This window comes from Gossypium raimondii, chromosome 7 (genome assembly GCF_025698545.1).
Source record: "Gossypium raimondii isolate GPD5lz chromosome 7, ASM2569854v1, whole genome shotgun sequence".
NCBI lineage: Eukaryota > Viridiplantae > Streptophyta > Magnoliopsida > Malvales > Malvaceae > Gossypium > Gossypium raimondii.
This window is the reverse complement of record NC_068571.1, coordinates 35,699,162-35,771,250: the sequence shown is the minus strand read 5'-3', so window position 1 is coordinate 35,771,250 and position 72,089 is coordinate 35,699,162. Positions and strand designations below refer to the sequence as shown.

Genomic DNA, 72,089 nt, shown 5'->3' with positions numbered 1-72,089 from the left:
AAGGAAGGGACCTTTGTCCCTTTATCTGTTTGTGATTGTCATGAATGTGTTGTCTAGGTTTTTGGATGCGACAGCTCAGCAAAGAGTCTTTCAGTTCCATATTAAGGGTGTGTTTGAATGGGCGGTGCATTTACCTGCAGTTAGTGTAAAAACAGCGGTGGCGGTGAGATTATATACTGTAACGATACTGTAACGATACTGTAGCATGAGACAAAAAGTAAGCTAAAAGCACCGCACCGCACCCAATCGCCCATCCAAACCCACCCTAAGTGTCATCGTGTGCGACTTACCCATCTCACATTTGCTGATTGTAACACCCCAAACTCGACCGAGTATGTTTGACTCGAATTTGGCAAGCTACATTAGCCATCGAAGTAACTCTCCGTTAACTCCCAAACCTAACCTCCAACACACCACGAAAATTTATCATGTAATGTGCCAAGTCAACATACAACAGTGAAATGTCATATAGTCATACAGAGAATGTAAACATGCGAGCTTACAAAACTAACAAATGAAAGGTTCACATGTCATCGGAAATAGTAACTTAAGGGTTCGCATGAATAGTTAAACATGATAATTCAAGGTACGCACAGTTAAACATAAATATAGGTATATAAATGTTATTATTAAGGTTTGCACAACAACATAGGTTTGCATAAAAACACAATTGCACAGGTTCGCAAAATAACAGCAGTTCACATACCTTCTAAGTTCACATCTAAACATTTAACTAGGGCCGCATACAAAATAGGCTTCGCAACAAAAAAGGGGTCATTCACACAAGGGTTTGCATACTTGATAGGGGAGCTTAAAAATACACAAATTAACTACAATTAGTCAGCAAGTCTTCAATACAACCAAAGGAGGTACTTGAAGATGTGTTGGTTATGGTGTGAAATTTTATCATCCCGATCGACTTTGTAATTCTAGATTTTGAGGAGGACTGTGAAATACTCATTCTACAGGGTAGAACGTTTTTAACAACATCAAGGTCCACCATTGACCTAGAAAATAATAAGTTAATAATGAGGATCAATGGTGAGACAAAAATCTTTAAATGTGGTTACCGCCGAATGAGGTAAACAAGGAAAGATTAGGGAAGCAATATTTTGAAATATCTATAAAAACCCCTAACTACCAAGAGCCAGAAAAGGTGTTTTATGTGATCAGTACAGGTCAAGAGAGGAAATTTAAAGAGCGAGATAAACGGAGGAAGGTGGACTGGCACGATGAATGTTGGACGAAAACTGACAGAAATGGAACCAGAAGAGCATCCACGTGTGCTGTAACAGAGCTAATGGATGAATCCGACAGCAAAACCTAAAAATTTTAGAACTAAATTAAACTTTATGTATATTATTGTATTGTTAATAGTAGTATAAGATTTACTTACATTTAAACTAATTGAATAACTGAACACTTTGGAAATTGAGTGTAAGGGCCAAAATAGAATCGGTGTCGCAACACGGAACCTCTATGTCGCAACACCACTTCCATATTCAAGAAATAGATAAATCCATTTCGATGTCGCGACACAGCACCTCTATGTCGTAACACAGCAGTCAGTATACCCTAGACTCAAAACTTTCAAAGTGTGTCGCGACACCGAACCCTGATGTCGTGACAGCAATATCCTGCCAGAGGTGTCGCAACACGGAACCACTATGTCGTAACATCGCTATAATTTTATGCAGGGTTAACCCGACCTATTGCGCAAATCGGCTAATTAATTCATACTTTACCCGTAATTTTAACCATAAAATAACCTAATTTTAAACCTAAAAACACCATCTATTAACTCTTAAACTCTTTTAAAACCTCAAATCCTCTCAAAATCTCTTAAACATCCTTAAACCCTAAACTCTATTTTGTTATTTTTCCTCTTTTTTATCTTTTCTCCTTCTCCAGATTTCAGTCGGTGCGGTAACTAAAAACATAATATCAACAAGGCAATCGCAACAAAAGCACCTCAAGGAATCCAAAGCAAACAATCAAGGTTAAGGGGTTCCCATCCATAATTTGCTTGATAATTAGTTGCCTAGTTAGAAATTTATTGAAAATTGCCTCCGAAAAAAACTAGGAGAACTAATAAACCTGAATCATCGACGGTTCCAAATCCCTCCAATTTTTCGAATCAAAAAGTCGAAAAGCTCTTTTTAGAACTTCAAGGAAATACGTTTATCCAAGAAAGAGGATTTGATCTGTCGATGATTCTATGTCAGAAAATATGGCCTCTGGTCTAATATGGACATTTTGGCGTTATCCCAAAAGACTTTGCTGTGGACCAAAAGTCTAAGAGGACAGAAGGTACCACATGGGAAACGATACATGTACGAGGGAAAGAAGTACGAGTCACCCCTCGAGTTATTTGTGAATTTTATAGCGTTCCATATTATGAAAAAAGATTTTGCTGAAGAAATTGATTTGGAATACTTTAAATACATAAATATAAATAATGTTATAAATTACTTAACAGAAGGTAGGGGCAAATGGAAGTGTCGCCCAGGTACTAATATTCTCACGTCTTTTAATCAGGTAATTATGTTTCTTGTGATACAATTCTTGTGCACATGAGTTGCTCCTGCTTTAAAATTTTCTAATGTTAATAATTTTCGAGCAGTATTGCTTTATACTGTTTTGAAGAAAAAATAGGTATGCATCGGGACATGGATCTACCATTACATGAAACGGTGCATTAATGGTCAGAAAGTCAAGGTTTTTCCCCCACTTAATGACAACCCTATGCAAGAGAGTCGGAGTTCCAATAACAACTACCGAGCAATTTATGAAGCCTTCTAAAAGTATCATAAGAGATACACTATACATGCAATACACAGAGCTTCAACAAAATCAAATCAGTGATTGGAATAAACGCTGGAAGAAAAAGACGGTCGTCCCGAAAACACCTCAATGAAAGGTAAGACCAACAGCTCAACAAGAAATTAGAGAGAACAACGATCGAAAACTAGACTGAATGATAAAATAGATGCAAGAAACGGGTCTGATTTTCTAAGAATTTGCACGAAAAAATAATATGAGAGTACCAAATTATTTTTTGAATATGTTCAGTCCGATGCATTTCCAGCCTGAATCAGAGGAGCAATGAAACAAAGAAAGGGAAGATAGCGATGATGAGGAAGGAGATGAGATGATTTCTGAGGAGGAGGACAATTGAACTTAACTTTAATTTTATTTTTGAGGATTGTAAATAACTTAGATAATTTTTATTTCATTGCTTTAGGAGTAGGATTAATAGTAGATTTTTTTGTCTATTTGTTTTCTTTTCTGTTTCAAGCTTTCTGTATAAGAACCCCACATGAAAGAAGCACAACAATTTTGAGCTTATAGCGAACAAGGAAGGAAGCACCCACTATTAGACCATTTCAATGTCATGATCAATCGGGTAACTTCTTCCCTTATCTATTTAGGGCTGCACATTGAGGACAATGTGTTATCTAAAGTGTAAGGGTAACATAGGAAATTTGTTTTTGATTTTTATGTTTTTTTTTTAGTTTTTATTGTCAAATGTGTGCTTGAGCTTGTAGAAATACAAGTGATTCATTAGAAGCATGTATATAGATTGATTATGTTTATTATAAATTGGCATGATAGTGAATGATTTTAAAATTTCAATTATTAGACTACTAAATTCTATATATTACACTATAAATAGGCATTGAATAATAGAATATACCAAATGATGTAGAAAATACAGGGAAACGAGCATGCTAGTATGTATGATAAATAGTTGAAATTGTGATTGCTTGATTGATTAAATTTGTAAATATTGAGATACCTAGGGATGACCTAAGACATTGTTTGGTATATACCCAGAGCCAAAAAGCTAACACTATTTATCAATCATTAATACCTATTTTTGAGTCAAAAAATACTTCTAGATGAACCTTCATGCAAAACCCAAACCAAAAATAATAATTTGTACTTACCCTTTTTCATTGGTCTTGAATTACACGAATTTAGACATCTGGCCATACGTATTGAGGGTTAAGTAGAGACATCACGATGAATTTTGTAAAAACAAAGTGAAATAGGAAGAAGAAGTGTGATATAGTGACTATAGGTTAGCCAACATATGCAAAATAAAAGAAAAATTCAGAAAGAAAATTAATACGAATAGAAAAAGTACGTGAAAAAAAAAGCATTCTAAATGAGATGTATTGAAAAGGATCAAATGTGACAAAGTTACAAAAGTAGAAAAACTCAGTCATTAGTGCACAAAAACTCGTTAGCTAGTCATAGTTGCTTTATTATTTTGTAACTTCTTATGTGGAGAAATAAGGAAGGTGAGAGAATGAGAAATAAGGCGGTGAGCAGGCAAGGGTTATTAAGGAAGGAGAATAGGGAACAATACGATGTGTCAAACTGCTTTCATGCTTGAAACTGTTTGATGCCTCCTATTCTTGAATTCCATAAATATCCTAAGCCGAAAAGCCCTATATGACTTAGGTAAACTTATTTATGAATTGACATTGTATTAAGTAATTTCATTAATAACTTGTAATGACCCAAAATTCATGGGCATCGAAAAAGTGCAATATCGGGCCTCCGTCTTAGTAAACCGAGTCCGTAAATAATTATTAGGAGTAATTATGAGTCTAGAATGTGTCTAATTAAGTTTTAATTAGATGATTTAGTTTAATTAAGAGAAATTAGGAAAAGAACTAAATAGAATAAGGTGTAAAAGTTGAATTATAGATTAAAAGAAAGTATAAAGGGCCAAAATGGCAATTAAGTCAATTCATAAATATGAGGCGGCATAAGTTGATTGAATTGAAGATATTACATGATATTTAATTAATAATTATTAAGGTTTATTATTAAATTATAAATTATATTATGAAATAAGTTAAATAAAGACAAATGTATGGTAATGATTTAATACAAGTGTATGGTACAGATGATATTGTACATTTATGAATAAAATATATATGTACATTTGTAATATTATTATTTGTTGTTAAACAGATTTTTTATTAAATAAATAAGATAATTGACAAATGTATAGTACAAAATTTATAAAAGTATAATAATATAGATATGTACAAATGTAATTAAATAATTGGTTTACTTAACATTTAAGCATAAGATACAATAAAGTAAATAAAATAAAGTAAATAAAAGAAACTAAAGAAAGAAAAGAAAGAAAAGAAGTAAAAGAAACAAAAAGAACAGCAGAAGCCATTCGAACAGGGAAGAAAGAATAGGAAAGAAAAATAAAAGGGCAAACTAGGGATTTGAAGCTTGAAGTTTAATTGGTAAGTTAAATTAAGTCTTTTCTCTTAAATTTGATGTTTTAGAAGTTTTAAAACAAGGTTTTAATGGAATTAAGTTGATATTTTGTAAGTTCATAGGTTTTCAAGTATAGTTTATGTTGAACAAAAAGATGAATTAGGGATTTAAATGAATGAAATTTAAGTTAGTATTGATAAAAGAATTAAATTGTGACGTAAGCTATAAGTTTTATGTTTTAGGGATTAAAATTGAGGAAAATTCAAAATTAGGAAAATATGCTGGAAATTTAATAGTTAAGTTTGAGTTTGGATGAAATTTGAATAGAAATAGAGTGTGAATTGAATTAGAAAAGTAAGTAAACTTAGTTGGGATTAAATTGGGAATAAGGTAGGAATTGATTAGAAATTCAATTATTTATTATAATTAGTGCTGTAATTAATAGTATTATTATTATTATTATTATTATTATTATTATTATTATTATTATTATTATTATTTTCGTAGCTAACAAAGAACCGGCATCGGCATCAAAAAGAAAGGAGAAAGCTATCGAGGACTAAAATGGGAGATTTACAGTTTGTATTACTATAATTCAAATTATTTATTATTTAATGTTAAATTTAAATTATGTGTATGATAAGCAAATAATAAGGTAAGTGACTTTAATGAATTGAATTTGGAAAATTAATTGAATGAGAAAAGTATGTGTTGGTATTGAATTGTGTTTTGATTAGTGAATGGAAAAGTATAATTGATATTGAAAATGAATTCTTGAAATAAAAGTGAAAATTGGATTGTGAAATTGAAATACCCTATTAACTAGTCAGGCTGAGTCGGATATAGTTGGCATGCCATAGGATTTAGAAGAGTACGGGATTTATCGGCCTTGCCGATCAGACACTTTATGTGTCGTATATCAGGCACTTTATATGTCGTATTTCAGGCACCTCATATGTCGTTTCAGGCACTTATGTGTCATATACTGATCAGGTACGATGTACCGTTTTAGGCACAATGTGCCGTACTGGTGTGTTTGGGTTGGAATCCGTGTATCCGTCAAAGTCCAGATTGTTAATAGGGTGAATAATTGAAATGAGAAATTTATATGAATATGATTGATCATAATATTGAAAATATTGAAAGAAATGAGAAAAATGAATTATGGATTGAAATTGAATTTGGAAATGGAAAACATGAACTAAATGTTCATGTAGTAAATGTAATTAAAGTTATGACATATGATTAAAATTGATGCATAGTTAAAAGTGTATTGTTAATACCAATATAGTTTAAGAATGAATTAATGTAAGAGAAAACCAATTGTTATATACTTGATATATATATTTCATTATGGTTATTATAGTTTGAATTATGGTAATACCACTGAGTATAAAATACTCAGCGTACGGTTGTTTCCGTGCGCAGGTCAGTAGAAGTCAAGAGTCCTGGTCCAGCATCCAAAACGATCCTGACTCCAACATAAATTTGGATGATGTTATCTCCCTTAATTGAAAGTGGCATGTACTATGAGTTGTATAGGTTATATAGATATGCTTGTAATGTTGGTTGTAAAAATGGTATACCATATTTTGATATTAGTTTAATAAAATGGTAAAGATTATATTATATAATTTGGCATTAAGTTAGAATGGAAAATGAATGAAGTTATTAGTTAATTTTGAATAATATTATGAATGTTTAGTTATTAATTTACTATGTTAATGAATTGGTCATGATTTAGGTATATTTGAGTTTAAATTGTTTTTGGTTGTGCCATTGGTTTTGGATTGGTTGTTGTTTGAAAATTGCAGGGAATGTTAGATGTTTATAAAGGGGATATATTGAGTTGTTTTTTTAAAATCTAGAGTACTTGAACAAGTCCCGTTCCATTTTTAATATGTGATTTAACCTCGAGGGTCCATTAAAAGAGATTTTATGATTTAATTTTTATATGTTTGTTATTTACTTGTGAATTGCTCGTAAATTGACCGATATGTTCTGTAATGCCTCATAGCCCTGTTCCAGCGACGGTTTGGGGTTAGGGGGTGTTACATAACTGTTTGTATTCTGCTAGGGTAATCAAATTACATGTATGATATATTAATGGATCCATATATTTAAGGACCTTAATGTTTATATACTTTGTAATATATTAAACTTAGGTGTTTGATATTGAAAGTGGCAAGTTGTCTATATATCATTCCAGGACTACGTGTAAATATGAAAATGCCTAGTTATGTACTCCGAAACCAATCTTTGTACTATACTTGCTCAAGGGTCGTCTTTTACTTTTTGTTTTTATTTTGCCTTACTTGAGGACAAGCAATGACTTAAGTGTATGAGAGTTTGATTTATCGTAATTCGATGTAGCAGATTAAACTAGTTTTCATACTTAAGGAACTTAAATACGAGCAATTTTATTATAGTTTAGTTAGTTTCCTTATTTTAGTTTGAATTCAATAAAAAATGTAAATTGGGTCTTTTTAAGACCTTAGGGTCCGAATGAGGCCTAAAAGTGAGCTAACGTACTTAGTGAATGTGTAAAACACCATTCAAAGACATAGAAACTCAAGGATGGTCGTTGTGTTGCAACACGAGAAGTTCAATTTCATGACATAGGGAGCAAAATACAAGAATTTGAATACTGTCTTTGGTGTGGCAACACAACCATAGGATGTCGTGACACACCCTTGAAGCCAAACCTAAACCAAGGCATACTGTGTTCAGTGTCGCGCTACAGGCATAGGGTGTTGCGACACCAGCCCTATACGGGAAAGATTTACAAGCTGAGGGCGTTTTGGTCTACACAATGAAAATTAACATGAAAATGTCAGTCAACCTAAGGTTAAGGACAACAGCCAACCCTAACTCTATAAATAAGCTCTTTAGACACATGTTAAAGGATAGCTTTTAGATTCTCAGTTTTTCCCTGTAATTTAGATTCAATTTTCTTTTCTTTTAGGCTTTAGATTTCTTTTCAGGTCTTTTCATTTGTGTTTTTTTGAAGAACTTGATTTGTAAATGTAATCAAACGTTTGTGAATTTATGCGCTTTCATCAATCAAATACAACTAGGATTCTCTTAAACTTTATTATTGATTCGTTCTTTATGCTTTACTTATTTATCAAGTTTATTATGTTTATGGATTCCAATATATGACTAATCCTTTTATGGGGGATTAGTGAGTGGAGGTGTGATTAACTAATTGCTATGTAGGGTTCTCTTAGCGGATCGGCTGTTTAAAAGAGGAAAAACTTAAACCATAGGCTTGACGACCCTAGAAAGTCATTTAGGTGGGAATTAACCCAAAATTAGTATGGCCTATCTGTGAACACCTTAGCCTTGAGTCATTAGTTTAGTTGAAGATCGAGAGATCTTGCTAGGGTAACGGCTAGTTGATTGAATGAAACCTGAAATAGGAGTTAGTTATGACCATCGAAGCGAGCTAATCACCCATGTCTAGATTTGATTGAGTTTAGATATTAGTTTTCTGAAGTTCACCCTTTTATGCAATTTTTATTTCTTTTCTTATAAAACCCAATTTTTTTCTATTTATGTTAAGTTGTAATATAATTTATTTAAAGTACTAATTAGATTTGTTTGCATTTAGGTTAAAGTCAATTTAGCCTTCGCCTTCCTTGCGTACGATCCTCAGAGTAGTTACTTACTTCGTTGTAAAAATTATATTACAACTTAACTCGTATACTTGTAGACACCGCCTTAATTCCACATCTTTAGTTGCAGTATTCACACTTTGGACATTAGTACATCCGAAGGCAGTCAAGTTGTTGACGCCGTTATAGGGGAGGGAGTGCTACTAAATTGATTTTAATTTTTACGTTTTTATAAATTAATTAGGAACTTCATAAATTATAGGTATGATTTTTTATTTTATTTTTTTCTAACATTTTTTTTTCAGTGAATGACTCAAAGTAGGGGAACGCCTATAGAGCCAGCCATTGATCCAAAGAGAGTAATCTAAAGAAATCGTCGACAACAACAACAACAGCAACAGCAAATGCAGAACCAACCACTTGTTGTAGGCAATCCACCACGCGAGAACCCGTTGTTCGACGAGATTAATAATGCTAACATACAAGATCTACGACCACCACCTCAATTACCAATAAACCACCTATGGCACGAGAAGAGAAAACTTTAAAGGATTATGCACTACCAAATCTTGATATGGTCCAAGGCAGCATTACGAGGTCAGTCATTACGACGAATAGTTTTAAAACGAAATTGGCCATGATCCAGATGATTCAGAATAATCTACAGTTCAAAGGCACAATGACGGAGAACCCAAACTAGCATCTAAAACGATTCTTTCAACTCTGTCATACTATTAAATATAACGAGGTCACCGATGACGCTATTCATCTTCGGCTGTTCCCCTTCTCCTTAATCGATAATGTGTTTACTTGGTTAGATTCGTAAGCTCCAGGATTGATCACGACATGAAACGAACTTGTAGGAAAATTTCTACAAAAGTTCTTTCCTATTAGCAAAACAGTCCAACTAAGGAGAGAGATCGCCACATTCAAACAGTTAGAAGGAGAAAGTTTTTTTTTTTACTATGCCTAGACATGATTTTTTTTACCCTTTTATATAGTAATACATTGAAACTAATATTATTGAAGAAAATAAACCGTGTGCTATTAAAACTATAAATCAACCTCTTTCCGTACAAACTTATACTCTACAAATGGATAATTTTCCTTTTTATAACACTAATTCAATTTGCAACATTCTTAACTTCACACCCCAAGCCTCTAATAGAGATGATAAAATAACCCAAACTCGATAGGTTCTAATAAGCAGAATAAGCTGATTGGTTGGTTGAGTGTTTGGGAAGATTTGGTGATGGATGAGGTGAAGGGTGAGGGAGGTTGATGATGCTGAAAGCTAAGAAGAAAGGTGTTCAGGATAAAGTTATAGCGAAATTAAACAATAAAGCTCTACAGTTTATCAAAAATGAAAATCTGGATTAACTCTAAAATTGATGAAAAGGTAATAGTCGAGATATTTTCATTAGCAAAAGAATAAATAATAACTTGCAATGGTCAGCAAAAAACCGGTTTTAATAAAATTTACATATTTATTGAATTTAAATGAACTTTTTCGAAATACACTTAATTCCAGATACTCAATACAACCACCATAATTAAGCAATAATAAGTTTTGGACTTGCTAATTATTGTGAAATGTTAAACTCTATAATACCACGGAGGGCAAACCCAAAAATATGGAGCCTGAAACCACACACGTGAAGAAAACATGAAAATAGGAGCAATGGATACGTGAGGATCTCAGTAAGTAGGAACTGATGGATCCACCTTGGTTGCATACGCATGTATTCCCCCTGATATATTAAATATTTTCCTAAATCCCTGTGTCAAAAAAGTAAATAAATTCGTCAACAACACGGAACAAAGGAGAATGAAAGAAACCTTTGAAAATTATCGTCCATGTATCAGAAGCAAAACAATAATGGCAGAAAATGGAATGAAGGACACTTGCGGTCAAACGGAAAGGGAAACAGAAACAACAAAGGTCTCAACTTGAGAAGTCTATGCACAAGGTGGCAGAGAATAACTAATGTTTTACAGATCTAATTAGATCTAAAATTCAATGCTATGCGGCAAACTTACATTGCGTCGGACGAGAAGTACAATGTAGTACACAACGATATATCATAAATTACAGCACAAGTGACAAGCATATTATTGTTTTTTCTAAACATAAAAGGGAAAAGAAATGAGTAACTATGTTCACAATGAGACCCCAGATGAATTCCAAAGAAACGCATGCAACAACTGTGAAAGCTAAACAAGAGAAACAGAGAATGTAAGGATGACGATCTTAACCTGAGTCTGTAACCACTTGGCAACCTGTAACGACCGCATGCCATGGTGACACTGCAATTGTTACATTTTAACACGATCAATACGGAACATCAAAGGGTCAGAAGAGAAACAAGCATAAAATGCAGGAGAGATCATTGAATATTAAATGCCAGAAACTACTCATAATAACTGGAGTCAAAACATAAAATAATTTAAAAATCAGAGGAAAAAAATCATTTTATTAATGTATTAAGCAAAACTTCAAATAATTTAAAGAAATTGCATGAATTTTGCCACTGAAAGCAGATCATGAGGAAAAACTTACAGAAGCTCATGGCTAGAAGATTGCTTCTTCAGTGGCCACAAATTGTTCAAGCGGAGGATAAAGAATTGTAATAGATATCAATTTTAATCTCTCAAGGGAAATTTTGATAATCTGATGAACAAAAATGAAAAGTCTCCTAGCTTAGCATAATGCAAAAAAAAAATGACTAACCGGATCTTCTAAGGCTTTGCTTGGTAGAATAGAAAGAAAATTGGAAATATAGAAACTTGAAGGGGTAGAAAGATAAAAAATATAATTCCTCTTTCCGTAGGTGTGCTTGATAGGAAAAATGGAAAAATTGAAAGAAAAAGTAATTTTCTTTTCATCCATAGCTTGGTAGAGTTGAAAATTAAAAGAAAAAATAAAATAAAACATTTAGAAAATGCATAATTTCGAACTAGCATAGACATCTCTCTCATTTTTTCTCCTCTCATCATTCCAATTTGGAAGGATTGGTTTTTATACATTAGGAAGGAAAATGATCACCTCTCCTATTTTCTTTCCTCTCACTTTTCTTCCTTGCCAAGCACACTCAAAATTTATTTTCATTCCACTTTTCCATCCCCTCCTTTCATCCCTTCACTTTTCCACCTAACCAAGCACACCCTAAGAGTCCTGTCCCATTAAGAGATGTCAAAACCAAGGATGCTCCAAAAAAAAAAAGGATTTCCATTGCATCATTACAAAAACCACAATAAAACCTCCCATGCTTGGCCTCTCAAAGTTCAAAAGGTTATCGCTTAGTATCTCTGAAAATCAATCCAACTTTGATGCACACATTAACACAAAAATATAATGAGCTCCTCAACAAAGATGCTAGAAATTTCACGGGAAGAACAGTTAGACTTTTATTAGGAGTTGGCTTTGAGAAGCATAATGAAATGACCACATGGTTCTGGCAGCATAGAATCTAGACAAATTAGCTTCACCACTCTCCCCGCAACAAAAAGAAGAAGAAAAATAAGTACCTATTGAAACTAAGTAGAAGCTATAAAATCTAGGCAGGATAAAGCCTAGCAAGAAAAAAAGACTATTGAAACGAAGAAAAGTAGAAAATACCATGGGAGATTCAAGCCTATTCTTCCACGAACAGGAAAGGAATAATAACACCTAAAAGGTCGCAGGTAATGCATCAAATATTAAATCTTAGAACATCATTTACTGCCAAGCAATAACTCCATTGACAATAATAGAAATGCCAAGAAAGAACTCCACTTACAATAATAGACACCCTACCAACAACTAAAAACAGCTTAAAGGTAAATTCAAGAAATAATTTTATAAATTCTTTTCATCAGCATAAATATTTGCACCATGTTGAAAATTGATGTGGCCCAAAGTTTAATTATTTAGGTGTAAAACCTATTCAAGATGAACTACTACAGTGGCAAGAGTTAAAAGATAATTATTCTCTATCTAAGAGACTGATTAGAATAAGGATTCCTTTATGGTAAGATCCAACTCCAATAAGTATATCATACAGTTCACTAATCTAGTCCATAAATTGCCTGTGAGACCATCTCAAGGTAATTACAAGAAAACAGAAATAAACTAGAAGGTACATATCAAGAAAGAGAAAATACTTTTTATGTGATTGGAGCAAGGTCACTTTTCTTTGATCAACAAGATCAGAGTTACGCTTAAATTTGTTTTGTTTTATTAATTCTTCCACACAATTAATAATCAGATGCCATTGGTTTTTGTTAGCTAAATGCAGAAAAAAATAAAATCCTGACATTGACAAAAAAAAAAATACTCACTAAGACGTATGTATCTTTTGTTGGATCAAATTTGCTAGTTATTTCTGGTCCCCAACTTCCAAACTGGCGGAGAGGAAGAACCTGGAATCCTGGCAAAGATGCTTGAGACCTGTCATGTCAAAAAGACAGACATGAAATAAAGTAGCCATCATCCTCTTCAAAAGCAAAAAACAAAGTGTACCTTAGTATAAAATTTTCCAGCTCTATAGTGCCTTGTGGTGATATAATTCACTAATTGAATTGTAGGTAAAATATTGTATTACAAGATCTTGTAGTGCTACTGAAGGTAAAATTTCAGGTTGCTAGCCTAAACAATAAATTTCAGGTTTCTGAAATGCTATAAAAGAATCATGATCATTAGAGAAATTTCAAAAATTATTCCAGTCTCTTGTACAAATATGAATAGGAAATTTCCAGGAGTATTTTTCAAACCCCTGCCAAATAATATAATGTTTAAACTGCTCATGCCATCCCACTTTTCTTGCAGCTTTTTTCATGATCAAATGCTTAAAAGCTTCATAACAATGCTTAATCAATTAAGAGTTAAAATCCGTTTCCACCATATTACCAACACTAAGCATTTAGAGTTGTTATGTGTATTTGCTGTAGTTTTTATGCCTAGAGGTAAAAGTAATTCTAGTAACTTTGCTGTGTACCACATTCATCTTTTAAATAATGTTAACTTGGAAAATCTACTTGATTGTTTTTTTTTCTTTTTTCAAATTAAGCAAGCATACACTTCTTCAGGTTCCCGGACATCTATCAACTGAGCCTCTTCAATGAAACTGGGGTCTTGCATTTTTGCATGAAACTCCTCTGGTTGAATGTCTTTAAGCAATGACTCTTCCCTGAAGCAAACCAAACATAGTTACAAACTGCTTTGCTTCATCAAGCACAGGTTTCAATTGGGCAGAGGGTTCCAAGAATTACCTCTCAGATAGAACTTGTAACAAGTGCCATCCAAAATTAGTTTTACATTTCACAACTTTGTTTAAAGGTGCACAGAAAGCAGCCTCCTCGAATTCTGGTACCTGGTATATTTTACCATGGGAAAAAGATCTTTGCAATTAAATTTCAACCCTTCTCTTCTTCTCTATTTAACATAAAGGAATCTGAATAAAGATATTTTATAAAACTGATCAATTATTTCCATAAAAAAAAAATTAAAAAAAAAATTTAAATCCTGCAAATGTTAAATTTTCAACAAGGAGACTGATTAAACTTAAAAGAAAATCATTATAAAAGGAGGGGTAATGATAGGCATAGAAAGGCCACAAAGTATCATGAGTGCGAAATCAAAATATATTTACAGAACACTTCATAGTTTGTAGGTTATTCTTTAACATGCATAAGAAAAATTTGCTGCAAAATCTGTGTTATCAGCATAGGGACTGTAAACTATTCCCTCACATGAACAACACTTCACAGTCTAAAGAAACTTTGAAGCTTATGCCAAATGCAAGCAATTGACAAAGCCCAAGAAGAACCATAATAGCAAGATACAGCATAAAAATTTACAACACATTGAATTTAGAACTCAAATGAATAAATCACTTCTCCCACAAATGCACAAATAGTCATTATTAGAATAATCAACTCAAAGTTTTTCCAAATTTTAAAGCCAATATTAGTTGGCTTTTTGAATCAGTAAAATTTATGGAACTCATTATGAAATAGATGATGATAAAAGATCGGTAAAATCTTCAAATCCAAAGATTGAAGATCGTTTACCTTTTAAGTGATATCAAGAACAATGTCATAAATCTAAACTGTGAATAGAAATTTGAGAGTTGCTACCAAAAATTTAATACCAACTAGCTAAGATTCCCTCCTACACAGACTTGAACCCTTAAACAAAGTTGAAAACAGGGGAAGCTATGTGCATCAAAAGCTTGCTTATAGAGAGGGAGCGTGGGTACAACATTTTCTTAAATAAGCTTCTCTTTGTTACTTGGACATGAGGGATGGATATAAAACCAATACCGGCATATACCCAATATGAATATGTTTTAACTTTTCTAAATTTCTCCATATATTTGAAGCTTCGTACCTACATATCCATGTCCGTGGGATATGTGTTGGACATGGGTACTTCAACTAATATGAAGAGTTGAGACAACATAGAAGCTTCTTAATATATTTTTAACTCTTCAAAGAGTAAATATCTAAAAAAATTAAAATAATAGAGAATTCACATACCATTTGTCCCTTTCTCACCCATCCAAGCATTCCCCCCTCTTGTTTGGATGGACAAATTGAGTACTCAACGGCAAGGTCACTTAAATCCTCCCCTTCACCAAACAAATAACAAAAAATGAAACTACTTGCAACAGTTAAATATCATACAAGGAACATCAAAATTGATTTTAATCTATGCTCTATTTTCTTGTTGCCTTAAGCATATAGGGCCCGTCTATCATTGAGGTTCAAAAATGCTTTTCAAACCAAAAGCAATGGTAAACAAGGAGCTTTCCAAACCAAACCATGTTTTTAACCTGTGATTTTAACCCGAGCCAAAAATCCAAAATTTTTTAGCTTTTAGCTGAAATTACTTTCTTATCTTAGTTAAAGTCCAACATATTTTATATTTTACAACATGGACATTTTATTTTTTCAAAAGCACTTTTTGACAACAACGGTAAACATCGGTCTTCTTACTTTCAAAAGAGGTACTTTTCACTTTTCAATCTCAATGGTAATGGGAGACTGGCCCTTAGTTTTATATTTCTCTTAAAAGGTGCTATAAAGCAAAAGCAAGTGATAAAAAGTACCAATTCTAATATACTTAGTTAATATAGAGATAAATCATATATTATTCTGAATTTATATAAAAGAATATCAATTGCAAAGAATTTAAGTTTTCCAGTACATATTTACTTTTGTATATGTTACATTTTTAAGTTACCCAAATAAGTGATCAACACATCCCAAAATGTGATCAATAACATACACTCTAAACTCTTAAGTATTCAACAAATAAAATTTTAAAAAACAAAAGGGAAAAAGAAAACCTCCAGCAATTCTCTGTTGTAGTTCCAACAAGAGCTTCTCGTCATCTTCTTTTAGAAGCAAGTGCTGCACCAATATTTCTCTGTTATCTCCATAGCTACTCTCGGAGTTAAATGAAGCTGCAAAAGCAAAAACCAAGTCAGAAAAAAGAAGGAGAAACATGGGTTTAGATAAAAACAAAAAAGACCAACCTGATAGTCTGAGATGGGGATGACCCAGCATGGGAGAGAATTGAGTGAGAGATAGAGATGGAAGAGAAGGGCGGGAAGGTGAGAAGAAAGAGTGAAAAGCAGAAAAAGAGGAGAGGTTATGAAGAGGATAAGAAGGGAAGGAAGAGACGGAGAGGATGGGAATGAAACATTTCCTAAGGACAAGGAGAGTAGGAGATGCAATGGGAGGGAAATGCGTCGCTCTTAACATCGTCGCTCTTCTCACTCAGATCGCTTCACTCACTGGGGTGATTTACTAGGTGCCCAAAAGGAACATAAAAAAAGGGGGGTTTTGGGTTTGGGGGACAACAGCAAAAAATGGGATTTTGGATATTCCATGGGCCAACTCAGATATGGATTTCACCGAAACATCATCTGTTTCATATTGGACTTTGATGGATCTCATGCCCACCACCTAAACACAAGACCGGGCTGGCGCTGGCCGTCTAATACGTTTAGGTTTTGGATAAAAAGTATTTAGAAAAGAGTTGGATTTTAACTCAATTATTTAAATTATACTATAATTAATTAATTAACAATTGAGTTAGGGTCCTTTGGATGGGCGGTACATTTATCTATGGTTATTGTAAAAACAGCAATTGCGATAAGATTAGATATTATAACGTAAAAAAAAAAAATTAAACACACTGCACTAAAAGGAAACACTCATCCAAAAGGGCCCTTAATTTGAATAGTGAGTTTGAATACTATAGTAGTGAAATTATAATCAATATGTTTAAATTCAAATGCAACTATAACGATGATGTGAGAATGGAAAATGACTTAAAAAATTTTATGTATATATAAAATAAATCATTAAGAATTTTTTCAATATAAAATATATTGAACAACAATTAAAATTATTTAAAATAATAATTAAAAATATTAAACTTATGTTTATATTGAAAATAAATAATTAAGATTATATTTTATAGTGAATTATAAATATATTTTAAAATTGTGTTGAATAATATTTTTAATAAATAATTTATATTTTAAAAATTAATTAATTATTGATAACTATAATATCTAAGATATTATAGTTATTAGTGTTTTATTTTAGTAGGATTTTAGTTTATTTCGTAAGTTAGTTTTTGGTAGATTCTATGGATTTTCTTTTATATATATTTAATTTATGTTTTAAGTTAATAATATATTGTTAGTGTTAATTTGGACTTATTTTCTAGTGTTTTTTACTCATTGAAGGTTTGATAAAATATGGAGAAAGGATGGTTGGATTTATGTATGGAAGGGATTTTTTTGCTCCGCTAAAATATTTGTCTGATAGAGTGTGCGAATCATGTGAATAGTAGCAAACCAATGAAAAATTTGCCCTTTGGAGCACCACTAGAGGTGCTCATGGGCCAAGCGGCCTGGCCCGGCCCGGCCCGACGGCCCGTCCGAAAAATGGGAGGGTTTGGGTAAAAACATAGGCCCGAAATATGGCTTGGGCAAAAATCGAGGCCCGTTTAAAAAATGGGCCGGGCCTCGGGTAAAATTTTTTTGGCCCGGGCCCTGCCCGGCCTAGCCCGGTTTCATATTAAATATATATTTTTTTATTTCTAAAATATATTCTCCAATTCCCAAATATCCCAAATCCCAGTAAGTCAGTAACCCATTTCCCCCATTTCCCATTTCCCATTTTCGACGTTTCTCCCTAACCCTAAGCCTGTGCCCTCTTTCCATTTTTCTCAATTCGAATTCCCCTCCGGCAGCAATCCACCTCCGGTCCTCCACCAATCTACGACCAGACCTCCACGGCTCAACCCATTTCCAGAATCAAAGGTTAGAGCGAAGCTACAAACGTTGTTGCCTTACAGTTCCTTTTTTGTTTGATGTCTTTTCTGCTTAGTAGTTCAAAACCTTGTTTATAATCTATCGTTGTTGCCTTACTGTTGTTGCCTTACAGTTCCATTTGTTTAGTTGTTTATAATCTGTCGTTGTTGCCTTACTGTTGTTGCCTTACAGTTCCATTTGTTTAGTCGTTCAAAAGAATCAAAACCTTGTTGCTTCTTCCATCCACTGATTGTTGTACCAAGTGCCTGGTTTATAATCTGTCTTCTATTCTCTTTTAATTTCTCTTACTTTCTCTTATCTTAAATTTTATAATCTGGTTTATACCTTATTGCTTCTTTTTTATATTTGAAATTTTATATTCTGGTTTATAATCTGGTTTATACCTTGTTGCTTCTTTTTTATATCTGAAATTTTATATTCTAGTTTATAATCTGGTTTATACCTTGTTGCTTCTTTTTTATATTTGAAATTTTAAGCTCATTATAGTAGCAATTTTTTCTGGGAACGGTGGAAATCTGTCGTTGCTTCAAAGTATTCTATTGTTTCACTTGTCCCCAAACGAGATTTTAGTAATGGATGTTTACAGCTGGTGACCATGCTTGATTTCTGCAAATCTTGTTTGCAATATTGTTTTCATCCCTTTTATGGCTTTTATTAAATCAATTTGAGTTAATGCAATTTTGGTTGAATTTGCTTGTTTCTTCTTCTGCTCAAAAGCTCTAATTTGTCTTACAGTACTTCCAAGTTCCAAGTTAATTTCTTTCTTTCTTTTGCTACTTCCTCTATGCGATTTGCTTTTATTTTCTATTAAGTTGTTAAGAAAAACAAAAGTAAATGGTGGACAACATGTTCATTATTTATTAAGAATCAAAGCTTAGAGTGTAATACTACATCAATTCTAACATAATTTTTATAGATAACATGAAAGATATGCACTTTGTTCTTCAAATTCAAGGTTGCAACTTGCAATTACAATTGCTATTCTTCAATATATTATGCATTTTTGCATCTAAATGGACTTTATTAGTATTACTTTGTGACAAGTTTAATTTAGCTTACAATTTATATTTTGTTATAAAATTAAATATGTTGATGGATTAATGTATGAATATTATGGTTTGTTTTATTGCTAAATTCTCTACTTCTAGAAGACATCAATTTTTGAGGTTTGTTCACTTTGTCTTTGTTTTGTTCAGATGCAAATCTTATGAGAAGGCCAAAAAGAAGTTGACAATATTAGAGGCTCCAAATATTCTTACAATTGCATTGAAGAGATTTTAGGTACAACTTTCGATAAAGAATGTTATTTTGCTCTTTGTTCTTTGCAGATTCTTACAGTTTAAGTGTGTATTATGTTGCAGTCCTGTAAATTTGGAATGCTTAACAAAGCGGTTCGGTTCCCTAAGTTTTTGATATCATGAATATACAGGCTCTATGGAGTAGTGGTCCATTTGGATATCATGAATGCAGCATTTTCGGGTCCCTACTTGTGCTATGTTAAAAATGCTCAAAACAAGTGGTTTAAGATTGATGACAGCATGGTATGTTCTCTACAACTATCATCTACATGCCTTAAGCCGTTTCATTTGTTTACCGCATGCTTCTTTCCTCAATCTATGTTTTCATCTACATTATATTTTGATTTCCTACCTTTAATTTTTGAAATAGCATGTTTGGCTTGTTCTCCCTTAATTTAATGGGTTTTTTTCCCCATATGTAATGTTTTAGCTATAGTTTCCATGTTAATAATCATCGATTCTTTTAAATCCTTTGCTTTACAATCACTTAATTTTCCTGGGTAAAAGGAGTTGTACAAAAATACTCCCTAATGTTTTGAAATAAACCAAGGGTGACTTTGTATTCTTCCTTTTAATTTTGGACTGTATTAAACAATTTTTTTTCTAATGGCTTTTGAGACAGTGAAAAAGTTGGAAAATACTCCGGTTAGCATCTATTTTTGATATCTAAGTTGGAGGCATTTTATATTTTTCTGTCTGATGCACCAATCTGTAGGCCAAAAATGCTACCCTAAAGTACAAGATACTCAGTTTGAAAATATTCACTCAATTTCACCCGCTCATGTTTTGTCTTCATGTTACTCATTAATGTTATGTTTTAATTATGTTAAATCACCTCTCAAGTTTATTCGGTTAAAATTTCCAGAAAAAATTATAGAATACAAATGGCAAGGAAAAAACGGGTAGGGCTGGGCCGACCTCGGGCTTAGGATTTTTTCCCGGGCCGGGTCTGGACAAAATTTCAGGCCCATATTTCGGGCCGGGCCGGGCCTGAGCCTAGGTCAAGGGCCAAAATTTTTTTCTGGACTCGGCCCGGCCCATGATCACCTCTAAGCACCACGATTACCAAATAATTTGTAAGATGCAAATTGTGATAGGGGTACAAAAAAAGAGACCTAACCTCAAGAAAAGTGTGGGGAGTGGGGGAAGAAGAATAGACGCCAAAGCCTTCAAGCGTAAAAGATTGATGGAAATCATCAAAAGGCTCAATTTCTCCATCTATTTTCTTTCTTTTCTTTTCTTTTTCATGATTAATGTTTGTTTTTATTTCAAGATTTTTTTCAATTTCTCCATCAACTAAGCTTTATTTTCTAGGATTACAACGAAATCCATGTTTGATTAATCGAATGTTTTTCTGTTTCCATCTCATTTTATTCTCAATAAAGATTTGATGATTTACTCATTTTTGTTCTTTATTAATAATAGTTTAGCCAACTATTAATTTAACAAAACCTAAATAACTTCAAAAATTAGTTATAATTTTAGGTCCAAAATGAATAGCTCTTGATCTAAATTAGATGAATCAAATCTTGATTACAAATTAGGACAGGAATTTATTTGATTATCTTGAGCGACCATAAGTGGGGTTTGTTCTTGTAACACCCCATACTCGACCTGATCGCCAAGTTCGAGCTAAGGGATGCCACATTCGTTTCCGGAGCAACTACGATTAAATACAATTCAATACAACTATGAATACATACTAATATTTATATTACTCCTTTTGAATATGTTATACAATCATTTTTGGGTCTTATACGAGCTTACAAAAACTCTTTTACTTACTCGAGGTCGAATTAGGACCAGACTGTAAAGTATGTAAATTATCGGGTTGACGTCGCAACTTCAAGGGTTCTTTGTCGTAACACAACTCACTGACTTGATCTTGCTGCAATGTTAAGGGTCGGACATTGCAACATGACCGTTTGTTTGCAAATATCCAAATGGTACCTAACCAAAACATTCATCCCATTTAATGTATACTAAAACAACCAATTCGACATTCTAACCATTTCCGTATACTAAATTGCATACATTTGCATCATAATTACATATACATTACACATTCAATATATGACACTTTCACTATTTCAAACATCTAACCATTACAATAACATTTCTATTCAAAACATTCAATTGACAATTCAACATGTTTCCATTCTAAATTACTACCATTAAACTACTATGCCAAGTCCATCCACAATGACCCAAATTATATAGATAATTCAAGTTAACATAACTATTCAAACTTTCAATTTTACCATTTATAATGCGAAACTAACTGATACGAGATCAAAGGCCCGACAAATGCGTTCCAAACTAAATGGGACCATTCAGGAGTTTGTTAGCAAGGCCTTAGATGCGTACATGAAAGAATGGGAAAATTAAGATTTCAAATATTGGGAATCTTGGTCCAAGAAACCAAATCTTGCAGCCAAAGCGCATTGGATATCCGTTACGAGCATCAACGATTCAATTTCAGTAGGAGATGGATCACAAGCCCAAATTCTTGAAGGCAAGGCCAATAAGAAGATTCCAAGCCCAATCAAGAAATCCACCCATACTTAGTTGAAAATCAGGCCAAATTGTCAAAGTGGCCCAAGTTGTAAAGTTTTATTTTTATTTATTTATTTATTTATTTTTACTTAGTTTAATTTTTATGTAAATATTCAGGTCCCGAGTCCCAAATAAAGACCCTTGGCTGAATTTCCATATTAAAATAATTAGGAGTTTTTTATTTTAGTTTTCTAATTAGATTAGGACTAGTTATAAGGCCTATTTAAAAGCATGGTGGCCACCTTGTAAACAACTTCTCAATTATATCAAAATTTGATTTGTTTAAGTGCGAAATTCTCTTTGAGTTTTTCTCCAAGAATTCTCTCTTGGGTTTTCTTTAGAAGTTGTTTTAACAATCTTTTGATTGTGGGAGCCATCTTCACCTTCTTCTTGCCATTGATATTCTTTGGAGGGAGATTAGAGCCGTTTGAAGGAGTTGTGAGATCTTTCGGATTTCAAGGCTTCTTAGGACTTATCTTTTAATTTCTTCTTTGTCAATTCTTTCTTTATTTCGCTTGTCTGAATCTTTATCTAATTTATTTTCTGTTTTTATTGTGTTTTCAGCCTTTTTCTATCTTAAGGAATCATTAAAAATCCCCAATTTCTAGGGTTCTTCCATACTCTTTTGGGTGAAATCAGTTTGTCGAAATTTGGGGAAAACTATCTTGGTGTTCAATTGGGCGTAATCGCAATCTCCTTTAGGGTTTCAAGAATCCTTATTAACACTTATTTCTATTCACAATTTGATTCTTTCTTGATTTGGGATTTTATTTCAGATCTGGAAATTCAAAGTTCTAATCTTTTAATTTTCTGCTTCGTTTCGAGATCGATTGTTTAGGGTTTTCGTAGGAGTTTCCCATGACTTGGCAACTTGATCTTAGTCCGCGCAATCCCGTATCATTTGGTATCGATTTTGGGCGTTTTGGGTGTTCTTGGTTGATTTCTAAACCGATCTCAATTTTTTAAAGCATAAACAGCAGTTTTACCGGAAAAATTGTTGAAAAAATTCATTTAAGTGGGTAAACGTTGTCCAATTGATTTAAAATTTTACATACATATTTGTGGCACTGTGATTGAATATAAAAAATTAATCCATAAAAAATCAGTTAAAAAATCAAAAGATGAAATTCAATAAAATTTTAAAAAAGATTCAATGGGTTGAATTTGGTGCCCAAACTTTCCAGATCAAAAATTAAATATTTAAGGACATTCCAGATTTAATTTCATGATTTTTTGAGATCGGGAACACCTCGAACGAAGTTGTCAAGTTACTCGCAATTTTTCGGGTTTTCTTTTTCAAAGAATTTTATTGATTCTTAGTGTAGGTTTTCATTTGTTTGCCTTTATTCTTCCTTTACGTTATCTAACACCTTCTTGTTTCTTGTGTTAGTAGGATTTAAACGTGTGCACAACTTCTTCCTCGGTGCAACACGAAACAATTAGTGTCTCGTCAGTTTTTGGCATCCTAGTGCAAATTAGGATTCTTTGGTAGATCGGTTCATCCACTCTCTAATTGGTTGATATAAACTCTCCTAAAGGACTCACAAGACTGAATTCTAGCTCATTGAGAATTTAAAATTTTCTTTTTGAGTGATTAACAGTGAGGTTTGATAACTTTTATTTTTGAGTGTTGAGTGTTTATTTTTGCAGGTTTTTTGGAAAATGTCTAAAGATGACCATAATGATACACTTATGGAAGTCCAACAACAGTTAGACGGACACGCTGCTACAACCACACAAATAAATGCTACACTTCAAGCATTGAATACTACTTTGAATGAGGTACGAATGAATCAAGAACTTCAATATCGAGATCCAATCAGGGAAGATAGGGATAACCAGCCCCATAGGCGCGGCCCTCGACGTGTCCCTAGAATGGATGATGATTTTCATGATCGTGGACAACCTTCTTTGGCAAAACCAAAGTTCACAATTCCCCAATTTCGTGGTAAGAATGATCCAGAAGCTTATTGTGAATGGGAATCTAAGATTGAACTTATGTTTAGGTATTATAAATGTCCGGATGATGAAAAGGTAGCGTTAGAAACACTGGAATTTTCTGATTATGCATTAAGTTGGTGGACTCAACTTGGGGTAAACCGCCATCGGAATTATGAAGGTGAAATTTCGACATGGGATGAGTTGAAACAGATTATGCGTAAAAGGTTTATTCCACCTCACTACTATAGAGAAATTAAAACAAAGCTGAGAAGACTTATCCAAGGTAGTAGGACGGTGGATGAATATTTTAAAGAGATGGAGATGCTCATTCAGAGAGCTAATGTGGAGGAGGATGAAGAAACAACTATGGTTCGATTCATTGATGGTTTGAACAGCCGATAGCTAATACATTGAGGCTACAAACTTACATTGATTTGGAAGAAGCGATTCACAAAGCCATTGAGATCGAGCAACAATTAAAGGAACAAAGGTTTGGGTCCTTCTCTACTTCACAATATTACCGAGGTAACAATTCCAATTCTGATTTTAAGAGTTCAAAACCACATTTTGTTACTAATAAGTCTTCTTTGAGTAACAAGCAATCGATTGGAAAAAGGGCTTCGCTAAAACGCAAACACCTTCTAAGCAAATTTCAATTTAGGTGATTCGAGTGCGAAGAGGACTCGTGAGATTGAATGCTTTAAGTGCAAAGGCGTGGTCATTATAGTAGGGAATGCCCTAACACGAGATTACTTCTTCTAAAAGATAATGGTGAGTACACTTCGACTCGATAAAAGCAGATCCGGATATGCGAACTTGTAGATGGCGGTGATAATGGCGAAGAGTTGGTCGAACCACCAAACGAAGGGAACTTTGCTGATTTTTCGTGCCTTGTAGTTCGCCGAACACTTAACATCCAGATGAAAGATGATGACAACCAAATGACCAATATTTTCCATTCTCGGTGTTTTATTAAAGGTAACTTATGTTCAATCATTATTGATAGTGGGAGTTGCTCGAATGTAGTGAGTAGCTATTTGGTGGATTCTTTAAAGTTGCCTTGTACTAAACACCCTAAGCCATATCACCTTCAATGGCTTAATGAATGCTCCGAAGTCAAAGTTACAAAACAGTCCTTGGTCACTTTTAAGATTGGCAATTATGAGGATGAAGTATGCTGTGATGTGGTCCCAATGTATGCGACACATTTGCTTCTTGGACGTCCTTGGCAATTTGATCGTGATGTTACACACCAAGGTAAACTTAATCGATACTCCCTTGTATTTAAAGGTAAGAAATTCACTTTTGCTCCTTTAAATCCTACTGATGTATACAAAGATCAATTGAAGATGATAAAATTTTGTGAGGGGGTAAGGGAGAAAGAGCAAATACAAAAGACAGAGAGAAAAGAGGCTAATAGTAAAAAAAGTCAAAATTTAAAAAGCCCAAAGGTGAGTGAATCAACAAGTGGTAAAATGAGCGAAAAAATTCTTTTGGCAACAAAAAAAGATGTGAAGAGAGCCCTACTCAATAAACAGCCTTGTATCCTTGTGAGGTTTAGGCAAAATTATTTATCTTTATCTAACGTTAACGAAAATTTACCTAGTGTGTTTCAATCTCTTTTCCGGATTATGAGGATGTTTTAGTGAGGCCCTAAAGGTTTACCACCTTTACGAGGATTGAACATCAAATTGACTTAGTACCCGGAGCTTCGATTCCGAATCGACCAGCCTATAGATGCAATCCTGAGGAGACAAAAGAATTGCAAAGGCAAGTTGAGGAGTTACTAGACAAAGGGTACATCCGTGAAAGCCCAAGCCCTTGTCTTTGTTCTGTCTTATTGGTGCCAAAGAAAGATGGTATCGTTTAGTATGTGTGTTGATTGTCGCCCAATCAACAAAATAACTAAAGTATTGACATCCAATTCCTAGACTTGATGATATGCTTGATGAATTACATGGTTCAATTATATTTACAAAATTGATTTAAAAGCGGTTATCATCAAATTCGAATGAGGAAGGGATGAATGGAAAAGCGACCTTCAAAACAAAATTTGGATTGTATGAATGGTTAGTTATGCCTTTCACCTTACTAATGCACCCAAGACATTTATGAGATTAATGAATCATGTTTTAAGGCTTCACTTGGGTAAATTTGTAGTAGTTTATTTTGATGACATTTTAATTTACTCAAAGACATTAGATGATCATGTTTTCCATGTTCGAACCGTTTTGAATATTCTACTGCTGAAAGATTATTTGCCAACCTTGATAAATGCACATTCTTGTGATAAACTAATATTTTTAGGTTTCATAGTTAGTGCTCAAGGTATTCATGTCGACGAGGACAAAGTCAAGGCAATTAAGGAGTGGCCGACTCTAAATCGGTAATGAGGTGAGATCTTTCCATGGTTTAGCTAGTTTTATAGGCGATTTGTGAAAGATTTCTCTACTATTGCTGCCCATTGACAGAGGTTATAAAGAAATCGTTGGGTTTCAAATGGGGTGAAACCCAAGAAAAGGCCTTTCAAACTCTAAAAGCTAAGTTATGTTCTGCTCCTTTGCTTAAATTACCTGATTTTGCTAAAACTTTTGAACTTGAGTGTGATGCTTCAGGAATTGGAATAGGCGCCGTTTTAATGCAAGATAAGCAACCTATTGCTTATTTTAGTGAGAAATTGAATGGTGCACAGTTAAACTATTCAACTTATGACAAAGAACTCTTGGCATTGGTTCGTGCACTTCAAGTATGGCAACATTATTTGCTGCCTAAAGAGTTTGTCATACGCACAGATCATGAATCCCTTAAATGGTTAAAGGGACAAGGTAAGTTAAGTAAAAGACATGCCCGATGGGTAGAATTCATTGAAACATTCCCTTATGTGATACAATATAAAACATGTAAAGATAATGTAGTTGCAGATGCTTTGTCTAGAAGATATACTTTAATAACTACATTGAATGCTAAAGTCTTAGGGTTTGAACATATTAAGGAGCTATATGATGATGATGCTGATTTCGGCCATATCTATAGGAATTGTGGACATACTACTTTTGAAAAATTTTATCTTGTAGATGGCTTTCTTTTTCGTATAAACAGGTTATGCATACCAAAGTGTTCCATGAGAGACTTATTGATTCATGAGGCCCATAGTGGGGGTTTGATGGGACATTTTGGAGTGGCCAAAACACTAGACATCTTGCAAGAACACTTCCATTGGCCACATATGAAAAAGGATGTTGAAAAGGTATGTTCCAAGTGCATTACATGCAAACAAGCAAAATCTAAGGTAATGCCTCATAGCCTTTACACTCCTTTACCGATTCCTACTTCACCTTGGGTAGATTTATCCATGGATTTTATTCTAGGTTTGCCTCGAAATAAGAAAGGAAGAGATAGTATATTTGTTGTTGTTGACAGGTTTTCAAAGATGGCACATTTTATTTCTTGTCACAAAACAGATGATGCTACACATGTGGCAGACTTATTCTTTAAAGAGGTGGTAAGACTTCATGGCATCCCTAAAACAATTGTTTCTGACAGAGATGTCAAATTCCTTAGCCACTTTTGGAAGGTATTGTGGGGTAAGCTTGGTATTAAATTACTTTATTCCACTACATGTCACCCCCAAACTGATAGCCAAACCGAAGTAGTTAATCGGATCTTAGGGACTTTATTACGATCTGTTATGGGAAAGAACATTAGAAATTGGGAAGAATGCCTACCATTTGTTGAATTTGCATATAATAGATCTATTCATTCTACAACTGGTTATTCTCCATTTGAACTTGTTTATGGTTTTAACCCACTAACAGTACTTGATCTTGCGCCATTACCACTGGAACACATTGTTAATTTAGATGGTGAACAGAAAACTGAGTTGGTGAAATCCTTACATGAGAAGGCTAAGCAACGAATAGCCAAAACAAATGATGCCAACACCAACAAAGCAAACAAGGGGCGCAAACGGGTTGTCCTAGAACCCGGAGATTGGGTTTGGGTCCATATGAGGAAAGAACGATTTCCTGCAAAAAGAAAGACCAAGTTGGACCCAAGGGGCGATGGGCCTTTCCAAGTACTCAAGAGGATCAACGATAATGCCTATAAAATTGATCTACCTGGTGAGTACAATGTAACTTCCACTTTTAATGTGGCTGACTTGTCCCCATTTGATTTTTCAAATTCGAGGTCGAATCTTTTTGAGGAAGGGGGAATGATACGAGATCAAAGGCCCGACAAATGCGTTCCAAACTAAATGGGACCATTCAGGAGTTTGTTAGCAAGGCCTTTGATGCGTACATGAAAGAACGGGAAAATTAAGATTTCAAATATTGGGAATCTTGGTCCAAGAAACCAAATCTTGCAGCCAAAGCGCATTGGATCTCCGTTACGAGCATCAACGATTCAATTTCAGTAGGAGATGGATCACAAGCCCAAATTCTTGAAGGCAAGGCCCAATAAGAATATTCCAAGCCCAATCAAGAAATCCACCCATACTTAGTTGAAAATCAGGCCAAATTGTCAAAGTGGCCCAAGTTGTAAAGTTTTATTTTTATTTATTTATTTTTACTTAGTTTAATTTTTATGTAAATATTCAATCCCAGAGTCCCAAATAAAGACCCTTGGCTGAATTTCCATATTAAAATAATTAGAAGTTTTTTTATTTTAGTTTTCTAATTAGATTAGGACTAGTTATAAGGCCTATTTAAAAGCATGGTGGCCACCTTGTAAACAACTTCTCAATTATATCAAAATTTCATTTGTTTAAGTGCGAATTCTCTTTGAGTTTTTCTCCAAGAATTCTCTCTTGGGTTTTCTTTAGAAGTTGTTTTAACAATCTTTTGATTGTGGGAGCCATCTTCAGCCTTCTTCTTGCCATTGATATTCTTTGGAGGGGAGATTAGAGCCGTTTGAAGGGAGTTGTGAGATCTTTCGGGATTTCAAGGCTTCTTAGGACTTATCTTTTAATTTCTTCTTGTCAATTCTTTCTTTATTTCGCTTGTCTGAATCTTTATCTAATTTATTTTCTGTTTTTATTGTGTTTTCAGCCTTTTTCTATCTTAAGGAATCATTAAAAATCCCCAATTTCTAGGGTTCTTCCATACTCTTTTGGGTGAAATCAGATTGTCGAAATTTGGGAAAACTATCTTGGTGTTCAATTGGGCGAAATCGCAATCTCCTTTAGGGTTTCAAGAATCCTTATTAACACTTATTTCTATTCTCAATTTGATTCTTTATTGATTTGGGGATTTTATTTCAGATCTGGAAATTCAAAGTTCTAATCTTTTAATTTTCTGTTTCGTTTCAGATCTGATTGTTTAGGGTTTTCGTAGGAGTTTCCCGTGACTTGGCAACTCGATCTTAGTCCGCGCGCAACCCCTGTATCACTAACTCAAAACCTAGGTACATGTCATATATCAAAACGAAAGGAAAAAAATGATATTGAATCAAGTGTTGAGACTTCAAGATCCACCTAAACATGCGTACGGAATAAACAAATTGTACGCTGACTAATAAAACTTTGTGGTACTTTCATGATTCAAGTCACAAAATAAGCATATGTACTATAAGAACCCAATCCATATATGCCACAATTCAACCAAATAAATTTGCATATTCAATATTGAAATATCATTCTCATACACCATTTTATTTGACAATCAAACTAACATTTTATGCCATCCTTTCTATTCACAAAGATGCTAACATATCTAATTCAATTGCATACATATACATTCATGTATCAATATGATAATTAATCTCATTTTCATTTAATGATTTTCTATCATTTATTTTAAGATTCAATTCTCTTTCTCGAGTCTATTGACTTATTCAACTTCGATTCGACCTCTAGGGCTCGTTTAAACTTATTCGTATGGTCTTTCACATGTTGTCATTTTTCACATATCACGTATATACAAGCATAATAATTGAATCTCATTCATCTCGTTTATCGTGTTACCAATTCATATTTTTATAACCCTATTAACTAGACACGGACTTAGAACGGATACATGGATCTAATACTATATCACCCTGGGTTGCCCAACAACAATGACTACTGAAACTATAACATTCCATACCCGGCCTAGACGCCAGGCTAAATACCGAGATGCCACACCACCGGCTCACGTCGATTCCATTGTAATTATTAGAGTTGAAATACATACAGTTTCATTTTACTTTAATTATTCTAGCATTTATGAGAATATCAAGTAATGCAAGCTTAGTTTAGCGTTTAATTATACTAACATACAACAAACAAACATAAAATGTACATATCTCGAACATTGGACCACTTAGCAAATTTTTTCCAAAAATGTTACGTAGGTTTTGATACTGCCTCTATGGTATCGATATATCCTTTAAGTAGTATTGATACCACCTAGAAAATCGATACCAAACTAGCATACTATTTCTCGCCAAATTTTAAAACATCAGAAAATATCAGTACCTTTCGCAACGTATCGATAATTACACCATGAGTATCGATACTCGGTACAAGGTATCAATACCAAATTAATATTCTAACTCCCTGCACTTTTGAAAATACAGAGGTATCGTTCTAAAAGCCTTAATATTGATACTTCTGCTTCAGGTAACAAAAATTCAGCATATATGAGCATTTAAATAATTGAAACTTAGTGCTTAAACATCATGCTTCATTCACCTAGTCACATCTACACTAAAATGTCTAGACAATAAACCAAACACCATGCCCAAGTTCACAAGCTTCCCAAACATACCCAAATAATCCCCAATACGTCTTAATAAACATATATAAAATCTACCACATTGGCCTGTCACATTGCCTTTATTCCCCCCAAACATAAATAAGCATAGAATACCTACTAATAGAAGCTAAATAATCGGCTTGGATCACTCTCTTGAAGGCCACATCGCTCACACCGGTACTACTTACCTGCAATGGTTAAAAAGGAATGGGTGAGCTTAACAAGCTTAGTGAATACTCAGAATAACCATTACGCAAACAAGTCGTCATGCATCAACCAATTAACTTATAACATTTTTCCACAACGTCTTTAACTAAGTGTCATGATTCACATATTTAGTCATATTCCGTGCATTCTTTTACACCTTATTTATACAAACGTTTAAGCATACATATATCAATTTTTTGACACACATCAATCACATAGAAGCATATATAATTACATTTAGTCAGATTAGTCACAGTGTATGATAATTTGGCTCTTGAGTTTCTGAAACATAAAATGGACTCTATCACCATACATCAAATACACGGATCTCCAACACACCACACAAACTCGTAGAGTCAAACATATCCTATAAGCGAAGTATATAGCTAACGTTCTCTAACACACCACACATGCATATCTCAGTGAATGAAGCTCGACTCACATTCCCTTATCTCTCCAAAATTGTCTCTAGGCCTCAACGCCCCAAATAACACAATTTCAAATAAGTGAGTACTCATAATCCTATGGCATGCCAACTATACCCAATGGTTTCATTAAATCACAATGCCAAAATATATTTAATGTCATCAAATATTACTTACTGATTATTCACATGTATTCACCATATAATCATATCATTAATACATTATGCACACTATCACATGGCATGAATAACATACTGTAACGACCCGTTTTTAGTGAAATAGGAATAGTGGTTTTGGGACCACAAATTTGATGTTAAAAAATTTATTTTTATATTATTTTAATACCTACATCATGGTAATATGATAGTATAAAAATTATGTTAAGAAATTTTACCGTTTGGATGCTCAATTTGTGAAAAATGACTAAATTGCATAAAGTGTAAAAGTTGTGTTTATTAGCTAAAAGTGTTAAATAGCTATACAAATTTAAAGTGGAGGTACTTATATGGTAATTAGACCATTAAAGGTGACAGTGAATATGCATGGATTGGTAATTGAGTAATTTTTAAAGTTAGGTAAGGGTAATTTGGTAAAAAGGCAATTAAATGTAAAATAAACAAAAATAAGCTATCATCTTTCTCTCATTCTCTTTGTGCTGGCCAAATATCACCATTAGAGGGGAGAAATATTTTGTTAAAGCTTTTTCCTTTGCATGTAAGTGAAAACTCAACCCGTTTTTAATGATTTTTATGTTTTTGGAATCGTTATAGCTTACCCTCACTAACTAGGGGACTAATTTGCAAAAATATTGAATAGTTTGATATTTTCCATTGATGAATATAATAGGTTTTTGATGTTTAATGAAAGAAAATGAATCTTTGTTGTTAGTTGAACAACTTTTGTTAAGAGATTTGTAATGAAATTGTCAAATAGGGGCTAAATTGAGAAATGTGAAAATTGTGTGTTAAATGTGTGAAATTGTGAAATGCATGGGCTTATATAAGTGTATATGAAATTTGGCTAGGCTTGGTTAGGGGCGAAATTGCATGTTTTTCATTTTACGAGTCTAAGGACTAAATTGTAAAGAAGTCAATAGTATAGTAGACAAATGATAATTTTTCCATAATATGAATTTTGGATTGATTTGAGTAAAATGTAAATTAAATTAGTTAAATTTGATTATATAGATCAAGAAAAGCAACATTCAGATTTAAATCGGGGAAAAGACAAAGCAGTTGACTAATCAATCAATTTTCCTCCGTATTAATTCAAGGTAAGTTCGTATGTTAATAAGCATTAAATTAAATGTGTTTTAAATGCTTTATTATTATAATTGTGATGATACGACTCCACGAAAATATTCGACGAAGTTTCGACGACATAAGGATTCCGGTTGAACTTTAGGAATAAATAAGATATAAATGACATGTCATTAGGGGTTATCGTGTTTTTGGGTGATGGTCTCGTACGTCCTACCGGTGGCTGAGTTTCCTGCATGTGTTGCGATTACTTTACAGCTTGTATGAGCAGCACCGTGTAGCTACGTCTTGACTGACAATTTGTGTGAGCAGACCCAATGATGGCTTGAGAGTGAGCGTCTATATGATATATGAGATAGAGGTGGTTTTGTCCACGTATTGGCACTCAGTGTGTGAGATACCCGAGTATCCGGTAGTATTCCAAATGGTTCAACGGGCATAGTGATGAAACGAAGTTATACAAGTTTGATACGAACTAGTACAGGTATTCATGTGAAATACGGGAAGTAATTCATAATTGATGTATTTATACATGGCTAACATGATTGTGAATTATGTTTTAGGCTTTGGGCCAATTGGAGTTAAAATATGCCTTAATTTTTGTTTACCTAAATCATGGTTGATTTGGTAAGTTGTATTTATTAGTTATACGAACTTACTAAGCTTAATTACTTACTCCATTTTATTTTTCGTGTTTTATAGTGATTCGGGAGCTCACTCGGTTGGGAGTTGTCAGAGACTGCCTCACACTATCAAACTCTTATTTTGGTACTTGGGATTTTATATTTTGGTTAAATGACATGTATAGGTGTTTTGGCTAATGTAGCCTATATGTTTTGTTGTGTATTTAGCCATTTGATTTGGCTTGAATATGGTATATGTTTTGTTATGTAAATGACCTTATGAGATGTGGTGTAAAATGGTTATGTGAATGCTTTGTTTGTGATTTGGTATTTTGGGTACCAAATGGTTGAAGTTAAGATGTAATATGTATGCTTAGTTTTAGGCACAATGCCTCATATAGGTGATGACCATCTAGGCACATTTTGGAAGCATATTTTGATAGGTTATAAATGGTCAATGGATGTGTTTATGGATATCATGTTGTATGTGTGGATATTACATGTTATAAACTTGATATTGGTTGGTTTTGAATGCTTGTTTAGGCCATAGTTGTATGTACGTTGTTGAGCTTAGGTTGGTACCACATTGGGTGAGAAATATGGCTTGGAAAATGGCATGTTTTTGTCCACACGGGTAGAGACACAGGCGTCTATCTCAAACGTGTGTGACACACGACCAAGTGAAACGGTCGTGTATCCCCTGATACTTCTATAGAAATCAAGTCAGTAGCTTCACACGGCATAGCACACGGGCATATGGCTTGGTTGTGTGATACAATTCAGTATACCCTCTAGTTTTCACACGGCCTGGCACACGGGCGTATGGGTTGGCCGTGTGACCCAACTCAGTGAGTTACATAGGGTCAGACACGGGCTGGGACACGGTCGTATGTCCCCATTTCAAATGCCTACACGGCCTGAGACACAGACGTGTCTCTTGGCTATGTGAGACACACGGCCTGGCACACGGGCGTGTGTCCCCTGCACTTTGAAAAAATTTCAATGTTTTTCTGAAAATCCTTTGAGCACTCGGTTTAGTCCCGAACCACTTTTAATGTCTTTTTGGGGCCTCGAGGACTCGTATTAGGGACTATATGAATGAATTTGAATGGTTTTTAATTTGAATGAGAAATGAATATGAAATGTATGATTGTTTGATTCTATAAGTCCGGTAATACTCTGTAACCATATTCCAGTGTTGGATACGGGTTAGGGGCGTTACACATACCCTCATATTTACCGTCACAACAGTCATCTCATCATGTTCATATTTCATACATCATAATCCTCATTATCACAATTCACAAAAATATTTATCACTCATTTAGTATAGGTAAAAGAACACTTACACTCGGAATTTAGAGAAGGGGTTTAGGCTACCTCTAAATTCCCAAGTACACAACGAATCGCTTACGAGAAGATATTCCAAAACACTCATCGAAATATTCACTTTTACTGAAAAACTGAAATCTTAGGCAAGCTTTTCTTTGTCTTTATCCCTACTCGTTGAAGGTCCTATTGACTCCAACGCTTCAACAAGACAAACCACACAAACACACATTCAACAATTACACATCAACTTCATTAAAGCAGCCACAAAAATAAGCCTAAGCTACCTTATCTTTTAACCGAAACTTTCAACATAGAAAACTTTAGATTTGAATAACTCAGTCTACGCCTACTCTTTTCACATGAAATGAATTCCATTCATCTACATATTCATCTACGACTAATTATCAACTTTTAAACTACACAAAACTACACTTCTAAATGTATCGAAATATTTCGACAAGTTTTGGCCTTTGTGACGAAAATTCATTAAAAATCAAGAATTTCTTAACGAAACTTCAAAGTAACTTTAGAAAGCTTCTAGTTAGGTTAAAACTAATTGAAAAACACTTTAAAACCAAGTTTTTATCCACAAACCCGAAATTCACCATTAAAGACTCAATTTTTGGCTTTTGTTTAAAACATGTGCTTCACTGGCTAAAATTTCAGTTTAAGGGACTAGATATCACTTAAACTCATAGAAAGTCGAATGGTTACCTTCGATGGAAGAAAAATTAGCATTGATGCAAATTCAAAAACTCACGTTTTGGAGAAGATGATGAAGATGATGAGGTTTGGGTGATTATCTAGGTTTTTATGGAGATTTAAGGCTCAATGGTGTTAGAATTCAAAAGTAATTAGGAATTGAAGATCAAAAGAAATTAAAAGAGCAATAGAAGAGCAAAAACAACACAAGCAAGTGAGGAGCAAAACTTAACTTGAAACAAAGTTGTTGAGCGGAGGTTTTTAGGTTGATTTTGAAATTCTAGTCTAATTGCTTCATAGAAACTCCCAGTTTTAGCTATTTTACAATTCAGTCCTATTTTCAAAATCAAGGATATTTAAGACTCATTTTTAGAAATTGACTTGATTTTATGAAAACCATTGTTGAAAACATTATCGATTACCAAACTTATGAAATACCGAGTTCATATAGGCCAAAATTCCAAAAATACCCCTAAAACTCTTAGGCTCTATTTTGGGGTGTGACATAAACATGTACATACTACCACCCCGGGTGTGTTAGGCAATGGTGGTTTTCATAATTTGGTTATTCTGTCATCCCAGGTTTCCCAGCAATGATGGCTATATATGTACATTCTACCACCTTGGGTTTCCGGGCAATGATGGTTTCAAATCATTGTACCCTATGGCATGACAACTATATATGATCGAGTCCGAACAACTAATAAGGTAATCATTATTTCAATTACATTTTATACTCAATTTGCATATCATCATTATCAATTCACATATAAAACCAATACCACATAGCATAGTTCAAACCATTTTCATTTCATATATCATGTTTCAATTGAATCAGGCTACTTTCTATTTCATTCAATTTAGTTCGTTATCTCAATATTCAATATTAATTACAGCAAACCAATTAAAACAATCGTTATATAGTCACATCGATACTCAATCATGCAATTAACATGAATATGCAAATAATTAAATTGATCTCGAATCATAAAAGTACAAATTGAGTCCTCGCATCACTCATTGACTACTCTCATTTTTTCTTTTCTTTTCGACAGCCTGACGTTGTCTTTAACTACGTACAATAATACAAAAAATAAACAATATCAACGTTCATCTAATTTACATTCAAATACAAAGCCAAGCATATTTTGTATGTTATTCAATTTAGTTTATATACTCGGGATATGCATATCTTTCGATATTTAGCATCGGATCAAAATCTGATTTCACATTCTTTCATTAGGGACCTTATACTTTCTATTCATATCACAATGTCATGATAGATTTTCAATTTATTCAATTTAGTCCTAATGTTACAAAGTTAACTATCAAGCTTTTTAGTTTTAAAATTTAGTCTTTATCATGATCTAAGTTTAATTTTTATCAATTTCAAGCCTAATTCGTCAATTTCTCAACAATGGCAACTTGTTAAAAATTCAACAATTGAACAAATTAATACATGGACTAACTAAATCAAGTTCCCATGATCATAAATCTATAAAAATTAAAGAAAAATTGCTTAAAGACTTACTTGAATCTTTGGTCGAATGCTTAAGAGAATTCAAAGGTTTCTTTTTTCTTTTTTTTTAGCAATGGTGGACGGTGGTGACTTTGGGAAGATGATGATTCTTTCATCTTTCCATGATTTAATTAACTTTGTTTATTTAATATAATTATAATTATATTAGGTTATCATTAACATCGTCACCATCCACTATTTAAAATTGGTTTGTTAATCATTTTAGCCCTTTTGATAATTGCTATATAAGTCCCCAAGCCTTTTCTTATTTAAAACTCAATAGCGATTAAACTTTTACAATTTAGTCTCTAGGCTTTAATTAGCTACTTTTTCAACGAAATTATTTAACCGATATTTATTATAGTTTCATATTAACTCTTTAAATATTTACAGACTCAGTTTACAGAAATGAAGTTCGGAAACTGCGTTTTCCAATACCACTAAAATTTGAATCGTTACAGTTCTAATTAATTTGGTTTAGATTATTGGCATAAGAATATAGCTTACTAATTAGATCGAGTTAGTTATTTAGTTGCTCAAAAGAGAATTGAGAGAATTTTAGTAGTCACATTAGTAACCACCTATATTAGGATAAATTGGGTGGAGATAAAACAATTAGCTAATAAATTAGATAAAATTGTAATCCTAAACTTTTATTATTGATTGATTAGATTATAAAGTAACAATTGATTATTAATGTCATAATTTGTAATAGCTCCTCGTAGGAACAATATTTTTATAGTACTTATCACGATACATATATTTACGTATGCGATATTCAACCAATAATTATGTTTGCATTTATTTTCTATTATATAACAATTTTGTAAAAGAATTATTATTCATATTTTTATTATTTATACCAAAAATATTCAATTATAAAAATGTAGTATTGATTCATATAAATATATGTTTATTAAATTATTATAAAAATCATAATTATATTTGTGGAAATAAAAATAATAACAAAAACAAATTTGCTTCTCTGTTTAATTTTTAATTGATAGAAAAGAAATCCTAGTGATGTGTGTATAAGGGGTTAGAAAGTAACAACGGTAGGTTTTTCTTCCAGAGAAAATTAGGGGATGTGGTGAGGTTAACCAATCTTAGAACTTGTTATTCAAATGGTGTTTTATTCAAGTTAGCTAGTATCGTATTGATGGATATACTGTTTTTCTATTGGTACTAATATGTACTTGTACTAGTTTATTTTAGTGTATCGTTTCAGATTTATCATTATTTTTGTAAAACATGTGATATATGCATATAAAATGTATTTACAAATAGCAAATAATTAGATTAAATAGATCTCAACTATAAAATACCCATCAAAAATAAAATTTGGTTGGAATGGTAAAGAAAAGATTTTATAAGCTTCACAAATACTGTGGGGTGTGCCTCATATTTCTGGGCAAACCAGAGACGAAATAGAACCCATGTCACGACGAGGAGCCTCGAGATGACGCGACAGTGTTGAAACAATGAAATAGAGACGACGTCGTGATGAGGCAATTCTTGACATTGCAACAAGGTGATTCTCAACGTTGCGATGTGGCGATAAGTATTCAACTTAAATTGGGTTTATTCCCCTAGTTAAGCTCTGTTATTTTTCCCAATTAAACTTTAATTAGTCTAGGAATATTTAAGTCATATTAGGACTTTAATATTAGCCCATTTAAAGGGTCTTTGTAACCCTCTTTAAGAGTTAACAGAATATCTCTTACGTGAGTTTTGGGGAGGGTTTTTGAGAGAGTCTTGTACTCGGGTTTTGTGTTTTTGCTCTGGAGATTATTTTCTCCATTTTATACACTTCGGTTTTTATCGTTTTAGTGAAGTTTATTTCGCCCGTGATTTTTTATCCTCTTCGGATGAGTCTTTCCATATAATATTTACGTGTTCGATCTTCTCTATTTTTCTTACTCGTTATTTATATGAGTTAATCCCAACAAATATAATCCATCATTAAACAACTCAAAATAAGCAACATAAATTAAATTTTCTCAAAAGTCCTCTTTGACATTGTATTTTGTTTTCATCTACACTAATCGATGAACTTATATACTTAATTATAGGCCCAATTTAGTTTTATTAAAATGTGAAATAGAAGAAGAAGAATTTCACATTTTAATGATAAAATTATATTATTTTACTATTTAAGTCATTGCATTCATTTTAATTATTTCACCAATTTATAATTTTATTTCAAATTCTAAACACTACTAATTTTATAATATATATGAAAGGTAAATTCATCACTTAATTTAAAAATAAACAAAATTTGATTTAATTTATGTGAAGGAAATGAGCGAATGGGTTATCTCCATAATAAACCCTCCATCATTTTAAAATTATTCACCAAGTTCTTTCACTTTTTATATTTGCCTTATTAGTCCTTTTCATTTCACTGTTTTTGATCTTTTCAAAAATTTATCTCCATAATTACAATAACAGTCCCTAATATATTAACAAATTTAAAAAATTCTTACAAACCAATTAATTGGGAAAATATTACTGAAAATTAGCAAAATAATTATGAAATTTCTAGATTTTATTATAAGAAAACATTAAAAAATAATATTGTACACATCCAATTATAAATATTATTAAACAAAATTATTTCCATGTTTTGCAAAACTCAAATTGATTTTCACCTATTTTGCAAAATGTAAATTCCTAATTATCTTATCTAAATTGAAACTCTAATTATCCTAATTTGATTTAAACTCCTAATTATTTAATCTACATAAAATCTAATCTAAACTATTAAAAATAAACACATTCTTTTCTTTTCTACCCTTTTAACTTATCCAATTCACACTCTAATCTCTTAAAAAGATTAATTGCTAATTTAGTCCTTCATTAATTACTGAACATTCAATTTATTCTAATTATTGTACTCGTATTTAATAAAAATAAATAAATTATTTTCTCTAAAAAACTTCTAATAACATAAATTTATTAAAAAATACAATTCGTAAATTAAATGCAATCAAACTTTCATAATATATTTTAATTTCTTTATACCTGATATCTTCTCATCTTAAATATTTATTTAAACATTAATATTATTTTGATGTATTAAAGTCAATGATATATTATTTTATACCTACCTATATGCATCTATACTATAACTCAAGTGCCTAATTATATTATATTCGTCAATCAAATATAAACTTAATTGAAAATGTACTAAAAATTTATTTTATTACCTGAAAATTACTTCATATTAGATAATTTAAGTCAAGAAAAATATGAAATAAAATCCTGAGTATGATTATAATATATTTTAAATAAAAATAAAAAGTTAATATTAACCATTTAATCAAATACCCATATTTAATCAATGAAATTTATTAAAGAGAAAACTTACATATAAAATCTTCTTCCTTTTTCTTGTGGTAGCCAAATTTTCCTTGGAGAAAAACCTCCATTTTGCATTTTCTTCTTCCTAAGTTCCATAAATTTCTACCTTCTCTTCACAAATTCATTCATAAGAAAGAATGGAAAGAAAAGAGGATAGATGTAGAGATGATAGTGAACATTTAGAAAGAAGGTGCAGGTAAGTAGATTTTAACCATAAATATCACTCTTTTAATTGTACTTATAAGTTGATACACAATTTGTAAAAGTTTTAAATTTCACGAATAGGTTAAAAGTATAACATGTATTTTATAAAATATAGTAAAATAAAAAAAGATGTTTGTCACATTTTCAACCCTACTTATGAAGTCTAAAAACACTACAAATTATGTTTTAAATAATTACTCTAAAATTTTAATTAATTTATACATAAAGTGTTCATATAATTTTCACCATTTATATATCAAATAAAAAGCAAATCCAAATCTTTAAATCCATGCAACATAAGAGAAGAACCTTTTACTTGGCATACTTAGCCCCATAACCCATACAAAGCAACAACTTGGGTCTATATTGTATGAGTGTGGTTAGGGTGACTTCAGGTACCCTCTTTTCCTCTTTGTATTGGGTAATTCCCACGGCCTTCAAGCTAAATTTCCTTTTAAGTTTAGGCCTCGACTGTGTTCCATTTGCACAACATTTAGGCTTGTTTTCATTTCTCATTGATCCACTCCTAAACAGGAAGTTCTTGATTTTCTGACCCTTGGTTTGCTTAGCATGAGTGTCTCCTCCCTCCATTGTTGAACTTGAATCCACCTCACTTGGTTTTGTGGGTTTTCCATTCCCAACTTTCACAAGCCTTGCTCGCCTTGCAAAAAGAACTCCTTTGGGCTCTGCCAGCTTTAGTTCCCTTTTCTTCACCTGTTGTTGACGACCCATTTGCCGGTTCTGGTCTGGAACCGATTGTTTCCTTGGTAATATGAGACCCATTTGATTGATTCGATGCTGGCTTGTCCCTGAATACTCATTGGTTTCTTTTGGTGTTGTACCCCTCTCCCTAAATGGTGACATGGAACGAGACCGTCTATGGGTTCTCCCTTGGTTTTCTTCCTTCACATTCTTCAAAGCTACCATGAAAGGATCAAAATCATCGTTCCACAAGCTCCTACGTTGAAATGGAAGTCTTAGGACACCAGTAGGTGGCGACCTAGGGGATGACCAAGTAGAGCTATTAGAATATTGATGTCTAGGAGGAGGCTTCAATGGCATCACTTTCCCATCTGCAAACAGTTCATCAGCAAACGCCATGGTAGGAAGTGGTTCCTTAACACCACCATGGTTTTGATTTGGTTCCTCCGGTTGGGACTCAGGCTCATATTCATCAACATTGAAATGACGACTGGTTTCAAACTCGAACTCATCAACATTGGGACTGGTTTCATATGCAACCTTGAGAGCCCTCCTGGTGGGACTTGTTGGGACACTGAAGAAACACAAACCTTCCACTTCCAGGCTGATTCTATTGGGGCTAGCTGGAGCACTCATGTAGAAAGGATCATTTGGCGTTTGAGGTGTCATTTCCATCCTGCAAAACCCTTGTCTGTCTGGCTTGGAAAACAAACTCCTGAATTGAAGGAGAAACCCCATACTGACATGAATGTATATATACCAAAATCTGGGTCAACACCTTCCAAATTATACTTCAAAGCTTGGAAACTAGATTTTAGTAAGATATAGAGGCGAAATTCCGGGTTTATGTTTCCAACAGCTTGCTGAAGATTACATTCAAAGGGGCAACAACTTTTGTAGGACTAATAGTTTATCATTTTCTTGACTAAATAAATATTATAGACAACTATGCCTGAGCATGTTGTTTTGTGGATGATCCAAAACCAAATATTTGTCTTACCACCAAGATACCTGCTTTTGTATTTTGTAAACTATTTTATAAAAAAAAAAAAAAAGTTTTACTAGTTTTTGCCTTGATTTAGATGTAAATGATTGCCATGGAAATCAAACATCCTACCTCTGATTGTCAATTTATTACACTTGGGTCACGGAGTTTGATACAAGTTTGAAATCAACTAAAGAAATGCAGGCACTTAGATATCAGTCAACCTGAAAACCTGCTCGTGACATATTCAAACCAGAATATGAATATAATGCTAGAATACGTATTTTAATGGCAATAACAAAACATTAGGGTTACATGTATTTTAATGAATCTTCCTTTTAAAGAAAAAACCCCTCGCCCTCCCCTTTTAGACCATTGTCCAAATTAACCTACAAAAAAATGTCTCTATGTATACTTATATCACAAACCAATTCTAATATATAGCAACTGTCACATTAACAGTTCCTTTACAAGGTTATGACTCAAAAGAAATGTTTCTAGAACTAAACCGGTAGACAAATTGGTTCGATAAAAAATTATTAAAATTTAAAAAGAAAAATAATTCAACTAATTTTTTAATTGGCTCAATCGATTTCTGATCTAACCAATTTAATACCATTTTCCGGAATAATACTCCAATCGATTTCAATTCAAATATGATGAAAAGGATCTCACCCAAATGTATGTGGGTAATTGGTATTGACGCTGACCTCTCTGGTGGCTTGGCCCTCTTGAAACCTGACTCCTCATCATGTTGCTCAATCTGCGGAGGCACTTTTTACTCGCAATTTAAAGCAATCATGGCATTTAATACCACATGGTTCTCAAGTTCTCATTATTCATGAGGCAACCGGAACATCTTTAGTGATTCAGGCAGTCTCATTATTCACTAGCCTTAGCAAATGGTTCTTTCAGATTGTAGATTTCGAGTTGAGTGAAAGATAAAGTTTGATTTAAGCAAGGTTGCCCTAATTTTATATAATTTCAGATGAAGGTAAATCCATTACTTGTTGCGGAGATTGGTTCCATCAAGTTCACAGTTTATAAAGGTGTTCATCTTTGCATTGCCACCCTTTCAACTGTTAACCATTTTATTAAGGCCGATTTCAATGGTTCATGGTATGAAAATGCTAAATTATAGCTGGTTCTTACCAAGTTGTTATGTGTCATGGTCCACACCAACCTAATACACAACCAATGAAGGATTCATGGCTCCTCTCTACGACCATAAAACTTCTTTTTTTGTGTGTATTTCCACCATTGTTGATGTGATGTTCAAATGAGGCTCTTGAATTATCTTGACATAAACATACAATTCAACCCACTGCTGCAGTGCAACTATTTCCAGCCCTAGGGTGTAAGTATGAGCATAAAATACTTGGGATCTATTATAAATAACAAGAGATTTTGGAAGCATTAAACTTGCTTGCCTTCTAAAATCGTTTCCAGTCAAACATCAATCCTTAGGTGGCAAGAATGTCACAGACAACCGGGTAAGCCATTTTCACACAGATCACATTCCTTTCTTCCACAATCATGTGCGTTACTAGCTTCTATAGATATCGAGTCATGAACCCAAGTTCCCACAGTCCAATAATATTCATCACCTCTAGGCTCTAGCAGAGTGTGATTTCGAAGATGACTCCTTCAAGATTTCCAACCATAGACCTTGTCCCAGCTACTTCGTTTATCAGCATACCATGTCGAGTAGCTTCCGAAATAACCATCAAATCCATCCTGCATACAAATTCCACAACATGATCATGCTTTAAAAAAAAAGGACAGGAAAGAAAGCTTGGTCTGCAACAGTATATCAACTAAAAGTCTAGAATATCCGGCACATTGAAAGTAGTAAGAAAGCAATAAAACCCAATGTTAAAGCTCTAGGGCATGTAAGAAAGAAGGGTACAAAAGGAAGGTACGGAACAATTTAGGCAGAGGCAACCAGGTTTAAATTTTATAAATCTTAACTGTTGCAGTCATTTCAGCTAAGTCTGAACAGCAGGACAGCCTCTAACATGTGAAGGTTATAAATCTTAAAAGCAGAGAGAAATCCTCAACTTTTAACAAGTTCATAATATGTTTGGGGCATCCCATTTATATCATTTAAATTTTTATGTTGTTGGAGTTATAAGTCATGAGAATAGGTGATCATTTTCATAGAAATGTACAAGCATAATCCTCGGTGAATGACAACAACCCCAACAGGAGTCAGGGGTGAACCTTTAAACATGGATCAGATTAAAATTTGCCTAAACCACAAAATTTACCCTCTATCTAGAAAAGATAATTCAATTATCAATAACAAAATAAGAAACAATATACCACCATGCTTAAAAGGTTACCTGCATAAAAGTGTACCGCTGGATAGAGGTTCAAAGCAATTTTTATGCCATTCTTGCATTGTGAAGATGACGGATTTATCATAGATACGAGTCAGTAATCACAAGAGGGAGGAAAAGAGACTATAAGACTTACATTTTGGCTCGTGATACATATGCTAGTATGAATTTGCAATGTCCGCGTCCCCTGTTCTTCAGGAGCTGTTCTACAGTATCAAAAAGCAAAGGAACACTTGACTGCTGGAAGCTTGGATATTGTCAAGGACAAACTTTACATTTCAAGTTCTCAAGGAAGCTAACAAAAAGAATGATTAACCATTAAAGACAGGAAATGCAGCTTTTTACAACCATCAAGTTTGATGCCAATTCTTTGTGCAATTATAGATGATGGTCCAACCAGGTCAGCACATGACCAAACAGCACCTAACCTAGGGTCCACTTTTATGCCACAAAGCAGAACACACTTCTGCTTAGATAACAGCTTCTACTACAAACCAAATGCACAGAAAATGGCTTGGTAATTAGTATCTAATCTAAGTTATCATCAAGAAACAGATTGAATGGAATGGTAATGTTAGAATGGAGTTCAGTTCTCAGATAAATTTGATAGAGTTGCCTCATTCCTGGCTTCTGCAATATGTTAATCGAAATTTCATCCTTCAAAAGCTCAATCTTTTGACTTGTATTTTATAAATTGCTTGAGAAAAAGAACTGACTAGCAGTAATCAGGATATAAATGTCAGCACCAAGTATCAATTCAAAACCTCCAGGATATTTGTGTAAAATCCTGTTAATCTGATCAGAATTTCCCCACTCCAGCTTCTCAGCTTCTAGTGCTGCATGAAAGATGTGAAAAAAGGACATCAGCTAGTCCACAATGAGCATTCTCAATCAAAGCTTATTTCTCTCACCAGCACAACAACTAGGATTTTCAGAAGATACATTCAGCTCTATGTTTCTCCTAAGGATCTGTATATGATAAAACAATGGTAAAAATTAGAGAATGTGATAAGAGCTACCAAATACATACCTAGCACTCAAATTAAATTTATATCTTGCCTTCAGCACTTCTTCATTATGATCAGTCAGAAGAATTTGACGACAAAATCTGCTGCAGAGCATGCCAGTGATACCTATATAGCAGGTGACAGTATTCGACATCATCAAGGTAAAACAGAGGATCAAAACTATAAACTGCGTAATGAATTGATGAATGCAATGAAATCCCATAGAACATTACAGGAAAACAAACTTCTAGAGAATGGGAACTACAAGCTAGAGTGGGGAAATCCAGTCCTTCAAACATAATTTTGGTACATACACTTGAGCGTGCTAAAAGAATTTGTTTTCTACTTATTAATTAACAAGTTCAACTATAAAACTCAAAGTTGCAAAACTTTTTTGCTCATAAAGGACTTACTTGAGCAATTAGAAATTGAGTTTTCATTAAGTTGACTATCCTATTATTTCAAAAAGCGAGCACAAAAACTAGAGACGATCTCACTAGTTAATCAAGAATCATAGAGAAACTAGACTCTGAAGGTGCATTGAGCATTGGTCATTGATCCTAATCAAGTTGTTTTAGATGATTTTTCAACAGAGCAATCGGTACAAGAAAAGGAAGGTCAATGAACAAAACTCCTTTGTCTCTTTCTTTGCAACCAAAATATCCGCATGACTGAAGATATACATACAAGCCACACATGCACATAAACATTCATGCTCCATATTGTTAAAGACAACAAAAGTAGAGGGTATGATATCACATTCCATGAATCTCCTCAATGCGATGAAAAGGTGCCCAGTTTTGAAGAATCAAAACAACTGGCATTCAAAGAAATAAGCAGATATAAGCAAGGATTTGGATTCAGATTCAGGTTGTTATCTAATTGTCAAATGCAACACTTTTAAGCAATCATAACTAGCAAATGAAAAAAGAAACAGCAAGTATGACTCACCCACACCAGAGCCTAATTCAATCATGGAACATCCTTGAAGCATCTCAGCGTTTTTAGAGAGATAATCATTCAAAAGCATTGCACCAGGCCATACCAATTGTCCTGTCAAATCAAAATCAGCTGTTTCGCAAATAGTTAGTATCTTAAGTATACAATTTCATAGCAAATGCCAGACACCCCCCCCCCCCAAAACAAAAAAAAAGAAGATAAAGAACACCCAATAATTAAGAAATATAATAATACGATATCAATGTAATGCTTAGCATACATATAACAGAACACAAGAGACCTTTAGGTGTAACTACAGCGTCCGAACGAAAATGCATCGAATAGCAATTGTTTTGGTTTTATATTGAATAGAAGGTGCGAGGCAGTGCCATGGAATTGCTATAATCCTTTGATCAGTTCACCCTTATTTTTTTCCACTTCCATTTCCTTTTATCCAACAATTACATTGCTCTAACTTCAAATCCAGTTATCCGTGAAAATTGCCTGACAATCAAGATGAAAGAATAACCCAGGAAACTATACAAAGACCATTTGTACCAGTATTTATGTCAATCTATATACACGCAGAATAACAAAAAAAAAAAACCTCACTTGAATAGTTAATTATAACCTGAAGCAAGAAAGTACAGAATCCGCAAATGAAAACACTAATAAGGAACCTTGATGACCCAAGTCATGATAAATTGAGTAACAAAGAAATGGGTTGTGGTTAAATAAAAAGGACTTACTAGAAGCTGAGTGAAGACAATAGAGCTGGAGAACATGAGACCCAAAGGTGAAAGAAGTTAGCTGGTAACTGCACACAATAACATATATGACATATATTTAAAGGTGAAGGAAGTTTGACAGGGAGTATAAGTATGAGCATGAGCATGAGAGGAAGGGTGTGAAAGTACTTGTCATTGATGAAGAAAGATCCGTCCAACCACACAATATCTTCTTCTTCCTCTTCATGATTTACCATTTTCTACCTTTCCCCTGCACAACTAGAAAGCGTCGAATTGTGCCCCTGTTGCTCTTAGGGCGCAAAATGGATCTTTAGGCCAACCATAATAAGCCCCTGCTCATGGACCAGGCCTGAGGCTTTTGTTTTCTCCGTCGAAAACGATTAAACACGATCTTTTTAAAATTAAAATTATTGTATTTAATTTTAGAATGTTTTTTTATTATGTTTTTCTTTTAAAAATACTTTTATTACGTTTTTATATGTTATTTATTTATTAAATTATAATTAATGTTTAAAATAAATATTGACGGAGAAAATATGATTTTAATATTTGATTTGTCGTCGATGTATAGATTTATTGTACTATCGTTAGTAATAAAATGATGTGTCATTATTGGTGTAAAATAAAAAATATTGAAGAATTTGAAAATAAATATCATTAATTTTATTAAACATAATTAAATTTTAATTATAATCATTTTGTTTTTCTTTCAGGTTTCGGATTATGAAATTGAGGTTTTAAGTTTTGAGTTTCATATTTGATGTTTTCTTCTCTTTTTTTATGTTTAATGATTATAATTAATATTTATATTTTAAAATAAAGGTATTTACATTTATTTTAAATCCTTTAATATTTTTTTGTTTTTCACAAATTAAGATGTGTCATCTTAGTATTAATTGATAGTGCATGAGACCTATGCATCGAAATATTATCTCTTTTATATATGCGGTTGGATTCAAACCTCCGTTTGTTTGCCAGTAAAATGTTCTCTAGAAAATGATTTTTGAAAATTGATTTGCTTTTTTAGTGTTTGGATGAATCTGTGTAAAATATTTTCTGTTGTTTGGCAAATTTTCTAAAAATATTTTCTGGAAAAGTTGTTTTTACATATATTAATAAATTTATATTTTAAATTGCTTTTACATATATTGCAATGATTTATTTAAAATCAAATTAAATATAAAATAATACTCAATTATGATTTTTTATTTAGATAATGATATTTTACTAACATTATTTATTTTTCTTATTACAAAATTATATACTTTTACGATAAAACAAATTTTACAGATCATTATTTATAATTATTTAATAAATTATGAATCCTATACATCATAAAAACTAAATAAACAATTATATTTTATATATAATAATTTACTTTAGGGCATGTAAGCTGTTCGAGGACATGGATTGGTAAATCAACATTTGGTCTTGATTTATTTAAAATTAAATATTTGAACCTATTATTCAAAAAAAAACAAATTCTACCGTGGACCTAGATATCAAATATTCGAATACTAATAATATCAGCATATACGAATACAAACATATCCAGATAAAATAAAATAAAAAATTAAATATCTAAACTGAATCTATACTATTACTATCCATCATCTCAAGTGACTTCAGCTTGGAATTAAAGAAATGCCTAGCTAATTTCGAGTTCATTCTGTCCTTGAGGGAAAACCCAAAAACTATATGGAAAAGAAATACAATACCAGAAGCAGTCATCAGTGCAAACAAATGGCATTAAATGTCATTCTACATATTATGGGGAGCAACTCCATTGTCAAAGAAACCCAATTTCTCACATCAAAGCCATGACGAACCTTTTTTTTAATACCACCATGAATGTCTACAAGCACTATGAACCACTTCAAACATTTTCCGACCTATACTAAAGAGTACAATTACATGTCAAGGATGAGCTGAAAGGGACAGGCGATTTTCCTGGCATACTATATAAAAATATTTTCACCTCTAAAATGGGGTTTTTTACATAAATAGGTTGAAAAAAAAATTTACTGAAATAGGGTGTCAGAAAAAGTATTTACCAAAATGGGTTACTTTTTTCATTGGAGCCTATTAGATAGGCGCCAATGAATAAAAAAATAATAAATTTTTTTTTGAATAAAATATTTTTTTATATTTTTTAATAATTTTTTAAAAAATACGGGTCAAAATACTGGTCAACAGGTCGGTCGGTCGGTGGCGCCTATCGGTGGCGCCAATGAAGGTGCCTCATAGAGAGGCGCCAATGAAGGTGCCTTATAGAGAGGCGCCATTACTAGACCTGTCCATGGGCCGGGCCGGGCCCAAAAAAATTTCGGCCCGACTCCTAGGCCCGGCTCGAAATATGGGCCTAAAATTTTGTCCAATAAACACCAAAAATTTTTAAAATAAAAAAAAAGTATTTTAAAAATAAAAAATAAAAATATATTTATTGTATTCGGGCCGAACCCTCCTATATTTCGGGCGGGCCATCGGGCCGGGCCGCCCAGCCCATGGACAGGTCTATGGCGCCGAAGGCCTCATAAATTTAGGATTATGTTATAAATTTTTGTGTTTGTAATTATTTAAAATTTAATTTATTAGTAATAAATTACTAAATTACTAATAAGTTACTAATAAATTTATAACATAATCTTAAATTACTAACAAATTAATTATAAAATAATTACAATATTCATACAAAAAATTACAATATTACAATATATACCGACATTCAATATTCATACAAAATTATAATATTACAATATTCATACAAAATTACAAAATTACAATATTCATATAAAATTGCAATATTTTTTGTTATTAATTATTAATTATAAATTATCTATATTTAGTATGAATATTGTAATTTTTTTGTATGAATATTGTAATATTATAATTTTGTATGAATATTGCAATTTTTTGTATGAATATTGTAATATTATAATTTTGTATGAATATTGTAATGTCGGTATATATTGTAATATTGTAATTTTTGTATGAATATTGTAATTATTTTATAATTAATTTGTTAGTAAATTAGGATTATGTTATAAATTTATTAGTAACTTATTAGTAATTTAGTAATTTATTACTAATAAATTAAATTTTAAATAATTACAAACACAAAAATTTATAACATAATCCTAAATTTATGAGGCCTTCATTGGCACCTAGACCTGTCCATGGGCCGGGCCGGGCCCAAAAAAAATTTTGGCCCGACTCCTAGGCCCGGACTCGACCCAAAATATGGGCCTAAAATTTTGTCCAGACCCGGCCCGGGTAAAAATCATAGGCCCAAGTCCGGCCCAGCCCGGCCCATTGGCGCCTCTCAGAATGGCACCACCATTGGCGCCTCCCAGGTAGGCACCACCATTGGCGCCTCCCAGATAGGCGCCAATACTATGTATTATACGGGTTCTATACTAACCCGAAAAAGTATAAAATTATATTTTATTCAAAAAAAATTTATTATTATTTTATTCATTGGCGCCTATCTAATAGGCTCCAATGAAAAAAGTAACCCATTTTGGTAAATACTTTTTCTGACACCCTATTTCAGTAAATTTTTTTTTTCAACCTATTTATGTAAAAAACCCTCTAAAATGCTTTTGTGTCTATTACAGACGGGTTTAACTTGAAAAATCAATGGCCATTATGGCCTGGAGTCTTTTATCATCAAACCCTTTCGAGAAAAACCTTATCATGTAATGGTTCTCTCTCTTGAATCAATAATCATTCCCCAAAACAATGCAAAACTTCAAGCAGGTATATGGGGTTATCCTTTTTTTTTTCTCAGCCAATGTGTTCACATATAGCCCCCTTTGCCATATATTACCCTTCAATTACAGCTATTCCTGCCATCAGGAATCATTTTATGGGGATATGGGCGAACTCAAAACCGACCTCAAACCGCAAATATTTTACACTTGATTGGGATTATATTTGGGCACACAAGGCGCAATAAACCAAGTTGCTAATTGTAAACACTATAACCTGTTAAAGCCTATGCATCCTTTTTCTTAACCATTAAATTGAAGTTTCTGGTTTTGGGAGCCATGTTCCTTCTGAGAAGCCTACAAGTTTAGTGGCTGTTTGTTGAACTAAGCAAAGGGCTGGGAGTAGAGAGAATTCATAAAACCTGCAAATGGATAGACATATATTTAATACAGAAAAAGAACTTTAAAAGGTCACTGTGTGTAGCCCAAAAATGAAGTGAGTTTTAGCCGACAGACAATGACTAGCAGTTCAAATTCACAAGAATATCTGGGCTGCTTTCTAGTTAGAAAACGAATTTTAAAATCTTGCAAGCTTGATAATTTTATAGACAATAACTCCCTATCAATATGCGATAGTACAAGAAGCAACCTGAAACTGAAGCTGGTTGGGATTCACACTAGAATCAATCAAACAAGGTCAGAAAACAATCATTGAAATTACAAATCAATAAGCATGAGAAAGAAGTATAAGAAAACTTGAGCCAATTCAAAATGCATAAACAAAAAATGCTCGTAATAGCAGCACAAATACATGTACAGACCAACAAACAAATGATCTATAATACATATGAAAAAGGGGAGTGATTACCTAGGACACAAAATTAAACATTATCATTCAATTGAATCAAAATACACCTACAAACCAACAAACAAACGTAAATTTATACTAAAATCAACGATTAAGTTCTCTTTTGGAAAATACAAAGGTATTAACTGTCTTGTTGTGATCATGAATCTATTTACAATATTAGATATGATTTTGTCATTTGTCTGTTATTACATGAAGGGATACCATTTAATATAACACTACCTTAAAAATAAAATGAATATAGAGTCCAAAACTAAGGAAGTTGATGTTAATGAAGAAAAATGCTTCGTAAGCCTATCACAAACTATTGCAAACAAATTACAGCCTATAACATCAAAATTAAGAAAAAAAAAGATAGATAGAAACATTGAAGAAAGAAGTGACAAACTCAACAAGCAAAACCACTTAAGTTTCGGGTTTTAAGAGCACTAAAAACTAACCTCCAACCTTAGTAAATCTGAGAGAGCAAAAGAAACACTTGTATTACAAAAGCTATTTGGCTTCAGCTTGAAAAAACTTGAATTCATCTTAACCATCGTCAAATCAAGCTCGACCTAGTGAAAGAGCTGAATTTCAGTATTTGAGTCAATTAGTTTAAGAGCTTAATCGATCTTTTTTCTTTTTAATTACTATTGTTTCAATTTGAATCCAAACTTGAGTATAAAAACTGAGTTTATATTTCACTTTATTTGAGGCTCATCCAGTTCGACTATTATCTCAAATTGCTTCAGCTATTAAAGTAAAATTCAATCAAACTCAAGTTGAGCTTCGTCTCATTGAGAAAGAACGAAGCGTCATTTAACTTTCCATCCATTTTTTAACCCGAATTTCTCATTTTCCATTCCTTTCTCAGAGACCACACAAACTGTCCTTTTCATTCAGTTCAGATAAAGCATAAAAATAAAGCATTAGATACTTATAACCCAACTTCTGTATGTAGTAAAAATCTGAACTGTAAAGACTAAATTCACTGTATTTTCCCATCCATTTTCTAACCAAACTTCTCCTTTTTCCATCCTTTCTCAGAAACCAAACAATGTCCCATTTTCATTAAGCATCATAATGCATCATTATATCCTTAAAACCCAACTTCCAAATTTAGTAAAAATCTGAACTTTATCACAAAATTATTAAAACACAGAGAAAGAGCAAAAAGAAAGGAACCTTGAGGATTTCATTGGATCTGAAGGCATGCCTAAGAAATTTAACTGCAGCCCAGAAATCATTTTTGGTCCAATCTCCATCATCTCCAAGTATTTGCATAGGGCAAGAGCCCTCCTTCTCCAGCTTTTCAATTAAAGCCCTGAGCCTCCGGTGTTGATGGTAAGTCTCAACAAGAAGCGTGGTATGGGTTTTGGAAGAGCAACCATCCGGCGGCCGCCGCGGCGTTGACGGTGATAAGCGAAGAGAGGATAGACAGCAACAATGCCTGGTTGATTTTAGGAAGTGGGTTTGGATGAGAATCGATTTCTTATTGTCACTATTAATTGAGGATTGCCATCTCAATGTAACTTTGCAGTCTAAATTCACGATCATTCAAAACAATAGAGAGAGAAAGAAAGGAACAGAACCTGTTGATAACAAGCACACCCAAGAAGAAGAAGCACACCCAAGATGAGGAAGAGAGGCTGATGTTGATGGACGAAGAGGAAATGAAATGAGAAGGAAATGAGAGGCTAACCCAATAAAAGGAATGGAAAATGTCTTACAGAAATAAAGAGTCTGTTTGATTGCCAGTAAAATATTTTTCGTAAAATGATTTCTGAAAAATGTTTTACTTTTCTCGTAAAATGATTTATTGGAAAATATTTTCGGTGTTTGATTGAATCTGTAAAATATTTTACGTGCTTGGCGATTTTTGAAAATATTTTTCGGAAAAGTTTTTTACATATATTAATATATATTAATAAATTTTTATATTTTAAATTATTTTTACATATATTGCAATAATTTATTTATAATAATACTCAATTATTAAGCTACAATATTAATCGTTATAAATTGAAAAAAACTAATATCAAATAAATTATTTGTAATTGTGTTAAAAAAACAAGTATTGAATAATTAAAAAAATAAGTTACTGGAAAATCGATAAACAGAAGCATTTTTCTACCGGAAATGAAAGAAGGAATGAAGGAGGCGATAGAGAGGAGAGCACGGAAAATGTCTTACGGAAATTGAAAGGGTAAGACATTTTCCCTAAAATGTAACCCATTTTCCCTTGTTTTGGAGTTCATTTTCCAAATGGAAAATATTTTCCGCCAATCAAACGCTGGAAAAGTTGGAAATGATTTTCCGGAAAATCAATTCCGTCAATCAAACAGACCCAAAATTTGTAAGACATTTTACGTAAAAAAAAGGGACAGTTTTCCGTGTTTTTGAAGTCTGATTTTCGGGAAAATGAATTTCTTTGTTAAATAAATACGGGAAAAGAAGGAAAATATTTTTCGAAAAATCAACTACTGTCAAACAAACAGACCCTTAATAATCAATATATTAAGATATTTCTAATGAATATTTGTATCTAAACTAATTTATCTACATTTACTTCGAATCTGTAACAAGTAGTAACTTAACATTTGAATTCGAATATCATCTGAGTCTGTAATGCAACAATGGGTGATAAATTCATTGAGATTTACTCTCATAATTGTGTTGTCAAAGATTAACACAAAGGGAGAAGTAGACCTGATCATGGGTCAAGTCACCTGCCCAAGCCTGAAGGTCTGCTTGAAATTGGGAGGGTTTGAGTAAAAATATAAGACTGAAAAATAGATTTGGACAAAAAAGTAAAGCCAATTTTCTAAACGGGCCAAGCATCGGGTAGGATTTTTTGGCTCAAGCTTGATCCGAATCAACCTAAATTTTTTTCAGGGTAAACTACAAAAATAGTCACTTTTGTTTGCCTCAGATTATATTTTAGTCACCTATGTTTGAAATGTTACATTTTAGTCACTTACGTTATCATTTTGTTACGAAATGGTCACTATACTGTTAAACTTCGTTACCTCCCTAATGACAATCCTACATGGCAATTCAAATGAGTTTTAAATACCAACTTGGATGTTCAGTTACTGAGATAAAAATATATTTTTAATTAAATAAATTTAATTTGGACTGCATGTAGGACAACCAAGTTGGCATTTAAAACACATTTGGAGTGCCACATACGGCCGTCGTTAGAGAGGTGACGGAACTTAATGGTAGAGTGACCGCTTCATAACAAAACGATAACGTAAGTGACTAAAATGTAATATGAGGCAAATAAACGTGACTACTTTTGTAGTTTATCCTTTTTTATGCTATTGTTTTGCTATTATATTGTTATTATTTTATTGTTATTATTTGGATATTGGATAACTATTGTTTTATTGTTAATTTTGTCACTATTTTAAAAATATTTGTTTGTTAAGTTGCAACAATCTTAGTGTTATTTAAGTATAAATTTTTGTTAATGTATTCCCAATTTGTTGAGAAACATTTATTTTAATATTTTTAGTGTATTTGATGTATTATATTTTTTAAATTTGTTTTATATAAAAAAAATTAATATGTGCGGGCCGAGTCGAGCTCGGACTCAAGTTTAATATTTTTAATTTAGATTAAGATTGGATAAAATTTTAAATCTATTTTTTTAAATCAAATTAAATTCAAACCTAAAATTTTATATCGATTTGATGTATTATGAGTTCTAAATGAAGAAAGCAACGGGCTTTATAGTTGTACAACATGTCTAGCAGGTGAACTACACTAGCTGGTTGTAGTAGAGTTGATGCTCAACATTCTGAATTTCAATCCCGATATTTTTGTTTGCTCTGTAGCACTGAAGAAATGTAATAGCGTTGTGTCTATCAATAAAAACTTGGTGCGTGTGAGTAGCCTGTCACATGAGTAAGAGGCGAGCCATAACCTTTTGAATTGGTAGAAATGGACAGACCTCTAGGGCCTGCACCAATGTCATTAATATATGCCTTTTTGTAGATGCATTTAATAAAAATGGTTGGGTTGACTTATTTAGGCTTTAGCAACTTTTCATGTCTTGCAGATGTTAGTTGAGAATCAGATCAACAGCTGTATTATGGGAGTGCAAATTGAATGATCTCACCCATTGTGGTCATCAGCATAGGGTTTCTTAACCCCCACCTCTCAGCAGAATTTCCTGGCCTGGTAGAGACTAGAGAGCCCTTACACTATTGTCCATTGGCACAAGCTCCTTTGGTATCTCATCCACAAATCCCCACCAATGGTCCTCTCCCTTCATCACAAACTGTATGGTCAATCTCCTTCGTTTGATTTCCTTCACCTCACACAATTCAACAACCACAACTTGGCCCATCACATTCCTACCTACACATCACAGTGCTCCAATACTTCTTTCCTAGATTTTCAACTCATCCTACTATGACAAGAAGTAGTATAAGTAAAACTTTACCTTATAAGTTTAGATAAATAATTATAAAAGAAAAAAATTAATTATATTTATTTTGTTTGGATAGATAAAATTAGCAAAGTAAAAAAATATTTATATTATTTGTTTGGTTAAACCGTAAAAGGTTAAGAAAATAATTGATTATAGTAATTTTGATTTCTATAATTTAATTTGGTGTAATTTAGTCCCTAGTTTTATACTGTTCAAATTGATAATACCATTAAAGTTGATGTGATTTCTTTTTGAAAAAAAAAATTATCTAAAAAGCATTCAGTTAATGTTTAAATTTATTATTTTTTGATACATTACAAATTAGGGGGTCGAGGAGAAGTCATCGTGAAAGCTTGAACCTTAAAGGTGTTAACATAGAGCTATAGCTGGATTTTCATATAGCTTGTTGGTGTGTCTAGTTAACGTTTTAAAAAATCCACATTATCACTTTAACATCATTAACTAAATATGTTATTAATTTGGATTTACTAATAATATTATAAAAATAATGAAATTAAATTATATGAAATTAAAGTAAAAAAATATTGATTTTTACTATAATAAAGGGACTAAATTATTATCGGAGTTAAAAGCTCGAGTTTTAGTGGATAATTGAATCAATTGAACACATTTTTGAAATATATATATCTAACAACTAAGCTAAGAAATAGACCTAATCATTGGTCGGGCTGCTCACTCAGGTCTACTCAAAACGTGGGAGGACTAGGGCAAAAATATAAGGTCGAAAAATGGGCTTAGACAAAAAATAAGGTACATTTTCTAAATGGGTTGGGCCTCGAGTAAGACTTTTTGGCTTGGGCTCGGCCTCGGCCTGAATTTGCTTAAATTTTTTGTTATTATATTGTTATTATTTGGATATTATATAACTCTTATTTTATTGATATATTTGCTACTATTTTAGAGGCATTTACTTGCTATGTTGCAACTATATTAGTGTTATTTAAGTATAATTTTTAATGTATTTTTAATTTTTTGAGAAACATTTATTTCAATATTTTTAGTGTATTTGATGTATTATATTTTTTAAAATTATTTTTATATAAAAAATGTTAATACGGCCGGATTAAATTAGGTTTGGGTTTAACATTTTTTATATAGGTTAGGCTTGAACAAAATTTTAAACTCATTTTGAGCTGAATCCAATTTTAAAAAATGAATCTAAAATTTTAGATCAGTTCGACTCAAATTCGATCCAACCCACGAGTATTGTTTAAGTTAAAACAGATTGGGTACTATATATAAAATTAAATCCCTTGCAAAATGAAATTAAATATGTAAAATAGGAATGTGAAAAATCACTTTCTAAAAGGGCTTAACACCAACAACGGGTTAGGTTTGAGTTTTGGAACCTACCACTATCATATAAGAAGAGTAAGTAGGAGTTGGGCAACTTCATAAATTGGTTCTCATTCCTACACGTGGCGCCATTTTAACGGTGCCTCTTTTCATCATCTCTTAATTCCCACCACTCCTAGGATTTGGCGCCGCACCTTCTAGAAGCATGCTACGCGGTTAAAGCCAGCCTGGCATCCTTGACCTCGAGTCGCCATTTCACCATATCTTCCTTCTTTTCTGCTTCCGTCTCCAATTTGACTTTCTGTTTTTGTTCTTTTTCTTTTAAATCATTGTTCTCGCAAATCTTATTAAACTTTTAGTTTAGGACTGATTTCACTAAAATATTTTCCTCTCCCACAATTTCAAAAAATTATAAAACTATCATAGAATTATTTAAAATTTTTATTTAAATTATTGTTTAATTTGAAAGTTTTTAACTGATGTCACTAAATTGTTAATGGTTTTTTTTAAATTTAGTTAGCAAGCTCCAAGTGACAACTTGGTAATTAGTATAGTAGATTAGTACCTATTGACGAGTAGAAAAACATGCATTAGATCCAAGCCAATCTAACTATTAGTATTAGAAATCGAAGAAGAAAATCGTTTGGATTTCAATTTGCAGATTCGTGACGTTGAAAGTTGTTTCATGAAAAAAAATGAATTATAAGAGAGAAAGGGAATCAGAGCTTTCGATTAATGCAGACGGTACAATTAGAGAAAGCTATACAATAATGATTGTAACAATACGGTGACTTAAATGAAAACTTTTGAATAGTTCAATGATTATTTTGTAACTTTTTGAAGTTGAGTAACCGAAACGTAAACTTACTGATTGTTTAATAACCTTTGGTGTAATTTACTCTTTAATTTAACATAATATTTATATTAATATCATTGTATAAATGATGTATTTATTTAATTTTTAAAAAATAATAAAAAGTCCAACTCAAGGATAAAACTATACCATTTATAAAAAAAATCATGACACTAAAAAATAAAAATAATTACAAAATTAAATTATATTTCAAGAAAACTATCATAATATAATTTAAAAATTAATTAAATCTTTAATCGAAAACTACAATTAATTGAGCACTCATCAAAAGTTCTCAATTAAGTTAGGGGTGTGTAAATATGAGGTAAAATTGATTTAACCGACGGAATCAAATTAATTCGGTTAATCGGCTGGTTAACCGAATTAATTCGGTTGGGGGTCAGTTAATAATTTTTTAGAAGTTCGGTTAACGGTTAATTCGGCTCGAAATCGGTTAATTAACCGAATTAACTAAAAGTTTATATTTTTTATATACATTTTACATATATTAAATTTGGTTAATTTTTGTATATTTTATACTTGTTTTAACAAAATAAAATAAATAAATTTCGGTTAATTTGATTAATCAATCAATTAACCGAAAAAGTTTGGTTCGATTAAATTTTTTTGAAAACATTGCAGTTCATTTAACAGTTAAGGGTTTAAAAAGTTTGGTAAATTCTATTAATGCCAGTTCAGGTCGGTTAACCGATTGAACACCCCTAAATCAAACCCCCAAAATATGGTTTTACGCCAAAGCCGTTGGGGCGATTAAATGATGATGCAACAATTAAATGATGACATGATAACTAAAAATTAAAAAAAAATTAAATCTTATATTTTTTTTAATAATTTATATAAATTTTTTTATAATTTTCTAAAATTTTTATAATGATTTAATAATTTCTAATAATTAAAAAAAATTATTGCTCTTCTTTGTTTTCCTTCATGTACTGTCCTACATTGTACCTCACTTCATTCTTATCAACTTCTTTTGCATCGCCTCTTAATCACCAAAACCATTACTAATCACTTACCTTAAGCACACCAAACACTAAATTCAGTGCCACTCAAGCCCCTCACTCAACACCCTATACAAATCTCATCACTAACACACTTCAAGTTCTTCATTTACTTATTATTGAAATCAAGTACTCCAAACCTTTAAAAAAAAAGTCTATGGTCTTTTTTATTTTTTTTATAATTTTTTAATAATTTTCAAAAACTTTAATAAGTTTAATAATTCTTTAATAATGTTCTTTTTTTTATCATTTTAATATTTTTATATAATTTTCTATATATATATATATTTATAATATTTCATATTTTCTATAATATGTTGATAATATTTGTTACATATTCTTAGTATTGATTTTAGAGTTTTAATTTGTTCTTTCCTTATTTAGACTATATATACTAGTATATAAACACACTAACTAAAGAGATGAATTACAAGTAATTTTTCTCTATTCTATTATCATATATTGTCTTTTCTCTATTCCCCATAACATGATATCAAAGCTTTTCGATTCGTGTTTATGTGTTCAATGTTTTACTTAAACTGTGAAGGGATTAGGTATTTTTTTTCGTGGGTTATTCTTAAAAGGTGGTTAGTTTACACCGCCAACACGAAAAGGAGTGCCACCACGTCAACAAATGATCTATAATTTTTGGTGGCCTGAACCGCCGCGCCTGGAGCTTATGCGCCACCCCAAACAACAACACCTTTCTTGCACGCATCGAAGCGTGGGGGTGCATAAGTGGTCTTCTTGTTACCTGACTTTGACAGTGATGTCAATTCAGAGTTTCGACCAAAGCCAGTGGTTGAGTTATCGATCTGAGGTGGTTTAATGGTGTTTTATTTTTCTTATCATTGTTTAGATACTGTTGACAAGTATTGTTTGGGTACTATTCACAAGTATTGTTTGGGTACTGTTCAACATTGTTTGAGTACTATTTTTGGAAATTTTTTTTGCGAGTTTTGCTGCCTTTCGTCATATCATGGCTTCCTTTGCTTTATTTGCAGATTCAGGTAAATGTAATGCATGTTTTATTTCCTCTTCATCCAAATGGGTCATTGATTTAGAAGCTACAGATCATATGACATGTAATCCCAACCTTTTCTCTATCTTTCAGTCACAAAATTTGCCTACTGTTACTATTGTTGATGGATACACTTATAAAGTTATTAGCTCTAGAAGTATTAACCTAACTTAATCCATCACCTTATTACTAATATTAAATTTACCTAACCTCACCTTTAATTTAATATATGTCAATAAACTTACTAATAACCTAAATTGCACCATCTTATTTTTTTTCGATCATTTCATTTTACAGGATCTTATGACGAATAACACTATTGGTAAAGGGCATGTATTTGATGGTCTTTATATTTTTAACTCACGGGTTCCTCGATTCGTGGCTTGTCCTACCATTCTCTCTCCGATCGAAGCACATTGTCGGTTGGGACATCCTTCTCTTTCTTTGTTGAAGAAGTTTTGTCCACAATTTCAAGACCTACATTCGTTGGAATGTGAAGTATGTCACTTTGCAAAGCACCAATAGAGCCCTTTGAGACTGAGATCTAACAAACGAGTTAGTTCCGCTTTTGAGTTAATACACTTAGATATTTGGGGACCTTGTTCAGTAGTATCTAAACTTGGATTTTGATACTTTATCTCATTTGTGGACGATTATTCTTAAATGACATGGATATATTTTATGAAAAATCGGTCAAAGTTGTTTTCTCATTTTCATGCTTTTTGTGCCTAGATAAGAATTCAGTTTGGGGTACCTTTCCAAATTCTACATAGCAATAATGCTAAAGAATACTTTTCTAACTCTTGCGAGGCTTTTATGACCCAAAATGAGATTCTTCATCAATCCTTTTGTGTTGATATGTCATCTCAATGGTGTCGTTGAACAGAAGAATAAACATCTTTTGGAGATAGCAACAACTTTTTTATTTCAAATGAAAGTTCCTAAAAAATTTTAGGCTGGTGCTATTTCGATAGCTTGTTTTTTATTTATTTATCAAAAGCATGCCTTCTTTCATACGTGATGGTGATAGCCCATACAATGTTCTATTTCTATCCAAACCATTATTTCTAGTGGAACCAAGAATTTTCAAGACTACCTATTTTGTTCGGGATGTTCAGCCTCATTTCATTAAGTTGGACCCAAAATATTTAAAATGTGTATTTCTAGGGTAATCTTACCTTTAAAAGGGGTACAAGTGTTATAGAATGGATCTCAACAAGTGTTTGGTTCTATCGATGTTTCATTCTCAAAACAATGTGTCATTCTTTTTAAAAGAAATGCCTTTGAATCTTCCAAAACAGGGGGAGGAAGATGATTCGTTAATTTACACTATCACAAGTCAATCATAGAATTTTAATTCTTCGAAAATTGCTCCAACAAAGCCACCGATTACTTAAGTTTATTCCAAACGTAAAAAGACTCATAATACATGTCCTATACTAGTGTCTTCGTCATCAGTTCTAATCCCTTTACCAATGTCTTTATCTTTTGATCCAATCTCAAGTGACCTTTCCCTTCCTATTTCTCTACGTAAAGGTAAACGCCACTGTACCTATCCTACTTCTAATTTTGGTTCATATAACCATTTGTCTCATTCCTCTTATTCTTTCATTGCATCCCTAAATATCGTTTCTATTCTTAAGACAGTTCAGGAAGCTTTAAGTCATCCTGGATGGCGTAATGTAATGTTAAAGAAAATACGTGCATTAAATGAGAATGATACTTGGAACCTAGTAGATTTACCTATTGGTAAAAAGATTGTTGGTTGCAAATGGTTGTTCACCATTAAGGTGAATCCAAATGATTCAGTGGCTAGAATAAAAGCGAGATTAGTTGCAAAAGGCTATGCTTAGGCTTATGGGGTGGATTATTCAGAAACTTTCTCTTTTGTGTGTAAACTCACCTCTGTTTATCTATTCATTTCTTTATTACAAGAAATGATGATGAAGGTATCTCTTCTCTCAAGTCTTTCTTGCATACCAGATTTCATACAAAAGACTTGGGTCAGTTGAAGTGTTTTTTTTGGAGGTAGAAGTAATAAGAAACAAAAAGGGAATTTTCCTGTCTCAAAGAAAGCTTGTCCTTGATCTACTTAAAGAAATTGAAAATTTAACAACTAAATATTGTAGTACTCCAATGGTTCCTAATGTGCACCTTACAAAATAGGATGGTGATCCTTTTAATGATCTTGAGAGATATAGGAAGGTAGTTGGGAAATTAAACTACCTCACTGTAACTCGTACGGATATTGCGTTTGTTGTGAGTAGTGTTAGTTAGTTTATGTCTGCACCTATAACCAAACATTGGGCAGTGCTATAGCAAATCTTATGTTACTTAAAAAGGGCTCTTAGGCATGAAATATTATACAATAATCATGGGCATGCTCGTATTGAATGTTTTGCGAATGTTATCTGCGTAACAGCTCGATTTCTAATGGTGTCAGAAAAGACGATTTTGAGACCCCATTTCTATAAATCGAGCCCATAAATATTAAATAGGGATGTTTACAGAGTTTATGTATTAATTAATTAAAAATTGGTTGAGTAATTTAGCCAAAATTATAGTTAGTTAAGGCCCAATGACTAAATTGTAAAAGTTTAATTGCTATAGATTTTTAATTAGATTAAAGCTTAGGGACTTAAATAGCAATTAGCCATAGGACTAAAATAGCAAATAGACCTATTTTAAATATATGTTAGTGGATGGTGATGGATGATGCCATTTACTTAACTTTATTAGTGATTAAACTTAAATAATTAAGATTAACTTAATTAAACTAGTTTAATTAAAGTAAAAGCAGATTAACTTAATTAAACTAGTTTAATTAAAGTAAAACATAATATAAATAGAAATTGGTGGAATGAGAGATGAAAGATTCATCTTCTCCAACCGGCCAAAGAAGAAAAAACAAAAGAGAAAACACCATTTTTGTATTTTTTTTATAGATTTGTGGTCATAGGTGCTTGAATTAGCTAACCCATATATTAATTTGTAAAACTGTTAAATTTTTTAAAGTTTCTATTGTTGATATTTAAATGAAAATGGTGTGAAATTGTTAGAAGTTTAGCCTAGATTAAGAAAATGACTTAATTCTAAAGCTAAATTGTTAATTTAGTACATTAGGGACCAAATTGAATAAAATACAAAAGTGCTATGAAAATTGGGTAGGAATAGGAAATAGAGGGTCCCTAATAGATATAAGTGAAATTGAATTTTAATCTGAAGCTTTAGATTGAAAGTTATGCTAGTCCTAGTTTTAGGGACTAAATTGAATAAATTATAAATTTTACATGACTTGATAATTGCTTGTGAATTTGATGGAATATGATAGCATTTTATGTTTTATGACTATTCGTGTAACACCCCGAACCCGTGTCCGTCACCAAATTAGGGTTACGAGGCATTACCGACCAAAACCCAACTCAAAACAATCTTTCATTTTAAAATTTATGCATAAATTAAACTAACTCAATCACGAAATTTCATTTCATATATATATTTTTTCGATCAAATTCAAATAGCAATCATTCACTCGCTCGAATAAGTCATCTCATATATATATAAATATATATAAGCACATAACCAATTAAAATCAAACATGCATCATTAATCAATTTACATATACCAACAATGTTTCAAACTTCAACCATATCATTATCATTTACCTAATCAAAATTTGATATAATTCAAATTCTTAAAACATTTTCAAACATATATGATTTCATATCATATACCAAGCATATATCAAAACATCTATTTGTACACATTTATTTCATTTCAATTTACTAACTATACTACATATTTCAAACATAGGTAATCTACCCTATTTGGACAGCTCTTATACATCAAATCGGACAGCATTTATACACCCAATTGGACAGCATATATATATACCAAAGTGGATAGCATTTATACACCAAATTGGAGAGCATTTATACACCCAATTGGATAGCATATATATATACTAAATTGGGCAGCATATATACACCAAATTGGACAACATTTATACACCAAATTGGACAGCATTTTATACACCAAATTGAACAGCATATATACACCAAATTGGACAACATATATATATATATACCCAATCAATTAATTTACCAACAATTCATTCACTAACAAATATGTGATACTTAAATATATATACATATTCAATCAACCTATCATTAACCAAACATATAATCACATCATTTACCACTTCTAAACCAATTCATAATACCAATTATACATTTCATTAATAAGCCAACAATAATCATAACTAAAACGCATTCATCAACCATACCAAATTCACTTGAACTGAGTCATAACAATCCACATTTGCAAATCCTACCACAAATATATATATCATGAAACATAATTTTTCCAACATGAACATATACCATGACCGAACATACAAAAACATAAACATCATTTCTAGCCATTTTCGCATGGCTCATATTTACATACCCCAAAATCAAATATATTAACTAGACTATACATGCCATAAGTTCGAATTCAGATTTAATAAAATACCGAAAATAGTCGATAGTGTGATAGACTTCTCTGAAAATCCCTGAGCTCGTAACCAACTCCCAAAATCTATAAAACGAAAAGTAAATACACACAGTAAGCTATCCCAGCTTAGTAAGTCATAAGCAAATAAACATTTAATCATTTACATAATTTAAGCTAGTTAAGTAGTTATAAGCCATTATAATTTCATATACAATCCAACATTTCATCTTATATATCAAAACATATATATAACTTGTAATAACTTTCCTTTGGCCGAATACTCAATTGAACCTTAGTATATTTAACCTTTACTTTCAATAATACAACTACATCATTAGGCCGAATATACCTAGTCTCACATATATATATACACATAGTTCACATTAACATATAGCATCATATCATCAATTTAAACATTCAACTTACCTTATTTTCATAATTTAGTATGAATACATACCTGAGCCTTTTTAACTCGATTTTACACTCAATCTTAACTATATCATTTCCCATTGAACAATTCCGAATTAAAGAGGATACTCGGATAGTCGAACATATCGTACAATGCCAACGTCCCAGACGTAGTCTTACATGTAATCACATAACGATGCCACTGTCCCAGATAGGGTCTTACACGTAAACACAAGTTGATGCCAACGTCCCCCAGACGTGGTCTTACACGATAACACATAACGGAATCCTATGTCATGACATATGTATCCTAGCTATTCCTAAGGTTCATACGGGGCTTTCGGACATCGTAACTCGATCGAATCAATCTCGTAAACATAGCTCCCAAGCTTATAAACATTCGACCAACACTTATATATATTCATAAAATTCAAATCAACATATAAAACTCATTTATATTCAAAATTCACAGCATTTATTTGCTTATAAACTTACCTCGGATATCGACAGACGAAATAAACGACTATTCGAATATTTTTGTTTTCCCCCGATCCAAATCCGTTTTCTTTGGTTCTTGATCTAAACATATTCAAATTAAACTTATTTAAACACCATTTTATTCAATTTAGTCCAAAAAAATAAATGGGTAAATTACCATTTTACCCCTGACGTTTTATACTTTTCACAATTTAGTCCCTATTGCATTAAACACAAAATATGCAAAATTTCAAGGTCCCATGCTTGGGCCAAATTTTACCCATGATTATACAAGTCCATATATTTCATTTATTTCACATTTTAGTCCCTCAATTTATTATTTTTACAATTTAGCCCTAATTACTCAAAATCATCAAAATTTCCAATACAAAACATATTAATCCAAAACATCTCTTTCATAATCTATAATCTAACATCACAAAGCTCATAAACTCATCAATGGTTTAACTTAAAATGTTCATCAAAATAAAAATTAAAGCATGGGCTAGCTAGTATTTGAAGCAACGATCTCAAAAACGTAAAAATTATCGAAAACTAAACAAAGAACATACCAAATTTTAATCTTTTAATTGCCGAAAATGCGAAGCTCCAAATTCCTCTTTCTTTCTCAAGTTTCGGCAAAATAAAGCCATTTGCATGGCTATATTATGTTTTATTTAATTTAATGTATTATCATTAAAATCCACCTAACCTTGTCCAATATTGTTCAGCACTATTATTAATGGTATAATTGACATGCAAGTGCTCCACATTTCCATTTTGCATCAATTTTATGCCCTCAACAAAAAGACCTCAAGTTTTTCACTTTACGCGATTAAGTCCTTTTTATCAAATTGAGCACACAAACAATAAAATTTTCACATGAAATTTTCACAAATATTAATTCACTTACTGTAAACACCAAAAGAAATTTTTAAATATTTTTTGACTCGGATTCATGGTCCCGAAACCACTGTCCAACTAGGGTCTAAATCGGGCTGTTACAATTCGAAACTAACGTCGACGTTAGGCCATCAAGTGGGAAAGGAAAAACGAGAATTGTCAACAAGTTACACGACACTCTGGTTTGTATCCTTACAATTCTTATCGTTTGATTTGTTTACACACAATCGCTAGTTGTATATAGAATGCCAAGGTGAGTATACCATGCTAAAGTGTATTGAAATGTTGAACGTGTTAGAAGGTATCGAAATAGGGGACTAAAATGAATACAATGAGAAAAGATAGACATTACCTTGAAATGTGACATGTGTTGTGAAAATTGTATAGGAAATGTGTATGATATGAATGTATGTGGTTGAATAATGAATTGATGATGAGATTGAAATGTGTTACATAGTTACAATGTGTATAAATCTGATATTACGCTAATAACAGTCTCGAGTACCATCGATCTAGTTGGCATGTTTTAGATTGAAATCCATCGTTGTCAGGCCATCTGGAATGGTAGAATGTAGAAATCATGTGAACCATCATTGTTAGGTCATCTGATATGTTATTAGATTGTGAGCCATCATAGTTTGGCTATCTAGGATGGTAATATAATAAAGGGTATAAACCATCGTAGTTGGGCCATCCCTGATAGTAATATATTGAATGGTATAGACTATTGTAGTCGGGTCATTCAGGATGACTAGAGTAGAGTAAGAATAATGCATGATGATGAAATTAACATATTGTGTATTGTGAATTATAATAGAGAAAATATGTAATCTACTATATGATTTGGTTGGAATCGAGCCCTATGGGCCAGTACGAATATGAATGAGTCGATAGACTTTAGGATTAAACCCAATGATAAGTTAAATGGTCATTGTTATTGAATGAACTTGGATTTTTATGGTATAATGTGAAAGGTATAAATGTGAAATTTCATGTATGGTTTAAAGTTGGTGTTTGGCAAGCAACTTGATTTGGTTAACTCTCTTTAAAGTTGGTGTTTGGCAAGCAACTTGATTTGGTTAACTCTCTTTCTATGTTGAATGAATTGATTCTACCAATTGAAGATGTATACTCATATGTGTATGTGTAAATATAATTACTTGGAATTATAGGACATAATTTGGATAGTTCTGTGCATATATGTAATATGACAAGTGTAACACCCCCAACCCATATCCCTCACGGGAACCGGGTTACGAAGCATTACCGGAGTTTACCAATCAAACAGACATAAACTTCAAACATGTCGTATCATATAATATTTTTGTCCAAAAACAATCAAACTTATACTTACTGTCCCTTATTCAAGCCCTCGAGGCCCAAAATATGCGTTAAAAACAAATCGGGACTAGTTCGGAGACTCAGAGAATTTTTCAAAAAAATTAAAAATTTTCAAAGCTGCAGGGTTCACACGACCATGTGGCCAGGCTGTATGCCTCACACGGCCAAGAGACACGCCCGTGTCTTAGACCGTGTGGGCATTCGAAGTAGGGACATACGACCGTGTCCTAGCCCGTGTCTGTACCCATGTAACTCTCTGACTTAGGTCACACGACCGAGCCACACTCCCGTGTGCCCTTTCGAAATGGCCTCGCACGCCCGTGTGTTAGCCGTGTGTCTCACACGGCCTAGTCACACGCCCATGTAGACTCAAAATGTACCTTAAACAACAAGTTTACCCTTCCCTGCAAGCTTGGACACTAAGTAATTCAAAAACCATTCGTTTAACCAGTTCAAAACACAATCAAACACATTCAAATCATGTCAAAACAATCATCCTAAGTGCCTAACTAATGTACCCTCATTGGTACCATATTTATATCATCAAAACATATCATCAAAGCATTATTCAAGTCCAAATTACAAACATACCTAATTTAATTCATTTTGCCTAGTTTATGAATATTTAAACATCAATTTAACATGTCATAATAAGACTTCAAAAACAAACACATGTTTATATATATATACCAAACCAATATTAAACTTAAAACCTCATTTACAATCAAACCACAAAATAACTATTATTTAGACACCCTAGGTACATGCCGACACAAAAGATAAACATCACCACATTTGAGTTCGGGATCGTTGTTGGATGCTGAATCGACATTCAAAAGTTAAGTACCTAACTTGTGCACGAAAAATAAAACCGTACGCTGAGTAAAATTCAATGGTATTTCTATAATCCGAGTATTTAAAGACAAGAGATTACAAATGTATAATTGAAATATAGACACATATTAATATTTAAAAAAATAACAACTACCATATGTCAACTCTTTGAATTCATACATATTAGCAAATCATATTTCATTTGTTTCACAAATATCCCAATTCTCATACTTGCTATATAAATAGCTTTTCACATTTCATTTAAACAATGGCATTATCAATTTCATATTCAGTTCATGAGTATATAACTCATATATTCCATGTATTTACAACATATTTCACATTTTATTTTCAATTCACTATATCACTTCCATTTCTCATACCATGCCATTTCAATATCAATTATAGAACTTTATTATTTATTTACCCCTATTAACACGACTCGGACTCGGACGGATACACAGATCTAACCAACACACCGGTTTGACACCCAATGCCTTATCGGATAAATTTGAAGTAATAACTATGCCCAGCACTATATAAATTTGACACCCAGTGTCTCATCGGTTAAACCGAAGTAAATTGGCACCTAGTGCCTCATTGACTCGAAGTCGAAGAAATCCTTGAATTCTTCCAATCCTATGGCATGCCATTTATATCCGACTCAGCCCGATACAGTTAATGGGATTCCAATTCACTTCCAAATACAACCAATATCCAATTATCATATTTGCACATTATCATATTTACACATATATATTCATAATATATATATATATATATATATATCAATTCAATTCAATTCAATCAACTTTAATTCAATTCAATATTAAAGTACCAAATATATTTTTCATATAATCCCATATACACATGAAATCAATTCAATAGTCAAAGTGCCAAATACTCACCTCAACCACTTACCATATACATAAAATCAAAATACAACAATTAACAATTAGGTTTGGATTATAGAAATACAATTCCGAGCTATTCAACATTAACTTTATCATTCCCCTTTTTAGTCTAGGGTTCCAGTACGACGTTAGCTACGGAATTAAAACAATTAAAATTCATCAATATAACACAATTCAATTTCATATTGAATATTTCAATTTTGACTCAATATTTGCCTAAATTTCAATTTAGTCCCTAAATCGAGACTAATTTTTATTCTTCACAATTAATCTTATATTTTCACAAAATTTCACTTTAAACTAAATTTAACTCTCTATTTTCACTTAAACCCATAAATTTCAAAATTTTCACAATTTAGTCTCTATTACTCAAAATTTACAATTTATTCTACAATTTAATCATTTTCATTTCTAGCTTAAAATTTATCAATTTAATTCCTAATAATAAGATTATTCAACATTAACAACCTTTAAAAACTCATTCAATGCTAAAATTTCGATATGGATCGGGTAGTACTTAACACCAAGATTCTAAAAATATAAAAATTACAAGAAAACTAGACTAAATTGACTAACCAATTGAACTTGAAAACTTTTGAAACCCCAAAACCTTGCGTTTGTTTCTTTCTTTTTTTTTCTTTTCTTTCTCAATTTTGATTTTGCTTTTATCTTTCTTTATTTTACTTATTTGTTTTATTATATTTGCTTTATTATTATATTATATATATTTACTTAAATATTAAGTAAAACATATTATAATATATATTTTAACTTTAATTTATTAATAATATATATAATAAATTTACACTTTATGTTGGCTCACTAAAGAAACAATGGCATAATTCATTCTTTAGTCCCTTTAATTTTTCTTTAATCTATAATTCAACTTTCACCCTATATGTAATTTAGTCTTTATACCTAATTACTCTTAATTCATGCAAATTTACTTAACGAAATCTAATTAACTACACAACTAGCTTAGTAAATAAATATTTAAAAGATTTACGAGTCCGAATGCACTTTTTCGATTATTTATTTTTTCAATTTGGTCCTTTTCTTTTAATTAACTATCGAAACGTTAAAATTTCTTAACGAAACTTTAATTCCACCTTAATGACACTCCGTAAATATTTATAAAAATATTTACGGCTCATTTTATAAAAACAAGGTCCCGATAATTCACTTTCTAAAACCATTTGAACTTAATAAATCACTTATATAACATAAATTATCAAATCAAAAACCTTTTTTTTTTAAATCACATTTGACTCGTAAATATTAAATAATAATATTTATGAACTTACTCGTCGGATTCGGTGGCCTTGAAACCACTGTTTTCGATACCACTGAAAAACGGGTTGTTACAACAAGTTAGTAATGTCATGTTATATTGCTTTGATTTATAAAGGTACCACTGAGTTTTATTACTCAACGTACAATTTGTTTTCTCCGTGCACAGGTTTAGGTAATCTTTGGGAATTCGAGAAGTAGTTTTAGCATCCAAGAAATAATTGTCCAACTCATCAAAGTTGTAAAGTTCTCTTTTGATTAGTATATGACATGTACCCAAGGTTTAAGCCGGTTTTATATCGAAAATGGTCGAATTAGAATTTGGCTGTTCAATGTTATCTTAAAGTACCATTTTGGCTTGAATGCAATTGGTATAATGTTGAATTGGTTGTAATTGGGATGTTTAAGTGTTGTTTAAGGTCTTTCCAACTTGTTTCAAATTGGTCCTTTTGGGAATAGTGAGTCATGCCACGATGACATATTCCCAACGCCGTGATGAGGAGCAGCCCTAGATTCACGTTGCGATGACATGTATTCGAGGTCACAACGAGACCTACTCGGTATGTTGCACCACGATGTCAACCCTGTATTTTTGGAAACTTTACAATTTGGTCTTAATTTGACCTTGGATTAGCTTTAGAACTTTTGTAAGCTCGTATAAGACTCATAAATGACTTTATATTGTATTGTATGAATGTATTAGTTAAAATTTATCACTATTAGTATAAATCGAACATAGTGTGGTCGTAGTTGCTTCGACAACGAATGTTGCACCTTACTGGCAATCGGGTCGTGTATGGGGTGTCACAGTCTGGGTTAGATCTAAGATAGATAGAAGATCTACTACTAGGTATTGTGTTTTTGTTGGTGGAAACTTAGTATCATGGAGGAGTAAGAAGTAAAATGTTGTATCTCGGTCTAGTGCGAAATTGAAGTATAAGATTATGACACAGCCCACGTGTGAAATCATGTGGATACGACATCTGTTAACTAAAATTGGGTTGGAGCATTCGTCACCAGCAAAGCTCTTATGCAATAATCAAACAACTCTTCATATCCTTTTAAATCCGATTTATCATAAACGAATCAAACACATTGAGGTTGATTGTCACTTTATTCGGG

General features: G+C 32.4%; 4 protein-coding genes and 1 long non-coding RNA gene across 11 annotated transcripts; 1 reads left to right on the top strand and 4 right to left on the bottom strand.

Moving 5' to 3' along the window:
• Positions 1-10,337: 10,337 nt before the first annotated feature.
• LOC105793958 (rhodanese-like/PpiC domain-containing protein 12, chloroplastic) lies at positions 10,338-16,679 on the bottom strand. 3 transcript variants are annotated; one of them, XR_001133659.2, is made up of 10 exons: positions 16,391-16,679; positions 16,202-16,318; positions 15,390-15,481; positions 14,121-14,221; positions 13,928-14,038; positions 13,191-13,299; positions 12,490-12,540; positions 11,431-11,541; positions 11,127-11,177; positions 10,338-10,649 (listed from the first exon to the last, which is right to left on the bottom strand). XR_001133659.2 is itself a non-coding variant. In XM_012622879.2 (9 exons), exons 1-9 carry the CDS (start codon positions 16,617-16,619, stop codon positions 10,569-10,571), a joined length of 942 nt encoding a protein of 313 aa, XP_012478333.2. In that variant the 5' UTR covers positions 16,620-16,679; the 3' UTR covers positions 10,338-10,568. The 3 variants fall into 3 exon arrangements, 2 of the variants coding, with proteins under 2 accessions (XP_012478333.2, XP_052489977.1); XM_012622879.2 differs by lacking the exon at positions 11,431-11,541; XM_052634017.1 differs by lacking the exons at positions 11,431-11,541; positions 12,490-12,540 and having other exon boundaries at positions 16,391-16,676.
• Positions 16,680-18,035: 1,356 nt separating this feature from the next.
• LOC105793966 (uncharacterized) lies at positions 18,036-33,644 on the top strand. The gene is made up of 4 exons (XR_001133661.2): positions 18,036-18,193; positions 19,402-19,486; positions 19,567-19,746; positions 33,328-33,644. It is a non-coding gene; the product is annotated as an uncharacterized LOC105793966 (long non-coding RNA).
• Positions 33,645-40,547: 6,903 nt separating this feature from the next.
• LOC105793989 (uncharacterized) lies at positions 40,548-43,340 on the bottom strand. 3 transcript variants are annotated; one of them, XM_052633534.1, is made up of 3 exons: positions 42,731-43,182; positions 42,188-42,287; positions 40,548-41,785 (listed from the first exon to the last, which is right to left on the bottom strand). In XM_052633534.1, exon 3 carries the CDS (start codon positions 41,743-41,745, stop codon positions 40,681-40,683), a length of 1,065 nt encoding a protein of 354 aa, XP_052489494.1. In that variant the 5' UTR covers positions 41,746-41,785; positions 42,188-42,287; positions 42,731-43,182; the 3' UTR covers positions 40,548-40,680. The 3 variants fall into 3 exon arrangements, with proteins under 3 accessions (XP_052489494.1, XP_052489493.1, XP_052489492.1); XM_052633533.1 differs by adding an exon at positions 43,208-43,340 and having other exon boundaries at positions 40,548-42,818; XM_052633532.1 differs by having other exon boundaries at positions 40,548-42,287.
• A 79-nt stretch (positions 43,341-43,419) lies between these two features.
• Positions 43,420-47,449, bottom strand: LOC105793973 (uncharacterized). Of its 3 annotated transcripts, XM_052633536.1 has the most exons (10): positions 47,261-47,342; positions 47,093-47,160; positions 46,645-46,847; positions 46,356-46,475; positions 45,457-45,530; positions 45,309-45,366; positions 45,132-45,233; positions 44,534-44,645; positions 44,401-44,418; positions 43,420-43,792 (listed from the first exon to the last, which is right to left on the bottom strand). In XM_052633536.1, exons 3-10 carry the CDS (start codon positions 46,679-46,681, stop codon positions 43,672-43,674), a joined length of 642 nt encoding a protein of 213 aa, XP_052489496.1. In that variant the 5' UTR covers positions 46,682-46,847; positions 47,093-47,160; positions 47,261-47,342; the 3' UTR covers positions 43,420-43,671. The 3 variants fall into 3 exon arrangements, with proteins under 3 accessions (XP_052489496.1, XP_052489495.1, XP_012478357.1); XM_052633535.1 differs by lacking the exon at positions 46,645-46,847 and having other exon boundaries at positions 47,261-47,449; XM_012622903.2 differs by lacking the exons at positions 44,401-44,418; positions 46,645-46,847 and having other exon boundaries at positions 47,261-47,436.
• Positions 47,450-51,054: 3,605 nt separating this feature from the next.
• Positions 51,055-56,006, bottom strand: LOC105793990 (uncharacterized). Its single transcript, XM_052633918.1, has 4 exons — positions 55,846-56,006; positions 53,242-53,346; positions 52,835-53,099; positions 51,055-52,224 (listed from the first exon to the last, which is right to left on the bottom strand). The coding sequence occupies exons 1-4, from the start codon at positions 56,004-56,006 to the stop codon at positions 52,099-52,101; spliced, it is 657 nt and encodes a 218-aa protein (XP_052489878.1). The 3' UTR covers positions 51,055-52,098.
• Between the last annotated feature and the right edge of the window lie 16,083 nt (positions 56,007-72,089).

Bases quoted from the DNA above. Each gene is read 5' to 3' on its own strand.
- LOC105793958 (XM_012622879.2), bottom strand. From the start codon at position 16,619: ATGTTAAGAGCGACGCATTTCCCTCCCATTGCATCTCCTACTCTCCTT. The intron at 16,319-16,390 runs GTTGGTCTTTTT...TTGCTTTTGCAG, and splicing joins TCCCCATCTCAGACTATCAG to CTTCATTTAACTCCGAGAGT. The intron at 14,222-15,389 runs GTATGTGAATTC...AAAATATACCAG, and splicing joins GGGTGAGAAAGGGACAAATG to GTACCAGAATTCGAGGAGGC.
- LOC105793973 (XM_052633535.1), bottom strand. From the start codon at position 47,328: ATGGTAAATCATGAAGAGGAAGAAGAAGATATTGTGTGGTTGGACGGA. The intron at 47,161-47,260 runs GTACTTTCACAC...TATTGTGTGCAG, and splicing joins TCTTTCTTCATCAATGACAA to TTACCAGCTAACTTCTTTCA. The intron at 44,646-45,131 runs ATATCCTGATTA...GACAATATCCAA, and splicing joins GATACTTGGTGCTGACATTT to GCTTCCAGCAGTCAAGTGTT.
- LOC105793990 (XM_052633918.1), bottom strand. From the start codon at position 56,006: ATGGGCCAAGTTGTGGTTGTTGAATTGTGTGAGGTGAAGGAAATCAAA. The intron at 53,347-55,845 runs GTCTCTACCAGG...TTATTGGGTTAG, and splicing joins AATAGTGTAAGGGCTCTCTA to CCTCTCATTTCCTTCTCATT. The intron at 53,100-53,241 runs GTTCTGTTCCTT...AAAATCAACCAG, and splicing joins GGTGTGCTTGTTATCAACAG to GCATTGTTGCTGTCTATCCT.
- LOC105793989 (XM_052633533.1), bottom strand. From the start codon at position 41,808: ATGGGGTTTCTCCTTCAATTCAGGAGTTTGTTTTCCAAGCCAGACAGA.